At 36.2% G+C, this 66,861-nt stretch overlaps 14 protein-coding genes and 1 pseudogene across 18 annotated transcripts in view; 7 read left to right on the top strand and 8 right to left on the bottom strand.

The window, feature by feature from the left end:
- The first annotated feature begins 29 nt into the window (after positions 1-29).
- LOC9317279 (uncharacterized N-acetyltransferase p20) lies at positions 30-1,097 on the top strand. Its single transcript, XM_002881166.2, has one exon. It carries the CDS (start codon positions 346-348, stop codon positions 910-912), a length of 567 nt encoding a protein of 188 aa, XP_002881212.1. The 5' UTR covers positions 30-345; the 3' UTR covers positions 913-1,097.
- A 519-nt stretch (positions 1,098-1,616) lies between these two features.
- Positions 1,617-2,453, top strand: LOC9315429 (uncharacterized N-acetyltransferase p20). Its single transcript, XM_002881165.2, has one exon. The coding sequence runs from the start codon at positions 1,764-1,766 to the stop codon at positions 2,313-2,315; it is 552 nt and encodes a 183-aa protein (XP_002881211.1). The 5' UTR covers positions 1,617-1,763; the 3' UTR covers positions 2,316-2,453.
- A 475-nt stretch (positions 2,454-2,928) lies between these two features.
- Positions 2,929-4,523, bottom strand: LOC9315428 (F-box protein DOR). Its single transcript, XM_002879315.2, has one exon. It carries the CDS (start codon positions 4,444-4,446, stop codon positions 3,319-3,321), a length of 1,128 nt encoding a protein of 375 aa, XP_002879361.2. The 5' UTR covers positions 4,447-4,523; the 3' UTR covers positions 2,929-3,318.
- Positions 4,524-13,264: 8,741 nt separating this feature from the next.
- On the bottom strand, positions 13,265-17,703 carry LOC9317278 (type IV inositol polyphosphate 5-phosphatase 7). Of its 3 annotated transcripts, none has more exons than XM_021028738.1 (13): positions 17,088-17,703; positions 16,919-17,012; positions 16,625-16,693; positions 16,458-16,545; positions 16,254-16,358; positions 15,430-16,159; positions 15,138-15,331; positions 14,905-15,013; positions 14,645-14,793; positions 14,311-14,560; positions 13,735-13,834; positions 13,556-13,648; positions 13,265-13,458 (listed from the first exon to the last, which is right to left on the bottom strand). In XM_021028738.1, the coding sequence occupies exons 1-10, from the start codon at positions 17,115-17,117 to the stop codon at positions 14,338-14,340; spliced, it is 1,791 nt and encodes a 596-aa protein (XP_020884397.1). In that variant the 5' UTR covers positions 17,118-17,703; the 3' UTR covers positions 13,265-13,458; positions 13,556-13,648; positions 13,735-13,834; positions 14,311-14,337. The 3 variants fall into 3 exon arrangements, with proteins under 3 accessions (XP_020884397.1, XP_020884396.1, XP_020884398.1); XM_021028737.1 differs by having other exon boundaries at positions 13,556-13,612; XM_021028739.1 differs by having other exon boundaries at positions 13,556-13,612; positions 16,625-16,696; positions 16,928-17,012.
- A 4,309-nt stretch (positions 17,704-22,012) lies between these two features.
- LOC9317277 (DNA topoisomerase 3-beta) lies at positions 22,013-27,897 on the top strand. 2 transcript variants are annotated; one of them, XM_021028760.1, is made up of 15 exons: positions 22,013-22,239; positions 22,308-22,364; positions 22,475-22,578; positions 22,815-22,908; positions 23,195-23,294; positions 23,665-23,908; positions 24,484-24,646; positions 24,745-24,864; positions 25,231-25,310; positions 25,570-25,848; positions 25,943-26,111; positions 26,234-26,362; positions 26,487-26,699; positions 26,807-26,986; positions 27,075-27,897. In XM_021028760.1, the coding sequence occupies exons 1-15, from the start codon at positions 22,213-22,215 to the stop codon at positions 27,711-27,713; spliced, it is 2,598 nt and encodes an 865-aa protein (XP_020884419.1). In that variant the 5' UTR covers positions 22,013-22,212; the 3' UTR covers positions 27,714-27,897. The 2 variants fall into 2 exon arrangements, with proteins under 2 accessions (XP_020884419.1, XP_020884420.1); XM_021028761.1 differs by having other exon boundaries at positions 22,097-22,239; positions 22,820-22,908; positions 27,075-27,834.
- A 90-nt stretch (positions 27,898-27,987) lies between these two features.
- On the top strand, positions 27,988-30,423 carry LOC9317276 (oil body-associated protein 1B). Its single transcript, XM_002881163.2, has 3 exons — positions 27,988-28,248; positions 28,641-29,044; positions 30,115-30,423. The coding sequence occupies exons 1-3, from the start codon at positions 28,103-28,105 to the stop codon at positions 30,288-30,290; spliced, it is 726 nt and encodes a 241-aa protein (XP_002881209.1). The 5' UTR covers positions 27,988-28,102; the 3' UTR covers positions 30,291-30,423.
- Positions 30,424-30,871: 448 nt separating this feature from the next.
- Positions 30,872-33,962, top strand: LOC9317275 (probable xyloglucan galactosyltransferase GT15). The gene is given in 3 exon segments (XM_002881162.2): positions 30,872-30,940; positions 30,943-31,470; positions 32,997-33,962. Coding segments are annotated over 3 exon segments (1,428 nt in total). The 5' UTR covers positions 30,872-30,876; the 3' UTR covers positions 33,833-33,962.
- A 2,421-nt stretch (positions 33,963-36,383) lies between these two features.
- Positions 36,384-37,219, top strand: LOC9315425 (cysteine proteinase inhibitor 2). Its single transcript, XM_021028415.1, has 2 exons — positions 36,384-36,732; positions 36,801-37,219. The coding sequence occupies exons 1-2, from the start codon at positions 36,566-36,568 to the stop codon at positions 37,075-37,077; spliced, it is 444 nt and encodes a 147-aa protein (XP_020884074.1). The 5' UTR covers positions 36,384-36,565; the 3' UTR covers positions 37,078-37,219.
- A 4-nt stretch (positions 37,220-37,223) lies between these two features.
- Positions 37,224-45,825, bottom strand: LOC9315424 (DNA repair protein RAD50). Its single transcript, XM_021028414.1, has 27 exons — positions 45,448-45,825; positions 45,261-45,347; positions 44,912-45,079; positions 44,479-44,654; positions 44,251-44,365; positions 43,792-44,020; positions 43,395-43,573; positions 43,136-43,306; positions 42,940-43,044; positions 42,743-42,850; positions 42,432-42,643; positions 42,253-42,345; positions 41,962-42,089; positions 41,541-41,655; positions 41,311-41,440; positions 40,993-41,202; positions 40,614-40,822; positions 40,301-40,502; positions 39,644-39,813; positions 39,247-39,571; positions 38,743-38,868; positions 38,605-38,657; positions 38,342-38,492; positions 38,206-38,268; positions 37,965-38,098; positions 37,624-37,752; positions 37,224-37,520 (listed from the first exon to the last, which is right to left on the bottom strand). The coding sequence occupies exons 1-27, from the start codon at positions 45,568-45,570 to the stop codon at positions 37,481-37,483; spliced, it is 3,951 nt and encodes a 1,316-aa protein (XP_020884073.1). The 5' UTR covers positions 45,571-45,825; the 3' UTR covers positions 37,224-37,480.
- Positions 45,826-47,422: 1,597 nt separating this feature from the next.
- On the bottom strand, positions 47,423-59,222 carry LOC9315423 (callose synthase 2). Its single transcript, XM_021027297.1, is given in 44 exon segments — positions 47,423-47,752; positions 47,754-47,810; positions 47,878-48,084; positions 48,208-48,258; positions 48,340-49,140; positions 49,238-49,467; positions 49,561-49,673; positions 49,751-49,834; positions 49,927-50,045; positions 50,143-50,262; positions 50,471-50,630; positions 50,718-50,907; positions 50,990-51,058; positions 51,141-51,266; positions 51,364-51,473; positions 51,637-51,788; positions 51,912-52,041; positions 52,127-52,224; positions 52,313-52,436; positions 52,522-52,682; positions 52,767-52,851; positions 52,952-53,046; positions 53,181-53,318; positions 53,432-53,518; positions 53,595-53,644; positions 53,748-53,829; positions 53,994-54,054; positions 54,144-54,196; positions 54,286-54,623; positions 55,051-55,168; positions 55,257-55,376; positions 55,658-55,751; positions 55,841-55,917; positions 56,018-56,155; positions 56,443-56,569; positions 56,703-56,794; positions 56,889-56,981; positions 57,068-57,184; positions 57,272-57,382; positions 57,534-57,627; positions 57,712-57,833; positions 57,938-58,038; positions 58,131-58,344; positions 58,984-59,222. Coding segments are annotated over 43 exon segments (5,880 nt in total). The 5' UTR covers positions 58,318-58,344; positions 58,984-59,222; the 3' UTR covers positions 47,423-47,554.
- Positions 59,223-59,630: 408 nt separating this feature from the next.
- LOC9317274 (defensin-like protein 7) lies at positions 59,631-60,632 on the bottom strand. Its single transcript, XM_002879309.2, has 2 exons — positions 60,623-60,632; positions 59,631-59,812 (listed from the first exon to the last, which is right to left on the bottom strand). Exons 1-2 carry the CDS (start codon positions 60,630-60,632, stop codon positions 59,631-59,633), a joined length of 192 nt encoding a protein of 63 aa, XP_002879355.2.
- Positions 60,457-63,079, top strand: LOC9315422 (GTP 3',8-cyclase, mitochondrial). Of its 2 annotated transcripts, none has more exons than XM_021029612.1 (7): positions 60,457-60,776; positions 60,964-61,556; positions 61,657-61,824; positions 61,919-62,110; positions 62,290-62,358; positions 62,454-62,549; positions 62,833-63,079. In XM_021029612.1, exons 1-6 carry the CDS (start codon positions 60,707-60,709, stop codon positions 62,535-62,537), a joined length of 1,176 nt encoding a protein of 391 aa, XP_020885271.1. In that variant the 5' UTR covers positions 60,457-60,706; the 3' UTR covers positions 62,538-62,549; positions 62,833-63,079. The 2 variants fall into 2 exon arrangements, with proteins under 2 accessions (XP_020885271.1, XP_020885272.1); XM_021029613.1 differs by having other exon boundaries at positions 60,460-60,772; positions 60,966-61,556.
- Positions 63,080-63,165: 86 nt separating this feature from the next.
- Positions 63,166-63,915, bottom strand: LOC9315421 (putative defensin-like protein 9). Its single transcript, XM_002879308.2, has 2 exons — positions 63,652-63,915; positions 63,166-63,487 (listed from the first exon to the last, which is right to left on the bottom strand). Exons 1-2 carry the CDS (start codon positions 63,713-63,715, stop codon positions 63,300-63,302), a joined length of 252 nt encoding a protein of 83 aa, XP_002879354.1. The 5' UTR covers positions 63,716-63,915; the 3' UTR covers positions 63,166-63,299.
- Positions 63,916-64,316: 401 nt separating this feature from the next.
- LOC9315420 lies at positions 64,317-65,375 on the bottom strand (annotated as a pseudogene).
- Positions 65,376-66,488: 1,113 nt separating this feature from the next.
- Positions 66,489-66,861, bottom strand: part of LOC9315419 — a 643-nt gene continuing 270 nt past the window's right edge. Inside the window, exon 1 of the mRNA XM_002879306.2 lies at positions 66,489-66,861. This exon is cut by the window's right edge and continues 270 nt beyond it. Within this exon, the coding sequence (XP_002879352.1) occupies positions 66,682-66,861 (180 nt within the window). The 3' untranslated portion in view covers positions 66,489-66,681.

Below are 66,861 nucleotides of genomic sequence, written 5' to 3'. Positions count from 1 at the left end.
TTTTTTTTTTGGTATATATCAATCTTAAATCAAAAGTTATGAATGGGTGATAAAGTATACTATTACCATCATAAAACCATCATTTTCACACCTTCCATTCAATTCAACAAGACCTAATTGTTGCGTATTTGACCGGTCGAAGCAAGAAGGAAAGTTCTGTTTCTTGGTTTTGTTAAAAATTTCAGATTATTTAAATCGCCATTCGTGGTCTCGTAGAACAAGTATTATATCATATTGCCTCTAAACAAATCCGTGAGAATTGAGAGAGAGTAACTATTTTAAAGAATTCCCAAAGAAGCTTCAAACTTCAAAGACTCAAAAAGGAAAGTAACCAAGAACAAGTCAATGGAGATGGACTCATCTAGTATGATCAAACTGGAGACTCTATCCACCGTGAGTTCCTCACCATCGGAGAAAATCCATCTCCGTCCAATGACGCTTTCCGACGTTGACGATTTCATGGTCTGGGCCACTGACTCAGACGTCGCACGCTTTTGCACGTGGGAGCCTTACACTAGCCGAGAAGCCGCAATCGCGTTCTTAAACGACGTCGCTTTGCCACACCCTTGGCTCAGAGCTATATGCTTAGATAACGACCGTCCTATCGGCTCGATCTCCGTCACGCCAGTTGATAAGATCAGAGGAGAAATTGGTTATGTCCTCGGAAGCAAGTACTGGGGGAAAGGGATAGCGACGGAGGCGGTGAGGCTTGTGGCTGCGGAGATATTCAAGGAGAAACCGGAGATGGAGAGGCTTGAGGCACTTGTTGACGTTGACAACGTCGGATCTCAAAGGGTTCTTGAAAAAGTTGGGTTTGTGAGAGAAGGTGTTATGAGGAAATTTATGTATCTAAAAGGAAATGTTAGAGATATGGTCATGTTTAGTTTCTTGCCTTCTGATTCGTTGCACTGATCTGATTTGAATCAACAAATATCAACATAGATAAAGTAAAGTTTGTTTGATATCGAAATTTGTATTTTGCTTAGCTTGTAAAATCACATGTATAAAATGGAGTGATGCTCTATTTTTGTTCTTCTTCTTATATATGCTGTTGTAACCTTAATATTAAATACTTCATACCAAAGTGATTTTTATAATTTGAGAGTACGATGCCTTCGTATTTACCATGTTCACTTCGCCAAATATAACAAAGTTTGACTATCTCATTAAAATATATTGAAAATTAAAAAGTACAAAATGAAAAATGAAATTTTTTTACAATAAAAATATATATAGTGTAATAGCTTTTATGTTTTAACAGCGATTAGATGAATGGAAGTCTGATAACATTCGATTAAACTTTAACTAAAATTACTTAATCATACAACACGTTGGTTGAGTGACTTGATTCTTGCGTTGGTTTTGACAGTATAACAACGATCATCTGCACCATAACTTGAGAAAACTGTTAAATCCTTTTTTGGGAATGCGACCACACACGATTATGGGCATCCAGCTGGAAGCAACACGGTAAGTTCCGAAATCCAAACAATACATTGTTTGGCAACCAAGTAAGTGTTGGAAGTCAAAAGTCAAATATAGACAGCTATCCACTCACATGATGACACGTCAGCTTATGTCGTATATATATATTTAATCGAATAATAACATTAATAAATACACTAATCTATAGCAAATGGTACTACTTTAATGTTTTTTTAGTCAAAAGCAATCAATCTCAAAGTTTTTCAAGATCGCAATCTGTATATAAAAGACATCGTTTAAACGTAGTGATGTGATATCTCAAACAATCACTATACTAAATGGAGATGGACTCACAAGAAACTCAACCAATAATGAGCTCTTCGCCTCCGGGAAGAATATCACTCCGGCCGATGACTCTTTCCGACGTCGACGACTACATGGTTTGGGCCACAGACCCTAAAGTGGCACGCTTTTGCACTTGGGAGCCTTGCACGAGCCGGGACGAAGCAATCAAATACATAACCGATCGTGTCTTGACACACCCTTGGCTCCGAGCCATCTGCTTAGAAGACGACCGTCCGATCGGCTACATCTTGATCATGGCGGTTGATAACATCAGAAAAGAGATTGGTTATGTCCTAGCGAGAAAGTATTGGGGAAAAGGGTTTGCAACGGAAGCGGTGAGGCTGGTGACGGCGGAGATATTCAAGGAATTTCCGGAGATTGAGAGGCTTGAGGCACTTGTTGATGTGGACAATGTCGGATCTCAAAGGGTACTTGAAAAAGTTGGGTTTACTAGAGAAGGTGTGATGAGGAAGTTTCTATGTATCAAGGGAAGTGTAAGAGACACTGTTATGTTTAGTTTCTTGCCTACTGATACTTTGAAGTAAATTGATCAACAAAAAAGATTAATTCGCAATTCTATATACATATGTTGGATTTAGTTTCTGATTCATATGGAATATATGATGTAAACACTCTGTTTTTCATTTGCCAAAAAAATTCTATAAATTCTGCATAGTAAATTACGAAAACAATTAAAGTCAATGGCTACTATAGTCAGTAATCAGATTAGAGGGATCACCCAAATTATTCAATGATAGGTAGAGAAGAGTTTTATAAATCAAAATTTAGGGATCTCGATAATCTCTTTAAAAGTTCAACTCTTGATAAAGATTTTGAAAGAAGGCATTCAGGTTCTATTCGATACAACAGAAATAGAACAAAACTAGCTCCGGAACAAGGGCTTCACAACCTCCTTTTGGCTAGGTTAAGTGATCTTAACTTAAATAGCAACATTCTGACCATTTCTTGGATCTAAAACTCTTCTACCTTTATCTACCTTCAGAATATCAAATTTTAGAATTCTCTGTTTTGGATTAGTATCTAAAGAGTCTGCAATAACAAGACTATTTATCATCCCCTTGCTGAATCTACAACACTAGATGGCTTTTCTAAACACATATCAAGTAGATGAGATGCTAGAATAAGAAACACAGAAAATGAAAGTAACTACAATGATCTTACTCAAGTAGCAAAACATATATATTATTACATAAAAGAAAAAGGGACATGCGAGAGATGGAGAGGCCCTAAATGTGGTTCTAACAAATGGATGACTAACATAGAACTCATCAATACACAAGTCACAAAGTGGCTTACTACTGAAAAGATGAGTATAAACAGCTAAAACTTACTTTAGAACAACCATTCCTCAATGTATGAACCACTACAACAAAAGGAATAAATAGTGTCCAAGAAAGACGTACATTAGAAAGCCCATGATCTGTTTCAATCACAAGTTATAATGCAGAAGCTTCACGTCCTCCACATGGTCTAGAAAGGTGTGAACTCTACGACCCTTAAACTCATCCGTTCCTTGGATATCAACTCTTATGATTGTGTTCCTCTCGGGATTGTAGTAGAAAACATAGAAAGTACAGATGAATAATGCCGCGATAAGACAATTTCATTTGTACTAGTCCTTCCAACAATGTTTAACTCAGCCTCTGCAACAACATTCTTCCACATTGGAGGCAATGCATATACATGCCTTGACCATTCATGTTTCTCAGCGTCTACTAGAACCCACAACTCAAGACTTCTAGTTTGGCCAGTAATTATTCCATGAAGCTCATCTGACTGAATTGCACCTAACCTACCCTCATAGTTTACCAGAGCTGATTGACCATACAACACCATGCCCCTGGCTTTCTTAACAAAACTAAACTTCTCAGACCTAACATCAAAGCAAACTATAGTAGAAATCCCTGACAATGGACCGACCATAGCTTGATAATACAAACAACCATCAATGCATATCCCATCATGTGCAGGATGATGGGGTAAACAACAATCAATCATCCTCCATGAAAGAGTTTGAGTCCCTAATGTCAGAATCTGGTACTCCTCACAATTCTTCTCTCCGTTTCCATAACATGGCCAGGTCATGGACAATACCTTAAACTGCTTCTCAATCGGATCATAAACCAAAAAGCTTCTCACTTTAACCCTCCTAGTCTTCACTTTGGGTAAAGGTAAGGCTTGTCCAGTGCTGGGATTGCATATCATTGGTACTGTTTCCTTCCTTCCCTTTAGGACCCGTAGATGTGTAAGACAGAGCAATCCACGGATATGACCACAAATTTGAGAGGTACGATCAAAGGGGACCTTCATATGATAACTCGGGGATACAAGAGACGAGTTCTCATCTGGATTTTGGATTTGCGGTGCCGTGAAGAAGAACAACTCACCGGTTTTTTCGAAGGAGAACAAGAGTTGCGGGAGAGTTGAAGATCTGGTCAAGAATAGCTCTGTGAAATCGGGACGGAGAAGTATGGAAGACCAGAGCTTTGATACGCAGCGACATCTAGCTATAGATTTCGCCGGCAATTTCAAGAGTATTTCGAAAATGAGATCAGTTGGGATCGCCTCTGAGTTTTCTCTTCTATCAATTGAGGTTGATGACTGCCGTGAAATGGTTAGAGCATCCTCGGAGACGTCCTGCCGCCGTGTTTTCATGGCGGAGACACTGCCTTTAAACCCTAGTTTCTCTTGTAGACGAACCGCAGTTCTATTTCAACTCCTTTTTTTTTCTTTTCTTATAGTATAATTGAGGCAAAATTTAGGGTAAATAAAATAAAAATCAAGAACCGTACTCGTACTCGTACTCGTACCCGTACCCGTAACCGTGTCCGTAATCGTAACCGTAACCGTTCGTTTATATCTTCATCAGTAAGTCACACCATTGCATATTTCAAATATTTCAACACTTTTTCTCCGATGGTTACAAAGCCAAAATAAAGAATCAATTACGGATTTGCCATTTTTTGGGATGACATTTGTGGATTTTGCCCTTTTTTGAATAGTTTATGGATTTTATCCTTTTTCAGGCTACGGAAACATGCGTTTTATTCGTTATGTTTGGGTTTAGTCGGTTGTAGTTGTTCTTAGGGTTTAGTATTTTGTATAAACTACATATTTTTATCAAAAAAAATCCGAAATACGTACATTTTTAAGTGTTAGAAAATGGCAAATCCATAAGATTTTTGCAAAAATGGCATTTTTAAAAGATTTTGGTAAAAAATGGCAAAATCAACAATAATCCCCAAAATAAAAGATGGTGAGTGTTTTTTTTTTTTAAAGAGGAATCCTATATACCATTATAGTTTATCAAAGTTGTTGTATGAGTATTACTCTCTCTTCTCCTGGAAATTTCTTCCATGGATTTTACGAAGCTGAACTTTTCAGACCGAACATCAAAGCAAACTATCATAGAAATCTCGGAAGACATGTTGGCTGAAGCTCCATAATAAAGAACACCATTGATACATACCTCATTAATTATCGGTTCGTCCAGGAAAATGGGGTACGCAACATTCTACCATTCTCCATGACAGTTCCTAACGTCAGAACTTGATGCTCTTTAGAGGTCCCACCATGTCTTCCAGAAGATGGCAAGGTCATGCACAAAACCTTGTATTGTTTTTCAATCGGATCATACCCGAAAAAGCTCTTCTGGTCCTTTCTCCTCCTCATCGTATTCATTGTTGGTAAGCTTAAGGATTGTCCCGTTCTGGGGTTACATATCACAAACTCTTCGGGTTTTTTCCCCCGCTGAGTTATAAGATAGAGCAAGCGACCGATATGACTAATGCTATTATGGCTACCATTGCCACAATAAATTGGAAAATGGGAAAGACTGTTGGCTACAACAGACGAGTTCTCATTAAGATGATTTTGAGACTGAGGCTGAGGCGTCGAATAAAAGAACAACTCAAAGTGGTTGTGGAAGGCGAACAAGAGCTGAGGCCGAGATGAAGATTTGGTCAGAAACAATTCGGTGAAACTGTAAAGAACCCGACTCGATAGTGCTTAGCACTAGCCCAAGACCGTAATACCCGAGAAACTCGATATAATCAAGATAAGAAACCCTCTAAGTATGATAGAAAATTTGGAAGAACAATTAGAGACTACTTGAAAGACTTTTGGAGAGACTTAGAGAACTTTTAAAGAGTGTTCTTTTATTTGAACTTTCTTTTTATTCACTTGTTCAACTTCATTACAAATGAGGGGGGTGAGGAGGTATTTATAGCCTCCAAGGTTAGCTTACAAAGTCTCTAGATTATTCTACCATCATCTCTATAACTCTACTAAAATATCTAGATTTTATCTTACAAACTTCTAGATTATTCTACATAATTTTCTAAATATCTATCTAATAGAATTCTCTAGAACATTTAAGGAGGTGATGATTTTTCTATGATGCTCTAGAGAAATCTAGAACTTAGGCTTAACTTTGGGTTTTATCCAATATAGAATATTGAATTATAAACCCATAATTAAGCTTAAACCAAAATCAAGTTTAACTTCAATACTCCCCCTTAAACTTGATTTTGTCAACCATCCCGAGCTTCAAGCGAAGTAACTCGAATTGGCCTTTTGGTAATGACTTGGTGAAGATGTCTGCAACGTTGTCCTCACTTCGAACTTCCAAGGCTTCAATTGTTCCATCAAGAACCTTCTCCCTTATGAAGTGATGTTCTAACTCAATATGTTTTGTCCTTGCATGAAACACCGGATTGTTAGCTAACTTGATAGCACTTTGATTATCTCCGTAGATAGCCACCGGTTTATTTATGGGCTCGAACAAATCTTCAAACAGTCTTCGAAGCCATATACACTCTTGAGCAGCGAGTGTGGAAGCTTTATACTCCGCTTCAGTGGTAGATAGCGATACCGTTGGTTGTTTCTTGCTACACCACGAAATGCTTGTGTCTCCACATAAGAACACATAGCCCGAAGTTGATTTTCGGTCATCTAGATCTCCACCAAAGTCAGCATCTGTAAAACCATGAAGAGAAATCTTTGCATTGTACTTGTACACCAAGCCCATGTCAAGAGTTGTCTTGACATACTTCAAGATCTTCTTTGCCGCTTCTAAGTGTGGTTTCCTTGGTGCTTGCATAAACCGACTTATAAGACCTACTGCGAAGGCAATATCAGGTCTTGTAATGGTTAAGTATAGAAGACTTCCCACAAGAGCACGATAAGGTCGAGGATCAGGTAACAATGAACCTTCATCACGTTTGAGCTTGATGTTCACATCCATCGGAGTAGTGCGCGTCTTTCCTTCGTGCACCCCGAACTTCTCAACAATCCTTCTTGCATAACCTTGTTGACCAACGAATATTCCATCCTTTACTCTTTCAACCTCTAGGCCAAGAAAGTTATTCAGCTCACCCAACTTCTTCATCTCGAACCTTATCGACATATCTTCTTGTAAGCGAGCAATTTCTGCATCATCATTCCCAGTAATTATCATATCATCCACGTAAAGAAGAACTACTACGTGGACTCCTCCTTTCTTCTTGAAGAATAGACTCGGGTCAGAATTTGATGCCTCATAGCCGCAAAATTGAAGGAACTGAGCAACCTTTCCATACCAAGCTCGTGGAGCTTGTTTTAATCCGTACAAGGCCTTTTTCAGCTTGCACACATGATCAGGATGCTCTCGTGATTTGAAACCAGGTGGTTGCTCCATGAAGATACTTTTATCAAGCTCACCATATAGAAAGGCATTCTTCACATCAAGTTGCCATAACTTCCAACCAAAACATGCTGCTAAGGATAAAAGTGAGCGTACCGTAGTCATCTTCGCCACTGGACTGAATGTCTCATCATAATCTTCTCCATACTTTTGAGAGAATCCCCGAGCAACCAACCTTGCTTTAAATCTATCAATGCTCCCATCTGCTTTTCGCTTAATTCGATACACCCATTTGCAAGAAACGGGCTCAACATCCTTGGGTTTTGGAACCAGATCCCAAGTTTCATTTTTCTTGAGAGCACTCATCTCCTCCTTCATTGCAGCTTCCCATTCTTGGACTCCTTTAGCTTCATCATAAGAAGATGGCTCATCATCATCTAACGGAGCTGCGAAGAAGCATGAATAAGTAGTGATGAATTCTTCATCTCTATATCTTGCAGGCTTGACAATGTTTCTTTTCGGCCGTTGATTGACCATCGAACCATGATCTTGTTCCTCTTCTTCTTGGTTAGTGCTCCCCCTTTGACCTTGAATTTTATTTCCAGGACTTCCACTCTCACATGGTACTTGGAGAATTGATTCATCGATCTTGGAGGAACTCGCACCATCTTTTTCAACCAAGACTTGAGGTGGCCCGTAGTATGAAGAAACTTCATCAAAGACAACATCACGAGACACAACATACTTGTGTGTCTCAGGATCCATACACCTCCAACCCTTCCTTTGTTCATCATAGCCGACAAATATGCATTTCTTCGCCTTTGCCTCCAACTTAGTTCTTTGTGAATCAAACACATGGACGTAGCAGACTGATCCAAATATTCTGAGATGTTTCACCGTTGGCTTCTTCCCATGAACCATCTCATAAGGAGACTTCATATTGTTTGGACTAAGTGGCATCCGGTTGATGACATAGGTTGCACATCTCATTCCCTCCGCCCATAACTCCTTAGGCAAATCTTTGCCATGGAGCCAACTTCTACACGTCTCACTTAGATGTCTGATCTTCTTCTCTGCTACTCCATTTTGTTGAGGTGTATGCGGACATGTAAATTCTCTCTTGATACCATTATCTCTACAAAAAGAGAGAAACTCCTTAGACATGAACTCCCCTCCATTATCCGTCCTTAAGGTCTTGATCTTCTGACCTAACTCCCCTTCCACGGTAACCTTGAATTCTAGAAACTTGGAGAATACTTCAGATTTTTCCTTCACAAAGTATACCCAAGTGTACCGTGAGAAGTCATCAACGAACAACAACATGTAGCGATACCCGGAATATGAGGGTGTTCTTGTCGGACCCATCAAGTCACTATGGACCCTTTCCAACGGAACACTGCACCTTGAAGTGGAATAGTCAAATGGAAGTCTATGAGACTTTCCATATTGACATCCTTCACAAAGTGTGCCTTCATCTTGGATCTTCAACTTTGGGAGCCCGTTAACCAAGTCTTTATTTACCATAACCTTGAGCTTAGTCATATTTATATGACCATGCCTAGCATGCCATATAAAAGCATTATCGTTGGTACTCATCTTCTCCACATAAGAGTTTGATGCCGATAAAACGTACAGATCTTTAACTCGTGCTCCAGTGTGAACCACATCCGCCTTTAACTCTTGAATATTCTTTAAGAATTTAACATCTCTTGGGCCAAATAAGACATAGTTACCTGAGTCCACCGCATTTACCACGGAGAGAAGATTCTTTTTTACTCCAGGAACATGGTAAACGTTCTTAAGAGTGATTGGGCTTCCATCATCTCCTTTGATGACCACCGTTCCTTCCTTCTCAACGTGATGGATTGAATTATCCGCGGTAATGATTGCTTCTTTTCCTTCATGGCGTTGAAGACTAGAAAATAATTTCTCGTCTCCAGTGATATGATGGCTACAACCAGAATCTACGATCCAATTATTTTCCACTTTCTTAGGTGTAGATGTACTTGAAGATGCAGCCTCCACCGTAAAACATTTTCCCCATTCTTCGTCTTCATTATGACCTTTTGATTCCGCCATGTTTGTTTCCTTCAGCTTGACTCGGCAATCCTTTTTAAAATGCCCAAGTTTTCCACACCGATAGCACTTGAATTTTTTCTTATCTCCCTTAGAAGATCCTTCATGTCCATCATTATTTCTTGGACCACCGTCATTAGATTTGGCTTTGAAGTTGTGTTGCCTCCTAGCTACAAAGGCGCTCCCCGAGTCATCATGAATTTTGACTCCCGCCATTTGTACTGCTAGTGATTCTTGCGAAGCGAGCAAATTTTCAAACTCTTCCAAGGAAGGTTGTGTAGCCCATCCTTGAACCGAAGTCACAAACGGTGTATACTCGGGTCGTAGACCTCGAATAATAAACCGCTTCAACCGAGCATCCGAGATTGATTCCTCCGGATTAAGACTATTTATCTCAGAGCAAAGGTTCTTTACCTTGATGAAAAACTCCGAGATTGAAGACTCCCCCTGCTTCGTATTTGCCAACTCGTTTTCTAACAATTGTAGACGAGCTTCATTCTTCTTGTTGAACAGTCGATCTAACGCTTGCCAAATTGAACTAGCGGATGTGCACCTTGAGACATGCTCAAATACTCCTGAGGATATTGACCTCTTTAAAGCAAACTCCGCCTTGGCATTTTTACGTGTCCATTCCTTTGTCGCTTCCGCGGTTGCAGCATCTCCGGTAGGTGGTGAAGTATTACTTCCGCCGACGACATCCCATAAGTCCTCACTAACCAAGTATGACTCCATACATGACTTCCATAACCGGTAGTTAGATTGGTTTAAGATCTCCATTCCCAATCCAACAACACGACCCATAGATTCCATACTTAGAGTAGATCCGAGTTCTCCTATAATCCCGATCTTGAAGAGCACAAGATTAGAATGGCTCTGATACCATGTAAAGAACCCGACTCGATAGTGCTTAGCACTAGCCCAAGACCGTAATACCCGAGAAACTCGATATAATCAAGATAAGAAACCCTCTAAGTATGATAGAAAATTTGGAAGAACAATTAGAGACTACTTGAAAGACTTTTGGAGAGACTTAGAGAACTTTTAAAGAGTGTTCTTTTATTTGAACTTTCTTTTTATTCACTTGTTCAACTTCATTACAAATGAGGGGGGTGAGGAGGTATTTATAGCCTCCAAGGTTAGCTTACAAAGTCTCTAGATTATTCTACCATCATCTCTATAACTCTACTAAAATATCTAGATTTTATCTTACAAACTTCTAGATTATTCTACATAATTTTCTAAATATCTATCTAATAGAATTCTCTAGAACATTTAAGGAGGTGATGATTTTTCTATGATGCTCTAGAGAAATCTAGAACTTAGGCTTAACTTTGGGTTTTATCCAATATAGAATATTGAATTATAAACCCATAATTAAGCTTAAACCAAAATCAAGTTTAACTTCAATAGAAACATGGAAGTCTAATTATGGTAGACCAAAGCTTCGATACGCAACGATATCTCGCTATAGATTTCGCCGGCAGTCTCGAGAGTATCTCGATAATGTGATCAGCTGGGATCGTATGATCTGTGTTTTCTCCACCATTAACTGACGTTGAAGCTCGTGGTTCGAGTGAACGGATGGTTTGAAGATCCTTCGTGACGTTTTGCAGCTGTGATTCCATGGCGGAGAGGACTGCGTCAAACCCTGACCCTAACTTTCTGCTGCATTTGAATTGTTTTAAGAATAAGTAAAGGAGCAAACAATTTTCCTAAAGTTTATCTCCTCCACTCGAAATAAAATTAAAAATAGCAAAGGATATTAAAATTATTTCTAAAAAATGTATTATGATGTAATTCAACAATATTTTTATAAGTAGTAATTAATTTAGTATGATTTCTCCATGTATTTCTGAAATTAAGTAATTTTGTAATGGATTGATGTATAACATGCTTTCGTTATAACTAGAAAACGACAAGAAACATCTCTCAGTTGGATCAAGCTTCTTGTTAATTGAATCATCACAATAGCTCTTCGTTGTGTTCAACTACTTTTTCTTCATTCTCTATCGTTAATTTTCTCGAAAAGTTCAACAACTAAACCTTGATTGAACATCGGAATATCACATCTGTTTTGGACTAAGTTAAAAAAGTGACCCTCATGAGGGCCATGTAGCCCAAATTTAGGACCCATGTAGTGGAGGTTCGTTACCCAATTACAGATTGTGTTCTTTTAAGTCTTAGCTAATCAATTACACAATGTGTGAGGCTACTTTCGTTTCTCACTTACAAAAAAGTGTGAAGAAATAAATGTGTTTGTGTGAGGCTACTTTCGTTTCCCACTTACAAAAAAGTCTATAGAGATATTTTTACTTTGCAGCCTTGTCCTGACTTTACTTTTACAATTTATTTCTACTTCTGGTAAAAATAAAATATATCAAGCCTTATATATATACACATGTATATCAAAAAAATTGTTTTTAGGTTTCTTGAATAAAGACTCCACTCCATTCAATATATCTGACCAGGACCGGCCTAACACTATGTACTGCCTAAAGCAAAAAATAATTATTTTGCCTTTAAATATAAAAATAAGGGTTTAATGTAACTACTAAGATTTGGACCGGAGACGTTAAGAACTATACACGAGGGAGAAACCGCTGGACTAAGGATATTTATTGTTTTTGATGCCCTCAAATTCTTATATAATATTTGGCGCCTAAAGCCCTTGCTTGTTGGGCTTTAGGTCAGGGCCGGTCCTGTCTGACCAGTGAGTCCATATAGGTCATACAGGTGAGGTTACCTTGATTGATTAATCGTATGAAACAATTAATTGTTAAATTTACTAGTATGTGAAATCACTTTGTAAGTATGATATATTTTCTGTTGACCAACAATAAATTAGATTCATTTACTCACTAGCTCACTAAACATATGTTTTCAGGTTATGAGTCATTAAAAATAATCTCATCTCAAATATTCGATAAAACTATAGATATTTTACTTTTAAGTATGTGAAAATTCGGAATGAAATGAAACATTTGTCGGATTAGAGAAAATATCAGAATGTTCACTACTTTAAATCATATAGCTGATGAATTTTAATTTTAATAGGATAAGAGTAATAGTTAAAGGTATTCAAGTGAATCATTTTGATATACACTTCTTGTTCTGGACCACATTTTCCATTCCTTCTTTATTTATTTGTTGATGTTAAGTAAAAAGGATTTTTCATGAAAAAATAGAGCTGATCATTGTATGACTTCACATTCTACAATAATGTTTTTTTTTGGGGTTAAAATAAATAAAAAGGAATTTACTAGTGTTGTTGTAATCACGAAAGCTGAAACAAGAGAAAGCATGAGCAAATAGGAAAAAGAGAAAAGCATGAGATTACACAATACAGTCTCTGCACTTTCATACTCTTTTTCAATCATTTCATTCTACATTCACATCTTTACACTATTCCCTCTATTCCCTTTAATTTTTAATATTTCAAAATAAATTGTATAACATAAAACTTTCCTTTAATTATATTACAGTTAACAAACTGAAACTAATTATTGAACTTTTTGCAGGCAGTGCTACAAAAATAATGCAAAGGTTTTTGAATGTTGATGATATTTTGACTAATTGCTTACAATTATAACTCTTTATGAGATGTCAGATAAAAATAAAACTAATCATTGAATTTCTGTATTCCAATACAATATATAGAATCAAAGAATGAATGAGCTTCGAGGTTATCAAGAAGCCCTAACTTTTTCAGTACAACGATCATCACAAGACGTTATCTTTTTATTCTTTTCACTTTTTCTTTGTAAGAAAACAATCATAATGAATTAAATAATTGCTTTTGTTGTATAATCTTTTTGTTACACTTAAACGGCTAAATCTTACTTATACAACAAGCATTACACTATCATTGTCTCGGGAACACACTTCAATTTACAATAATGATATTATCAAAATCTATCCCTAAAAAGACTGATGAATTAAAAAACCTTCCATCTGTCAGTTTAATAATCCTGCACAAAAAAAAGTTTTATTAAACTGTAGTTACCTCCTTATTAATAGAAATCAAAACTAATTTTAAAAATATGAGATTCAAATTAGTTTATTTACCTACACGCTGTAAGTCCTCCCATGATAAATAAAAGAACCGGTTTGATATGCGAAATTCTGTTAACCAAGACAAAATTACAATCCTTTATACACCTATAAACCGGAAATTCACCCATTAAAATCAATTGAAACCGAACCGGAAACGGACATACGAATAGAGAAGTGGGGATTGGACAAACCTGTTTCTTGTTTCCTTTTGTGTTAAAAGGAGCAATGAAATGTCTCCATCATCATCACTCCTCAAGGCTTCAACACTCGTAAAAAAACACTTTAATTTACCTGACAAAAGCGAATTATATACCATAAGTGATACTATTAATATGATGAAGAATTATATCCAATAATAACTCTTTATGAGATTTCAGAAAAAAAGATCACACAACAAATCTTGGTTTCAAGAAAATTTTCCATCATTAATTATTGCTCTGATGATGCAGAGACAATATCTTATCACATTTTCGAATCGAAAACACGAAAACAGATCGCTTTACCGGGTCCATTTTTATCCAAATCAATGTGATGTGCCTTAAATGATATGAGAGGAACGTGTGGATTATACTTTTCTTGGCTGATACATAATAAATGCAGACCAGTCTTATTGGACTTAAGTCTCTATTTTGAGTTTCAGGACCACAACTATTACTACTAGTCTACTACTACTGATGGCTTTGATCAATGTCACTGACACTATATTCTATCTGTTATCTCCTAATCTTCCGGTTAGATTTATAAATCTTATGAAATAGAGATGTTACCGTAAAGAACTTCTTTTCGATTTTCTTTTAGAAAAATGTTAGCTCTGTGTATCCACGGGCGTAAGGTAAGAGTTCTTCAGCTTCGACCCGTGCAGTGGAATGACTCGTGGTTCGCTTTAATCTCTTGTGATTTGACTCAACCTCTGCGCTGAATATGCCATAAACCGGTCTATGATCTGAAAACCGCGACTCCCCTCTTACATAAGATAACTGATGTAGACCTTCTCCATGCCATAGTATCCGATCACACCTTTAGTAACATAACCAAAAAAACCATTGTTAGATCATTACATGGTTCTTGTTTACTTTTTTTTTCTGATAGCAAGAAACTTACCAAGCAGGAGTACGACGTTTCTCCTTTGGATGCAAATCACCTCCTGCATATCTATCCGAGTTATTTGAGTATTTGTAAGTTGGTGGGAAGTAAATCTTTCCTTCGTTCCATCCTTTAAACACATGCCCTCGTTTCTGCTCTATCCGTAACTGCAGTGAAAATGTTTTCAAATGTTTTGGATTAGAACATTCTATAAAGTAATGTGATGAAACTCTATAGTCTCTATTGCTTTATTTATGTATTATATCTACTACATGTACCTGATCGTTTTCTAGTAATGCCCTCCAGTTTTGCATCTCGACTAGTGCTTTTGCGGATCGGTAAGAGAGCGCTATCCGGTAGTTCAGATCCCCGAGCCATATTACCCGACTAAATTAAATGGAAACAAAGAAAAATGAGAACGGTAACAAGATTTGAGTGCAAGAGCCATGATGAATTGGATCATGAATCTTAAGCACATCATTCGATTCTTGATGTTCTGTTTCAGTCTTACTCATGCTGAAGGATATTCTCAGGGGACTTCTCGTCTGCAGAACTCTGGACTCGAGGAAACCTTGTTTTCTTGAGTATCTCCATGACATCGGAGTTTCTCCTTAGCTCATCACCTTCTTTTTGTCCCGAGGTCAAATGAGTGCAGACGAAGCAGAAACTTGTTTGATGAAGCAACATACTAATTGAGATTGATCCCTACAAGAACCACAAAAGCAGATTATAGCACTGCACTTACTAACCAACTCATATCTAACTAACTACCTCAAGCCGTAACAAACATAAGATTTTGTTACCTTATTTCCGAGATAACCCATTAATCCTCTACCAACACAAGATACTTTCATGTTCTTGACGTGTTCTCGTAACTCGCTTTTCACCCAGATTGTTAAAAAGATACCAACCATCTGTTTACTTGCGACCAAACAGTACTGCGATGAGTTCCACGGGATTCTGTAACCGTTTTCAGTCGATGCAGAACCAAGACATGACCCAGGTGAATTCAAGAGTGTGCTTGGAGAATCCCCTGGGCCGTTATCATCGTCCGAGGAGCCCCACCGGGAAACATCACTAGGCCGAGAATAATTGCTCGGCCTAGAGTAATAATCGCTTGGTCTAGAGTAATCACTAGGCCTTCTTGAGTAATCACTAGGCCTGTGACTACACCTGAAGCTCGGGTCAAAATCACTTGGTCTATGACTGAAGAATACGCGATCACACACGCTGAAACGACGGTCAAACCGTGGCTGTGAGATCGAAGGGTCATTCTCTTCCATACTCCATACGCTCGGGGTCTGGAAAGACCTTCTGTTGAAGAAAGTCTCGTTCTTTTGCCTCGAAGATCCAGAGAAATCAGCATCAATCTCTGCAATGGGGACAGGAATAGGCGACGGAGTATGACAGACACTGCTTGTCCCGGGGAGGTTATTGAGCGTTTTCCTGATGAGGGAATGCCATTTCTTAGCAGGACCATTGTCTTCAGCTCCAAGAACATTACCAGCATTAAGAGGAACAATCTCTTGGAACCTAAAAGAACACACAAAATAAAAACAGAGATTAGTAAGAACGTTTCTTGAACAAAAACAGACATTCTTGAAAAGAAAATGTAATGGAAACACACCCGAGAACGTATATATCTGCAGGAGCAGAGGAATGAAGCCATTCGTCGAGGTTTAGATCTTCCGGAGGAGAGCGTCCAGCAACGTTCCATGTAGCTACAAAGATGCTGTTCTCAAGTATCATCAACATGAGATTCAACTTCAATGGATCATAAAATAAGTCACATATGTGTGCGTGTGACTGTGTTCATATATATTATATATACCTGTGGTTTTGGACATCAATGATTCTGGGATTTTCATAGTTCATTTTCCTTTGTCTAGCTTGCTGCTCCCAGTTCTTATTGAGTTTTTCTGTGAAACTCAGAAATCATGAGACTAAAGAAGAAAACTTTATCATAGAGGATTGATCATATTGATAAAATGATTATACCAGTTTTGCTCTTCTTGATTGTGCAGGGCTCTCTCTCTGAGAAGCTGTTTCTGTGCTCAACTTCAACTCCTTAATTAATTTGGCCCCAAAAAGATTATCAGAATTTGAAATCATATATAACAATCCAATTGATAATTTACAGAGAATAGAATGGTGGTTAAAGCAAAAATAAAGGTGAAATTGAGATGTTTTGTTTTCTCAGAAAAGACAAAATATTACAAATTAAAGCTCTCCAGAACAGAACAAAGAACAAGTTTTGACAAGAAGAAGACTTTTTTTTTTTTTTTGGTGTACCTTGAGGTTGAGGAACAGAAACATCTGCTTGAAACTTTTCAGTTTTGCTTTTGATGTTGAACCATTTCCTCACCATCTTCTTGGACCATGACAACTTCATTGAAGCAAAAAAGAAAATAAATGAAATTGTTCATGAAAAATGGAATTTTGAAGAAACATAAAAATAAACCTTGTTTTTCTTGGATTTATCGTCTCTCATTGCTGTTCTTGAGCTGTCCTTGGAATAAAGACTCAATCCATCCAGAAAAAAAAAAGACAACAGAGATCAAATCGAACAAATTTGGGGTATTTAGTTGAATCACTGTTTAAAAATATGTTTTTTTTTTTCCCGAAATTGACAAGAATTGACTTGTTTCTTCTCCTTTGAATCAGACAGAAGCTAAAAGCAAAGACAAGTTGGTCTCGGATTAAAAGGGTTTTTGTCACTCCTTGGCTTACCGAGACAGGAATAGAGAAATGGGTTTTAGTTTTTCCCAAACAGAGACGAATGAGAGAAGAAGTGAAGATTGGTTTTTAGAATAAGAAGAGAAAAAGTGTTGAAGAGACAAGGATTCTTGAAGCAGGACAATGAGGAAGATTTTGGAGAGAGAAACCAAAAAAGTGTGATTTGATCTTTGAAGAGAGAGTGCTTGGTTTAAGCTTTTCTACTTGGTCCTGATTCTTCTTCTTCTTCTTCTATGAGAGAGAGAAATAGAGAAAGAGAGTGAGCCTCGTTCTCAGTGAAACGGCAAAGTAAAAGCAGTGGATTTGAACAGAATAAAGCGCAGAGAGAGAACGAGAGTGCTTATTATAAGGTCTTGCACTAATCACTTCCTCCTATGGGCTTTCACTTTTTTTTTTTTTGGCTGAGTCTAATAATAATTAGTCAAAAAAATTTTAATCAAGTTTTACTATATATAAGAAAATTAAGGGCGGTTTATTCAATTTTTTTAGTTGTCTTTTTTTTCTTGGTAATGGTTTAATTTTTTTTTTAGAATATTTCATAAGAAAGTTTAAATAATTAAATACTTTCCTTATGATTTTATGCTCTTGGTCATAAGATATCCATATTTAAATTATATGTTGATTAATAATATTTCAATTCATATAACATACAAGTAAAATACTGCCAACTTGTTCATGTTTAATTTTTTTTAGAGATTTCTTTATTTCCATCATTCACAACATTGATCAAATTTTTACGTTTTTGACAAAATATTCTACTGAAAATATAATATGCATATTTCGTATTTGTCTATTTTATATATCATTTTTTTGACAAAAGTCTATTTTATATATCCTTGTATTTTTTATTTTTTTGGTAAGTTTAGCAACTTTTTAGGGCAATGTTTTAGGTCTACATCTCTTGTATAGATGTTTTTTTTGGACAAACACTCTTGTCTAGATGTAAACTTTGGAATTTCCATATACTTCTATATAAGAAAAAATATTTTTTTATAAAACATGTTATCTATAATATACATTATTAAAAATATAACAAAAATGAGAAACATAATCAACATAATTGACTTGATGTATTATTTTTTTTCCGTGAATACTATTCAAAATTTTTTATCCAGTTCAAGCCTGTCCGCTATTTTATTATTCTATTATTTCACTATTTTACCATACATCTAAATACCATTTTTTATCTTTATAAATTATAAAAAATTATTGGATGCTACATTTTAATAGTTGTGGAAAAATGTAGGTTAATAATAATACACTATTATATTTTAAACGATTCTCAAAAATATACAAAAGAAATAGTAATATTGATGTGATTGTAAAACTAATACTAAATACTACCTAATAAATTTATTTTGAATTAATTCATTGATAATCAACTTAATAAAATGAGTGATGCTAGGGGATCGAGAGGTCTGTGTCTGTGTCTTTGTATCATTAATAGGTCGAAGAAAACCTAGAAGGTAACAAGATCAGGACGGATATTAAATCTATTAGTACTACCAAAACTAAAATATTAGTACTATTTTTTCCTCTCTACATGTCATCAATATTTTTTAACAATAACACTTCAATTCGCATGCTAATTCTCATATTCAATGTTTTATTTTTTATTTTTTATGAAAGGTATTCTAAGCTATATATATATATTCAGTGTTACAAGTTAAACGATTATGTAGGTTCAAGTTATAATCAATTAACAATATCACTTTTGAATGACTACAATTGGTCTTCTACAACGTTCTCGCTAAATAAGAATACAAACAACATATATACGACTTATTGTTTACCAAAAAGCAGTACATGACCACAACGATATTCAAAATGTTTGAATTATTTTATCAACTGCATCAATGTTTTTTGTTTGTGTGTCTACCTTAAGCTTGAAGCCTCGAACTATAGACCAAAATCTAATGTAAACTTTAGAAAGTTTCTTAGTTAACCATTAAACCAAATACACACTCAAATTAACAATCATTTTGAAAGTTCTCAGTTTCTAAAATGCTAACCAAATGAGCATTACATAGCCTTCGGCAACAACAACATAAAAAAGAGGATTCCACACAAGAATAAAGCAAATAATTAGTTGTATAATATTATATGCATGTGTATGTGAACTGTGATTTGTGAAGGATGTGTAAAACAAGATGAATCTTTGATGCTTTTGACCGCCTCGAAAATGCTGAATTTTAAGGATGTTAAAGGGAGCCTCCCAAATCATTTTGGATTAAGGAAGTAGCAAAAAGTTAATCATTATATATTAGTATAAACTAAACTAATGATGCATAACACACTATTTATAATATAGCAAAGTTCTTCTATTAGTCATGCTTTTACCCTTTTTGCCACTTAAAATTGCTCGTAAATTACATATATAGGCCATGTTCTAAAAATCGGCCGCCTACCCGCCTAGGCGCTGATCGGATGGATACCGCGACGATTTTGTCCAAATCGGTAAAAAAAATTGGTGATCCAATTTTTTTCCACCTAGACGTCCGCCTAGACCGCCTAGACCGCGCCTAGCCCAATTTTTTTTTTCATTTTTTTTTAATCTAAAATTCAAAACGTCACACTTATGTTCATAATTTGTATAAAAATCATAAGTTTGACCTTAAATTCTTGTTTTCATGTGTTTAATACAATTTTAAAAATAATATTATATAAATTTCTTATTTATAATAGATTAATATATTTTTAAAATATTAAATAGTATTTAAACTAGTCCCCGATTAATCTTTGTTTAATTTCTGATTTTTTTGTTAGACGATAGGTCCACTCTCACCGTCCCACTAGCGTGTAACAATTTTTTGAACATGGTATATAGGTAACAGGTGTCATTCAACAGCTTGACAAACGTGTAATTTTATCTGAAAAAGACGCTCACGTTTAATTTCGTTGGATGACAATGACTATATACATGTATACATAATTATAATGTTAATCTATGATTGGTTTATATACGTATACATAATGTATAATATATGCATGGATAGTCATTGTAGTTATAATATCGAAACGGATTCTTTTGCTTTAAAAAAGACAAAAATAATTAAATATTTGGATAGGATGGTTTTGGCTTTTAGATGGCCAGATGCCAAACATGCCTTCATCATTTCGTCTTTCCCATTCCAAGCCTCTGCCTCACAATGTTGGTCTTTACTGCTTTGAAATTTCTTCCACTTTAAATTATATTCTTGGTAAACCATATTATTTATATCATAGTATAAACTGTTTATATATGGTCTATGCCCTAGGGTTCAATTTGATGCGAATCTATGTAAATATGTATAAGGATCACCAAATAGTTCTTGATAGAGAAATTATGTTTTTTGCCAATCAGATACCAAAAAACAGAATTTCGCTATTGTAATATATGTTGAATTAAGAAATATAATAGGGTATCATTAATCTGGGTGATCATAAGATAAACAAAACAAAACAAAAACTATAGTGGTTGGTTTTCTATATGATATATAAATAATTTGCCGCCACAATAAATAAACGATCTTCCCACGAGTCGTTTCTTCGTCAGTCCACTATCACACACACGTTGTCATTTATTCTGAGTTGTATTTAACACACTTTGAGTTGTTGACCTGACGACTTTTCGAATTTCTTATGTATTCAAAACGAAAATTATACTACAAAAGTAGAAAACTCTATATTCATAACATTGTCAACACAGTTTCTCAAAATAAACTGTTGTATTCGTAATAATTAATGCATATATGATATATATATCCAACGTTTCAAGTAGAAACATATCATCAAAAAGATTAGGGTTTGTTTCAAAGGACACTTTTTGTCAACAAAGTCTTCGAAGCTCGCTCACATGTACATCTGAGCACATATGATGATATATATGATCTACTATTTGTATCATATATATGAACATGCATGTGTTATGTGTATGCACATAACATAGACTTTAGTAGTGTATATCTTATGCTCAAACAATTGTGCTACAAGAAAAGAATAATGATATAGTTTAAAATTTTGGATATTTCACTTAATAATTATAGCAAAATATAAAAAGAAACAAAAAAAGCCGAAAAAGAAAACATATTGAAAGGGAAAGATGATATGTCACTAGAACAAGACACATTACCCTTTATTGTTTGCTTTTTACTTTGTCTGGTAGACCAAAATCTAGGAGGGATGGGAAATGTAAATTTTAGTCAGTATTAAATGTTTGGATTGTGATATCGTCTTAATTTACTTATCGAGCATGATTTTGCCAAATGTATCTCCTATACATGATGGACAAGTGCTGCAAAAAAAAAAAAAAAAAAGAGAACGGACAAGATTAAATTCAAACAAACCTTTTGATTACATCGTATGTTATTCAAAAAGCTTAGCATTCCTATTTTTATAAAAAGAAAATAATAATCTACTCCACAGTTCAAGGAATACTTCAAAGTAAATAACACAAACACAACTTACTCTATATTTTAAGGAAGTTTTTATTCTTCTTGAATCCTATTATAAATATCTTTATTAAGATTAAATTTTCTTAAAACTAAAAATTGATGGAGTATGAAAAAGAAGAAATGTAAACTGGATAGGATATAATAAATGTTACATGAGACAATACAAACACTATCTCCTCATAAATGTGATAGATAGGTAAACAGGTTCCCTATTTACGGTATGCAAACGAACCAAACCGAAACCAAAATCTGAACCGAATTTTAAGATGTGAGTTAAAACGATGCCGTTTAATATATTGGGGAAAAAGCGGTGTGTAGTCGGTTTCTCGTTTAAGCTGATTTTTGCGTCTCCTCCGGCTAAAAGCTCGTTCGACGCCGCCTGAGCTTGACCCGATTCTGACGTCGTCGTCGTCTTCAATGGCTAATCTCCCCAGAGTTCTCATGGTGAGTGAACTATCAATTTTGAATTCTACTTCTCCCATCTTCATCTCTTACAAATCTTCTTTCATCAGGTGGCGGAGAAGCCCAGCATTGCTCTCTCCATAGCTTCAGTTCTCTCACATGGCCAGGTTTCTCTCTCTCTCTCTTTCGATTCTCTAATTTCTAAAACCCTAGCTCGAATCGAAGGAGTAACGGAACTCTTCTGCGTTAATTCGATTCTCCTCTCCTTTTGCTTCAGATGTCTACAAGGAGAGGCAGTACAGAGGTGCATGAATTTGATGGGATGTTTCGAGGTTTCAAAGCACATTATAGAGTTACATCTGTTATCGGACATGTTTTCAGGTGCTCTCTCTTGCATATCAATCATACTCGAATCAAAGAGAAATAGGAGTCATTGCTTGCTGCTCCGTAGATTACTATACAACAATGACTTGACACACGTTTCCTCACAGCTTTGAAATCGCTGTTTGCATCGTGCTACTCAAGTTTCTAGTTTTTAAAGCTGTTGTGCTTGCAGACATTCTTAATATTTCAAAGCAAATTTCTCAATCTTTCTAAATGCCACTCTCATATTCTAGTGTAGATTTCCCAGAAAAATATCAAAATTGGGCAACAATTGACCCTCAAGATCTTTTCGACGCTCCAATTCTTAAAAAAGAGTCAAACCCAAAGGTAATCTTTTCTCTTTTCTTTGTGCATGGGGGACGGCTTGAGTTGTTTTTTTGGCGTTTACCCATGGGCATTGGCTGCTGTAGTTTACATTTTTTAGCAACATTGGTTTACTTTAAGAGGATGAGCTTTATTGCTTCATGAATAAACGACATGCCTGACTTTTGGAACAAGAGTTATGCGTATGGTTAGTAGTAGAGATGCATCTTTCTAGTGGTCTTATGCTTCTTCTATTCTTTTATTTCTTTCTACGGTAGTACACTTTTCTCTAACAGTCTTCAAATCTCAGGCTCATATTTGTAGGCATTTAAGTAATGAAGCTCGTGGTTGCAGTTATATGGTGTTGTGGTTGGATTGCGATCGTGAAGGGGAAAATATATGTTTTGAAGGCAAGTCTTTAGTTACCGGTTTTCATTTTTGTTCTCACCAGATCTTGCTTGAAACATACAGAATTTATTTTGTCTAACCATTGCATTCACTCTATTGGTGAATGTTGACTCAATGACTATACTGTCTTCTCTATTTTTACTATATGTAACATATCATACTGCTGAACCTGTATATTATGTCAGTATCCAATGGTAAACCCTTTAAGTTGTAGTAGTAGATTGCGGGTTAGCTCTTGCATTTGTGGTGCAACCACCAATATTTGAATCATTTTTCTCCTACATAAGTATCTTTTCTATGCCAATCATATTTGGGAATGCACATGGTTTTGATGGCCGCTGCTATAATTTGTTGACCATTATATTCTTGTAGTTATTGAGTCTACTGGCTTTGACATGAAAGATAGTAAGAGAAAGGTTTATCGGGCGCGGTTTTCTTCTGTGACTGAGAAAGATATATCAAAGGCCATGGACAACCTTGTTGAACCAAACAGAGATGAGGCACTGGCAGTAGATGCTCGTCAAGAGATCGATCTAAAAGTTGGTGTAGCATTCTCGCGATTTCAAACAAGTTATTTCCAAGGCAAATATCAGAATCTAGACTGCAGAGTTATCTCGTCAGTTTCCTCTCGTCTCCTTCCTTTCCTCTCTTTTTGTTCCGTGTGTAAAGAGTCTCTATGGTCGATTTCTTTCTTTAGTCCAGATGCATTTTTTTTTCTTTTTCCTTGGGGGTATTTGGTACGGTTGATCATATAAGATGCGGCTGTGGAATTCTATTGTGGTTATCTCCTGTCATTTAGAGTGTCCGAGTAAAGCAACTCATGTAAATGCTAAAAATGAGTATAGACATAGCTTTGTAAGACTTAGGCTTTTATGTTGTCATCTTTCTCAAAGCACCTCTTCATTACTCATAATAGGACTAAAAATGAGCTGTCATGATTCAACGATGGTTCTGGTTCTCTTGGGGGTTTAGATTCGATCATATGTGTTCTCCTTTCAAGTATTCCTCAAAATGCTGGAAAGAGTGTGCGTGATATTCTGTCCGTTTTGTTACTCTTCAAATTCAATAGTAGTTTTTCTGTAAACTATATTGCCAACTAGATTTTTCCATCTTCTTTATAATGCAAGTCACTGTATCCATTTGGTTTAAATCTTTTAACCACTGAAAGATCCCTTTTAATGTTTATTTCAGATATGGGCCATGCCAGACACCTACTCTTGGGTTTTGTGTGCAACGGTACATGCATATTAATACTTTCAAGCCAGAAAAGTTTTGGGCTCTGCGACCTTATATTATAAAGGATGGTTATGAGCTCCAATTAGAGTGGGAGAGACGTAGATTGTTTGACCTGGAAGTTAGTGTCTCGTTCTTGTTTTAGAATTTCTTTCACATTCTTGACTATTGCTTTCTAATCTTACGTTGCTGATATATTCATGCTTTCACAAATTGTAGGCTGCTACTGTGTTCCAAAAGTTGGTCGTGGAAGGTAGAACTGCAAAAGTAATGGACGTATCAGAAAAGCAGGAAGTCAAAGGTCGTCCAGCCGGTCTTAACACCGTGAGTTTGCTAAAGGTCAGAGAAGTAACGAATCATGATTACCATTCCTTTGAACTGAACTTGCCTGGTTTTACATTAACACCATATCCTGTACTAATGATCGCATAACACGACTGAAAAATTGAAATATTCGGCATTCATCCAAAGCAATTTTGTTTTTATCAGCTATGGTTGTTTTTGGGGATGAGTTGGCAACACCATTGGGATCTTCGTTCTCTTCTTGTTTTGTTTATTGTGTTTCGTTCTCTTCTTGTTTTTTCTTTTCATGTTGCGATTAGAGCTTTTGCCATTTCTTAGTCTTGTTCCGAGTTCAAAGTTCAATAAAGTTAGTATTATGCAAATTACTCTCCCTGATCTAGCATAACATTAGCGGTTACACAGGTTGCTTCAAGTGCTCTTGGGTTTGGGCCTCAGACGGCTATGCATCTTGCCGAGCGATTGTATACCCAAGGCTTCATAAGGTTCGATGCTCTAGTCTCCAGATTATTTTTTAACTCCTCTTTACCAGCATATAATTGGCTAATTTTGGTAAATCCCAAATCGTTATTGAATGGCATTTTTGTTTGTGTAATTAAGAACTGGTAGATATTGTATGGAAAAAACATTTGCTGACGAGGATATACATACATCACATTTTTCCCTGTATCTTTTATTTAAACATTTAAACGACACCATGGTGGTGGAACATCTTTTGACTCAAACTCTAATGTTTTATGCCAGCTATCCCCGCACAGAAAGCACGGCCTATCCCTCTTCATTTGACTTCACAGACACACTCAGAGCACAAGTTAGTAATCCAGTATGGGGTGGTTACGTACAGAGACTGCTCTCAGACGGCTTTCATAAGCCCAAGTCAGGAACTGATGCAGGAGACCATCCTCCTATCACTCCAATGCGAGCAGCAACCGAGGTCATGGTTGGAGGAGATGCTTGGCGACTCTATCAGTATGTCTGTCAACATTTTATTGGCACTGTTTCACCTAACTGCAAATACATAAGGTAAATAAAGCCTTGTTTGTAGCTTAATCCATGCTAGTTACAGCTAATTCTTTGCACATCTTATATGTGGTATTCTCTTGGATGGATATCTCAGGACTAAAGTGGAACTGTCAATTGGTGGGGAAACTTTCCATTGTACGGGGCAGCGTGTGACAGAGAAGGGATTTACAGCTATAATGCCATGGTCTGCAGTAGATGAGAAAAAACTCCCTTCTTTTCTCAAAGGAGAGAGGATTGAAGTTATAAGAGTGGAGCTTTACGAGGTTACATTCTTCTCCAGTTTTTGTTGCTGCTCTTTCCTTTGTACCAGGACACAAATTACTTTAAATGTTCCAGTTTTTAGTTTATCCTTTCTATTTGTATCTGAATGTTGTAAAATCTACAGGGGAACACTGCGCCTCCGGACTACCTTACTGAGAGTGAGCTGATATCTCTAATGGAGAAGCATGGCATAGGCACAGATGCATCAATACCTGTGCATATAAACAACATTGGTGAACGTAATTATGTCCAGGTGGGTTAAGTTACCCAAATGCGATGTGCTTTTCTTCATTGGTACAATGTTACTCTTTCAGGAAGATCCATATTTCTTTTCTGAAAAATCTCATTACTCTTGTTTGCTGTTTACACTCTTGCAGGTACAAGCTGGGAGGAAATTGGTTCCAACGGCATTGGGAATCACGCTAATAAGAGGCTATCAGTGTATTGATCCGGACCTTTGCTTACCAGACATCCGGAGTTTTATCGAGCAACAAATCACTCTTGTTGCCAAGGGCCAAGCTGATCATTCACATGTTGTGCAACATGTGATCCAGCAGTTTCGTCGTAAATTCAGTTATTTTGTTCAACAGGTTTGGAAAACATGGCTTATGTTATGTTGTCTTTGAAGGCATTACTTTGATAATGTCTTCGATTTAACTTGGTCCTACTTAACATATTTCTTATATTGTCCTTTCAGATCGAACACATGGATGCCCTCTTTGAAGCACAGTTCTCTCCTCTGGCTGATTCTGGTCGTGCTTTAAGCAAATGTGGAAAATGCTTGCGTTACATGAAACACATCACAGCAGTCCCACCACGTCTTTTCTGCGGCACATGCGAAGAAGTTTATTATCTTCCTCAAAAGGGCACAATCAAGGTAAAATCCTTTCATCACTGAAACTCTTAAGCTGAAACCTTAGTGAATTTCTAGCTGTCTGATCCTTTGATAACGGATTTTCTTACAGCTATACAAGGAACTCACATGTCCTTTAGACAACTTTGAGCTCGTGATCTATTCAGTTCCAGGACCTGAGGGGAAGTCATTTCCACTTTGCCCATACTGCTACAACTCTCCTCCATTTGAAGGCATAGATACACTCTTTGGAGCCTCTAAGACGCCCAATGCTCCTGCCAAAACCAAAACCGGTTCAGGCATGCCATGTTCTCTCTGTCCTCATCCCACATGCCAACACTCTGTCAGAAACCAAGGAGTCTGCGCTTGTCCAGAGTGTGAAGGCACGCTCGTCTTGGACCCTGTTAGCTTCCCCAAGTGGAAACTCAACTGCAACTTGTGTAGTTGCATCGTTTTGCTTCCGGAAGGTGCTCATCGCATCGCCACCACAAGTAACCGCTGTCCCGAGTGCGATTCAGCCATCATAGAGATCGATTTCAACAAGAAAACTACTCCTCTGGAGAACGGAGCCACTCTGCATCAAGGATGTGTTCTATGTGATGAGTTGCTTCTCTCACTTGTAGAAGTGAAACATGGGAGGTCCTTTGTGAGGCGTGGAGGAAGGGGAAGGGGACGAGGAAGAGGCCGAGGCAGAGGAGGGAGAAGAGGTTCAAAAGCTGTCGACCCTAAAATGAGTTTCAGAGACTTCTGAAACCCTAAACTCTCTGTGTTTATGTCTTTGCGTTACTTGCATCATAGGTAAACAGATGGGAATTCAAAAATCTTACATATTGCCTGCGTTACGAGGAACATTTAATAACTTTTTAGCTTTACTACGAGCTTTTCCACAAACACTCATCTAAAACAGCTTCCCTAAATTTAAAACATTTGACTAATTCTTATTTACGCCCTAAAGAAAAGCTAAAAAACCCAAGTGTAATATTTTGGGCTTGTCACGTGTCACACTTCATGCATACAATCCCTCCTTTTTTAGATCATACCAAGAAGTTGAATGCATGATCTTATTCTCTTTGCAGTTACTCTGTTTGTTTGGTTGTTTAAAAGTTTTTGAAGAGAAAGAGCAAATAATTGATTGAGAAAATGGAGAAGGCAGTTCACTCTTCCACAACGTCTGGACCGGCGGTTCCAGGGGAGGCAACAAAGACCGGAACCTCCATAATTGACGCTGCGGCCTCCGCCGTTCAAAGTTTTGCACCTGTTAACCAAATCCACCAACACCTCTGCGCGTACGTTACCCATCTTTATCAATTCCACCTCTTTTTGTCCCTCTTGGATTTGTGATTCTCACTATGAAAGTAAAAAAACATATAGCTACTTGTTTTGAGTATATATTTAGACTTTCTTTTATCTCAACAACAAAACATGTTTCGAATGTAGGGGTAAGTATTCGTTTGTTTGATTTGGCTTTCTCGGTTTTGACTTTTGAGAATGGCTTAAGGGATTTAAAATCAATCTTCTGGTTTATTTTTTGGGAAAACAAAAAATTATATCTAATCTCGTTTAATTTTTGTTTTATTCGATTTCCTTTTATAAATTCCATTTCGATTTGGTTTAACCGTCCAACCCTACTTAAAATGTTATAGAGAACGCATGTTATTTATTTTCTTGTGCTGGGCAGGTTCCATTTCTATGCTGACGACATGGCACGACAAGTAGAGGCTCACCATTTCTGCAGTCACGTGAATGAAGAGATGCGTCAGTGTTTGATATACGACGGTCCAGATGCAAACGCTCGTCTGATCGGATTGGAGTACATAGTGTCAGAGAAGCTGTTCATGACTTTGCCTGACGAAGAGAAGAAGCTTTGGCACTCGCACGAGTGGGAAGTGAAAGGAGGTTTCTTGTTCATGCCTGGTGTTCCAGGTGCCATTCAGCGTCAAGATCTTGATAAAGTCGCTAAGACTTATGGCAAAGTTTTCCATTTTTGGCAAGTTGATTTGGGCCATGAGCTTCCCATTGGTTTACCTAATGTCATGATGGCTGTTACCCGCGATGGCCAGCTTTTCCATGAGATGATTCAGGGTAAGTAAGAAAGTTCGTATATTAGTTATTTCATGTCTTAGTTTAATGTTGAAAAAACGGTCTAGGTAGTTTTGTACATAGGCCGTAACCATGACTATTATTTTTCAGGCGTTGAAATTATGCGTTTTTGTCATTAAACGATTATAGGCTGTCTATATTTAGCTCTTAACCAATTATCATTTAATTGTCAATTATTTGTTCGTCTGGACATTCGGGTACCCGTACCCGATCGGTTCTTTTTTTTTTTTTGGGTTTTGGGTTTATTCGGGTAGGAGGGTTGAGACCCATTAGAGTATTCTAAAAATTCAATTCGGTTCGGGTATTTTAGTAAGAAAACAAAATACCCGAAAATAACCAAAAATACCGGAAATATTTTTAGGTTCGGGTTTTTTACTCATATATACCCAAATCTAACTGAAATACCCGATTACTCAAAATTACATTGGTTACTATTTACCCAAATATAACAAAATATATCTAAAAAAGTCAAAATACTAAAATTACCCAAAAGAAAACTACAACATTGGTTATCCAAATATATTCGAATTACTCAAAAAAATCTAATATTTTCAGATTTATTATTGTAATTTTAGGTATTCAGGGTATTATAAATATAAATTAACTAATATTTTTAGGTGTATATTTGTATTCGGGTACCCACGGATATTGAATTCGGTTCGGGTTCGGTTCGGTTAGGAAGGTCTAGACCCATTCAGGTATTTTTAAAAATCGGTTTCGGTTCGGTTCTTATATTTTTTTGTGTTTTTTGGTTCGGGTATTCGGTTCCGGGTATTTTGCCCAGACTTAGTTTACATCTAGAAACTTTCAATTTATATTATGTAGAACGGCTTCTAGACCCGTTTAGTCTCCTATTATTTATGGTAAAATGTAGTAAAGAGCATTGGTAGGTTATGCTTGAATTTGAGTATGGATTCAGAGACAGGGAAGCGGTTTAGAGTATCGATAGAGAAACAGCTTAGACGGTTTAGCTAGAAATGGTATTTTGATATGGCAAAATGTAGTTAGTATCATTTGTAATTGATCAGATTTGGATTTAATTATGGATGCAGAGGCAGAGAAGCGGTTTGGGGTATCGGTTGAGGGGGAGAGGGACTCAAGGGCGTATATGACAGGGCCCGAGCTGGGGATCCATCCATTGGCGAATGGAGGAGGCAAAGGGATGAAACTAGAGCTGCGAGAGGTCGATATCAAACCGGCTGAGTCTGTCGGCAGCGTCTTTGTCTGAGTTTATTACCTAAGACCTTATTAAGTATAATAATGGCCACAAAGCAAGCAATGTGTGTTTTGGTAAACACAAAGCGTACAGTACTAGACAACAAGACACTTAAAATAGTTTGGTTTTATTTCTTTGGATTTTATTTATTAGTAATAAAATAAGAAATAACATCTTATTAGTAAAGGCTAACTAATTCCAATAAAACCAAAAAAAAAAAAAAAAAGTAGGCATGAAAAGAACTATAGTAAACAATTCAGTAAAAAGGTTTACTATTATATATTTCAACTCCGATCAATAGGAATCAGCCTCGAGAGCCATACTACTTTGACAGTTTGACCAAATATGGATTTTTGGAAAAGAAAAAAAAAATCACAAGAAGAAGTTTCTAACCACCTACGTATGTAGACGATTAAAAAATTTTAAGAGATATGAAACTAATTGAATATGAGATATCTGACTTTTATTCCCCAATCAAAAATTCCTTTGTAAGACACCAAATTTTTATTTATTTATTAATAATCTATCATTTGCGTGTGCGTTGCGACATTTCTCTCTCTTAATTTGACATGGATCCTCAAATCAAGAACACTACACGATGAAGAACAAGAACAACAATTCATCAGTTTCTTCAATCGAGAATCATCATCCATGGAGGAAAAAACAACCACTCTTTTACTTTTCCTCTCTCTCCTCACCATCTCTCTGCTTCTCCTTCGTCTCTCCCAAGACAAAATCATACTCATCACCACCACCACAACCACCTCCGACTCCGATCATCAACGCCGTCACGACCCGTGTCTCGGTCGCTACATATATATCCATAATCTACCTTCTCGATTCAATCTTGAAATCATTAAAGACTGCAAGTCTATTACAAGACCAAAAGACAAGATCAGTATGTGTAAGTATCTCGAAAACTCCGGAATCGGACCTTTGATCGGCGGTGACGGTTTTGACTACTCTCCGAGCTGGTACGCCACTAACCAGTTCATGCTCGAAGTGATTTTTCACGAGAAAATGAAGAGATATGAGTGCTTGACGAGAAACTCGTCGTTGGCTTCAGCTATTTACGTACCTTATTATGCTGGTCTCGATTTCCGGCGACATTTACGGCGGCGTAACGTTGCTGCGAGAGACGCCGCCGGGAAGGAACTTGTTAAATGGCTTAAAAAGCAACCTCAATGGAAAGGTACGCGTGTTTTTTCTTTTTAATATAATTTATTTGTATTTCGTTTTGGCCCCTAATGTTTTCGATTATTTGCAATTACTTCTTGTTGTTTCGATTTAATCCATAATTAAATCGAATTATTCAAGCTAGCGAGTACCGACGACTTTTCTTAACTCCTTTTCCACCGACGACTTTTAAATAAAAAACCTTTTTTTTGTTCGAATAATTGTAAACCTTTTTAAGTACACTCTTTAGCTTTCAAAAATAAAATAAAATTATATATGATACAACACAAAAATTTCTATAAACGTAGCTATTAGGCCTGGGCAAAATACCCGGAACCGAATACCCGAACCGAAAAACCCGAACAATACCCGAACCGAACCCGAACCCGATTTTTAAAAATACCCGAATGGGTCCTAACCTCCTACCCGAAAAAAACCCGAACCGAACCCGAACCGAATCCAATACCCGAATGTACCCGAATGTATCCAAATATAAATATACACCTATAAATATTAGTTATATTTATATTTATAATACCCGAAATACCTAAAATTACAATCATAAATCCGAATATATTAGGTATTTTAGATATTTTTGGTTATATTTGGGTAAAGAGTAACCATTGTATTTTCGATAAATCGAGTATTTCGGTTAGATTTGGGTATATATGAGTTAAAAACCCGAACCCGACCCGAACCCGAAAATATTTCGGGTATTTTTGGTTATTTTCGGGTATTTTGCTTTTTTATTAAAATACCCGAACCGACCCGAACCCGAACCGGACCCGAACCAAATTTTTAGAATACCCGAATGGGTCTTGACCCCCTACCCGAATAGACCCGATACCCGAAAAAAAAGAACCGAACCCGAACGGGTACCCGAATGCCCAGGCCTAGTAGCTATCTTAATTATTGACATCCTCTAATATATTTGAAGTGAAATTTTAATATATTATTAAATCCTAATTTTAAAGTATCTCGGTCAAATAACTTTTTCTGACATAATTAACTACAGAAATAATTTTCGGTTATTACTAATTGAAATATAGGTATATTAGGTGAAGACCATTTCCTCGTAACTAAAACCATCTCCAATGTAAAGCTCTATATTTTTGCTCTAAAATAGAATAACTTTATAATAGAGTGAAATTCTCTCCAATGTATTACTCTATTCCTTACTATAAAATAGAAGTAGTGTAAAAGATAGAGGAAAATTATAGAGTTGCTATAGAGAAATCTTCACTTTTGCTCTATTTTAGAGTAGAATATAGAGTAGGATTGGAGAGAATTTTGCTCTATATTAGAATTTAGAGGAAAAAATAGAGTGGAGTTGGAGATGCTCTAAGAGATCGGATTTCAACTACTAATAACTGAGAAAATTATTTGTGTAGTTATGTCAAAAAAAATAATTTGCAAATCACCCAAATTTAAATATGATCATTCAATTTTAATGTGTTTTTTTTTGGTCCACCCGCCAATTTTTATTTATTTTTGACAAAATTACAAAATCATTTTTTTCTTTTATCTATAATTGAAATGCAGATATGTCAGGTAGAGACCATTTCCTCGTAACCGGTCGGATTTCACGAGATTTCCGGCGAAACTCCGACAATAAGTCCGCATGGGGAACCAACTTCATGCTCTTACCGGAGTCTCTAAACCTCACTTTCCTCACCATTGAACGTAGTCTAACGAGCCACAACGAGTTTGCAATTCCTTATCCCACTTACTTTCACCCTACGTCAACCTCCGAGATCCTCCGCTGGCAAGACAAGATCAGGCTCACTAACCGGACGATCCTCTTCTCATTCGCCGGAGCTCAAAGACCAATTAGAAACCAGAACGGTTTGGTTCGCACTCAAGTTATAAAACAATGCAAGAGCTCATCTAATACGTGTAGGTTTCTTGACTGTGACGTCAAAGCCAATATTAGCTGCGATGATCCGATCAGTCTGATGAAACTTTTCGAGAGTTCAGTTTTCTGCTTACAACCACCGGGTGATTCGTTAACCAGAAGATCGGTATTTGATTCAATCTTGGCTGGTTGTATTCCGGTTTTCTTTAACCAAGGTAGCGCATACAAGCAATATAGATGGCACATACCTAAGAACAATAGCGAATATTCGGTTTATATACCGGTTAAGGAGCTGAGAACCGGGGGAAAGAACAAAATCGAAGAGATTTTGCGTGGAATACCAAATGAGAGAGTGGTTGGTATGAGAGAAAACGTAATAAGATTGATTCCGAAGATTGTGTATAGTAAACCAAACCGGAACAAACCAGATGGAGAGATTCTTGAAGATGCTTTTGATGTTGCTGTGAAGGGAGTGGTTAAGGGAATAGAAGGGATAAGGAGAAAAGAATTCAAGACTGAGTAACTAAGTTTATAACTAATTAGACAACAAAAAAGAATATGTCCTACATTTGTTATTGTATTTAATTGTTCGTAGGTCTTGTAGTATGTTGTTCTTATTCTTTTACTTCAAATTAGATTAGTTTAAAGTTTTACTAATATACATACATAAAATACCATGTGAAAAAACGAGATTTCACTAAGAAATGATAATTCTAAAATAAAATCCATTTTCTGGTTAAATTTTGCATTTTTCTTTCTATATTATAATTAAGGTCATTATTTATTTCTCACTCAGTATAAGTTTTGTAATTTGACAAAAAAAAAATTAACAACAAAAAAAAATTGTAAAGATGATGGAAAGAACTCGATGACAAAATGATAAGGATTCAGCTTCGCTTAAAAAAACTTGTATGTCCATGTCATTTGTCAATAGCAAAATGATCAAACTTCACACACTTAAGAAAAAACACGTTTTCTAGTGGTTCACAATCATATAACCACTTTGGATGAATAATAAATGAAATGTAATTAGAAAGATGACTTGGGTATTACTAACCTGAGATCCATGTTAACCACATACATCTAATCTCAGCATGAGGAGACGTCCACGAATGACCTCTTTGAGACAGATGAAGAGAGAAGGCAGAGAACGTCACAGAATCTCGATACGGAAAATCTCTATAGCTTTATAATGGTTGTCAAGGATTAGTCAAAGCAGTAGAATATGTTTTTATTGGGTCAATGAAACTAAAATAGCCCATAATTTTCGGCCCAAACTATGTTAGAATTCGAACCCCGGTAGTCAATACTATTCAAACCCAAGTGGCGGAGACTTTTTTCTCCTTTATTACTGGACCAAGGCGACTTGGTTTCAATGGGTTTGTTTTTCTTGAAGACGAAAAGCAGTAGTACGTATATTAGCTTGAAGTTGAACAAAAGGTACTTTTGATGTCAATGTTAAGGGTTTTAGTCTATGGGGTTCTTAACGGTTCTTTCTAAAGGTGATTACCAAGTTTTGGTTAACATCAAATTTCATTAAAATAAAGAAAGAAACAGTTTTGGTTAACATATTACAAAGCATAACGACGGATAATATATATTGGTGTAGTGAATCTCTCTGCAAAGACATTCTTTGGGCTTCGAATTTTAAAAACTCTCAATTCTTAAATACCGCTCCTTCTTCTAATGAATATATCATAATTTGGAGAACATGGTCCAAATAATTATGTTTTATTTTAAAGTTGTGTATACCTACCAATCTAGTATCTACTATCATGGTTAACCCAAAATACAACCTTTTTTTTCCTGTTGACTAGGAGGGTTCGTGCCAAGGTCCTTTACTAACTACTCTGTACTTGACCAGTCGTAAGTTAAAATGAGAATGAATTGCTGTGTCGAAAAGATAAGTTTATTTCTAATATTTTCATGGTGACGTTAAATTTTTGCAGCTTGAATGTATTTTATAGTTAAAATAGCTTGATTGTACGAATACATGAAAATATTATACAGTACCTCAGCGGACTGAGTATTTTAATTATGTATGAATAGTTTGGCATACGTAAGATCGAATGTGCTACGTGAGCAGCATGCGAAGAGAAGAGAGGGCAGATGTCAAATTCAGTTGATACGTGTCGCCCGCCCTCCTAACAATAAGTCTCTCCTGCATTATAACAAAACCAACAAAACGACAACAATATTTCAACACCATATCGAGGCGATAAGGAAAAGGTTAGAGCGACCCATGATCCCTCGTTCCTTGGTCAAATTAGAAAATTAGAAAATTAAAAATTGTTTCATTGGTGAAGATATAACATAGAAAAGACCATATAAAAAGAGTTTGATTGAACTTTTTACTAAGACATCCATATTTTCTTAAATTTTTGTGAGAAACCTACAAAATTTCTGTCTTTTTAACATATTAATATCAACCAATATACGGTGATCTAAAGTTTAAACTATTCATATTTAAGTTTAAAATCGGGAAAATTCTTGAAAAAAATTCCAACTATTTAATATTTGTTAGAAAAAAACCTAAATTTTTTCTGTTGCCGAAAAAAACCCAAACTAATTTACTGTTGACAAAACAAACACGAACTATTTTTTTTTCCAATTTTCTATCGTCTCCGTTACTGACGTTAACGCCGTTACTATTTTTAGAATAATTCCTTAAAAAACATAAGTTATTTAATTTTACCAAAAGAATATCAAAATTAAAATCATTTTAGGGTTTTTTTTTGGAAATTTTCCCGTTTAAAATCAGGTATCAAATCATTGCATTTCGATTTTATTTATGGACTAGTTGACCATCATAAATAAACAACACCTTAAATTACAAAATAATAATCCATTTCTTTCATAGATTAGGAATTTAGGATGTATTAGTGTTTTCGAATCCGATTTATAATAAAAACAAAATTACCGATCGGAACAATTCACATATATATACGTTAAAAAGGTGGGGGCTCACTTCACGTGGAGACTTAATTGGATCAGAAAGTAACTTAAAAGATGCGGAACCCCGAAGGTGCCGATGGCATGGGGACCCCATTCACGTACACCCTAACACCAAACATTGCCTAAACTCTTTCTCTATATAAACACTTCTCTCTCTCTCTTTCTTTCTCACACAAAAATACAGCACAGATCAGTCCTCAAAGGGGAAAAAAGAAAGCTTTAAAGAGACATTAAGAGGCTACATAAATCACACAAAATATCAAATTGTGAAACCTAAGAAGAAAACAAAAAGTGAGAAGCAATGGCTGCAATGTTGAAGGTCTCTCTTATATTGTCATTGTTAGGGTTTCTGGTGATCGCTGTCGTGACTCCATCGGCGGCGAACCCATTCAGGAAGAGCGTAGTTCTCGGAGGGAAGTCAGGTGTTCCAAACATTCGGACCAACAGGGAGATTCAAGAACTTGGAAGGTATACATCTCCTATATATACATGTATGATATGAATTAGAAATGTGATGTGATTGTGTTTGATCACAGGTACTGCGTGGAGCAATTCAATCAACAAGAACAGACCGAGCAAGGAAACATAGGATCCATTGCGAAAACGGACACAGCCATGTCGAATCCATTGGTGTTTAGCCGAGTTGTATCGGCTCAAAAACAGGTCGTCGCTGGGACCAAATACTATCTAAGGATTGAAGTGACTCAACCCAATGGCTCGACCAGGATGTTTGACTCTGTTGTGGTTATTCAACCATGGCTCCATTCTAAGCAGTTGCTAGGTTTCACTCCTGTTGTCAGTCCTATCTACTAACTTCATTTCTTATTCAGCCTTAAATTTCCATAATATGATCATGAAAAGACTAAAAGGTGTATGATACGAAGCTATTAAGAATGGGTCGATGGTTTTAATGATGTTATGTTGTTCATAAATAAAGACAAGATGTTATTAAGAAGATGAGACGAGACTTGTTGAAATATCATAACCATCAACAAACTTTGGAATGTCGTTGCATTCTCTTTACATACACTTTAAGGGTTGAAAGAGTTACCTCTACATACCGATTTTTCAATTCAACTGAAAATTTTGCACACATCTAATCAAACAATATGTAGAGTTGTAAACAACAGACCCAAGAAAGCTACAAAAAGATGAGCTTACCGTTAAACATTAGCTAAAGCTGTTATGTTGGTTTATAGAACAAGCAACCAGTTTATCAATCAAAGATCTCTTGGGCCTCGATTATGCTGTGTTGCCTGAGAAGATCAGGAGTTGTGAAGTTTCAGATCTTGGATGCAGAGAAAATGGAAAAGCAAGAATAGAAAGAAGAAGAGACGAGAGCGATAATGTTTTGCTTACATATCATCTTTTGCGACCCGGTAATATTTTTCAGCATGTTGCCGTTGGCCAATCATTTGAGCAAAGCGTTCATCGTGGGTAATGACTATGAGTTGGAAATTCTCTTGGCCCTTTCTGTCTTCCATGATCCTGGAGAATGCAAATATACATATATATAATCCAATATTGAGAGCCATGGTCTTAGGATGTGTCACAACATTATAGGGAAAAGACAGGTAAAATCACAATAATGACGATTTCAGTCTTTAGATAGTTTAATTTCTATGTAAGAGGAATTATATGTACACATGTATCATCATCATAATTCATAAATCATTAGGGGTATAGGTCTGAGTTCTTACCTAAGAAGAGCTCCTGCAAGAGATTCTGAATTGGGCCCATCCAGGTTTGTAGTTGGCTCATCGAGGGCTAATATTCCACAGTTTAAGCAAAATGTCTCAGCTAAAGCCAGCCTAATTATCAATGAAGCAAGAACCTGCAGGAGATGATGAAGAAGAAAATGAACCTGAGTTCAACAACGAAGCTTAAAATAATATTGAACAGATAACAATGCTTCTACACGGCGATTTTAGAACAACTCGCCTTTTGACCTGCGCTGCATCTTCCTCTCATTTCAAGTTCTGTATCACCAGTCTGCATAAGAACCTAAGAAATAACAGGGTTTACCACAATGTTAATGATGATCACATAAAAGCATGTTGTCAATTCCTTAGCATACCTTGTAGCTGTAAGAGCGGGTGCCTGCACCTTCGGAATCTGAGTGTATTCGTATGTAATCCATATCTTGACCTCTGTATGTCTGCTGCCACAGTTCCCTTATAATCTTATTTATTTCCTCCATTTTCATTGTGTGGAAGCGCATTAGTGCTCTGTATGTATTCAATAAGATGGAAATGCAGATTAAATGATTTTGTGAATTAGATAGTGTAAAATGAAAAACAACTAGCCAGAAGCTTATATTAGGACTCGAGAAAGGCTTACTTGTCAAGGGCATTGTAGTATCTATCCAAGTCTTTATTTGCCATTTCAGTTGTCTGGCCAAAATGAAATGTTCAATTTAACATAGAGTGGAATTTAATGATCATTCAGGCACTGTCACAAGGCAATACTACGTCTTACCTTTAGCTGGATCAGTTGATCAAAGTGCCGCTTATCTATGTCCTTGTATTGTGCCGCTTTTAGCTCCACTCTGTTCTTTGAAATACTGCTCTCGTAAACAGACACTGTTCCACGACACCGGTTCAGCTACAAGAAAAAATATAATTATTCTTCAAGCACAATAAAATAGGCTCTGAAACCTTTAAATAGATAAACTATCTTTACATAATCCAGGAAAACACAGGTACCTCGACTTTCACACATATCAGTTGCTAACAGCCACGAGTAATGGTAGTCAGTGAAGAAAATCTGTTATCTATACATGATAATTTCTAAATTTTATATATTTAGGCTACCTTGAAACAAGGATAAAATTTAAAAAAGCCAACCACCTCGGATATTAAATGCTTAAATCAGAGAAATGCAAGATCTTACCCTTAGCATCATGGAGAACAAATGAATAGCTAACCATAGACAACAAATCATATCAGAGTGACTGCTATAATTATATAAGAATCTGCTAACCTCTGAAAGAAGTCTTTCCCTTTCCCGCAATATCTTTACAATTTCAGCTTCAACTGCGGGAATCCCACCAATATTCAATATTTGCTCTTCCAATGATTCAATCTCACGTGTAAGCTCCTCAACTTTTGCTTTTGTTGTCCTGTAGTTCAAGTTATCCTCTATATTTCTTCTCAGTTGATCTTGATTCCGCATCAAGTCTTTATTTCTGTTCAGTTCACCTGCAAGTTCATTCTTTCTAGCTTCACAGCTCTGAAGCTGAGATTCAGATAACCGCTGCTTTTCTTGAATATCATTTAAGCGCTCCCCTTTCTTCAGATCATGATACCTGGTGAAGCAGCTGTAAGCATATCTGGTGCACAGGATAGTAATGAATTAACCTTTGGCTAGCAGAACATACTCATTTATCTTAGAACTGGCCTTGAGTAATGCCTCAACTTCCTGTTGGTAGTTTCTCTTTTTCTCAGCCAGTTCTTCATACTCTTGATTACGTCTAATCTTCATATCATTGTAGTCACTCAGTAACTGCTCTTTTTCCTTGGATAACGGGCCCAGTGCCTCGGCCAAATACTGAAAAATAGTGGAATGAATAATTAAATTTAAGGATTCTACATTTATTGGAACAGAGAAAATTTGAAATAAATATAGGAACAGAAGACAGAATTTACTTTTTGTATGTTTCGAAGAACTACTTACTTGATCACATTTCAACGAATGCACAGAAAAATTATACTTGAAGCTTTTCAAATACAAAAACTTAAACAGTTACAAGCAATATACCATCTAACTCGAGAGGATGTTATTGTTACCCATTTTATTATGTATTCTCTACATATATGTGTTGCATTGCATTGCATTACTAGTAAGCAAATTTAATCAAAAAGACAATGATTCACTAATCTGTTTTACCACATTCCTCACATAGTATTACTCTTATTCATGATTATGGACCTAATAAATTAGGACCTTTATAGTCACCAATGAACAATGGATTTTGATATAGTGACACACAGAAAGACATGTGGCAAAGAATCTAAAAAGATCTCATAAAACGCACCTTCACGTCGAGGTCAAGTTGACTTTTCTCCTCGGCTAAACGCTCCAGGTCTTCTTCTGCCTTTGTAACGTCGCGTAACAAATTGGCTGCCTTAGCCTTCTCCTCCCTTACTGCATGCCATCTGGCCTGGAGGCATGAAATATCACGTTCCATGTAAATCTGGTCATCTCTAAGTTTCTCCAGCTCACCGTGCAATTTATCCCTGTTCAAGGGTACACAAGGAAGAAATTATTGGAAAAAATGTGTCTGCTAGACTAAGAAACGTCCAAGGAAGAGAAATATGTTTTACCCTGCATAAATTCAGAGTACTTACTTGCTGCTTTGGAGGCTACTTAATTCTGATTGGATTTCTTCCATAGTTTTAACCCCAAGACCCCTGAAATCAAGCTTATATTCAAGATCTTCAATTTGCTTTTGGTAGGATACGATTTCCTGAAAGGTCCTGTCAGCATTTTCCAGGGGATGCACCAGTGCTTCAATTGAGTCTTTGTCAGCTTTTATCTGGGCAGAGATTCCTAATACCTGAAGACATACACATATATGATTTGAGATGCTATGAACTGCAATTATGATTTTCCAGCTTGTGTACATGACAACATGATTAAGGGGGAAAAGAGCAAGACTTCTAAAGAAACTGATAGAAACTGCGGCTGCAAATCAGTTCTAAGGAAATTACTAGTGATCCAACTCACATCATCAAGAGCTTGAGACTTCTGACCCAGCTCTTCTGTATGCTCTTGCAAACTTTTCTCAGCGAGAGGAATAATTTCACTAGTTAGTTTCGAGTATTCTTCAAAAACTGCCCGTAGTTTGTCTAGCTGCTGAAATACAGAGTCAGCATTGGAAGACTCCACTGCTAATTTTTTAAGCTGCTCCCCCGTGGTTGAAGCCTTTACCCTTTGCTGTATTTGAAAAGAAATTTACATACTCAAATAAAGAGACATTCCATTATTTCAGAAGCATAAAAATAATTTGAATCGTAAGGCAAAAACAGGAGAAGATTGTGTAACCTTCTTAACAAAGCTATTCTCTTCATCAGTTGTAAAAGAGCGCTCACAGCAAGGACAATAATGATGTTGACGTGCTAAATCCTCAAAAGGTTCAAACATCTTGCGCATACCATTTGCCATGTTATACTTGCTGCAAACACAGACCAGAAACAGAACTACGCTTTTCAATGCAAGACAAGAACACGCAAACATAGGGGGTATGGAAACAGTCACCAGTTTTAACCACAAACCTTTTACGGTCATCTCTTTCGTCCTTAGCCGACTCCAACAATTTGGGATAAGCATCAATGGTAACTGATTCCTGTTTTAAGGCCTGAAGCTTGGACTCAATGTATTTCTTTCTTGCTGCATAAAAGTACTCAAGTCAGATTGAGTGAATAGATATTTTCTAATCATCCATTGTGCACCGAAAAATGGATTCCTTATCTGTGTTTAAATGTCAACCCAGGTACATTGTAGAAACGAAAATCAAATAATAACGGGTAATAATTCTTTATATTAATGTGGTATCCGTGATAGATGACACTTTATATCAACATGGTCGAATAATTGGTACCACTGAAAGGATTGTCAAGAGCAGTTTATTCACAACTTAAGGCGCTAGTCAGAAAACTGACCAATAGATAACTTTAAATTATACCCAGTGCTTACATTCAGTATCCTTGTTGTGCTTGAATAGGCTATTGTTTACTTCTTGTATCTTCATCTGCAACATGTTGACCTCCTTTTCTGCTTCTCGGGATTTCAAACTCAGGTCATCATATTCCCTTTCAATTGACCTAAACCAAAGAGAACAAGTAGAAAGAAATTTTTGAGATGTGATAACTTCGAACACCTGAAGTAGCAAGCTATTCTCTTTTTCTGAGATCCTGATCAAGAGATCTTATATATTAACTAAGCTATTCCAAATCACCATATATATTAACTAAGTGAAAACACGACCTCAGAGCTTGAACTATTTCCTTCTTCATATCCTTCTCGGGTGGCAATCTCCCCTTCAGCACTCCTCTAATTCGATCCTTGCACTCATCTATTCTGGTAAATAGCTTTAGAGAGTGAAAACAAAGGATTGGTAGAAAAAAAGAAAGAAAGCTGAGAAAAGCATTGGTGCGTGAGATCACATCTTTTTGTGTTTCTTCCTAAGATTCTCCTGTTCCGTCTTCTTTAAAGACAATTTCACTCTATCCTCAGCATCACCAGCCATAACATCTCTTTCTCGATTCAGTGTCTTAATTTTATGCTCCATGCTGTATATTTCATGCTGTTTCTGTTCTATTTTGGATTCAAATCCCAATTCAGAATTCTGTTTTGTCTTTCTCTCAAGCTCAATTTGCTGTGCAAATGCAGATGATGGCAAAATAAGGCACATATAGCAAGGGAAAATTCATCAAGACCAAAATCATGTAAGTATATCAAGGGAAGAAAGCAATACCACTTGTTTCTCTCTTTCATCAGTTTGTTTAACATCCACAGTGGAAATTTCGAATTCAAATGAATCACGCTCAATTTCTTTCTCTTCTATGCGTTTTGATATGCCCATCTGCATAGGTCACCATCAAAAGTAAAAATAGTTTAAACTCAGGCTCGTTAGTGGAGGATTTAGGTAGAGTTCCAAATAGTGAACCACACCTTGATTTCGTCTTTAGCTCGTTTCTGGGCTTCAATGCTTTTCCAACGATCATTAGCATCCATATAGCAATCCCAAGCTGTACTTAGAGCAGTTTCATTTGATTTCTGAGATGACAATCAAAATCTCTAACGATGTCAACATATGCAAATAATGCAATATACAATTAAATTTCTGGAGAAGATAACGAATGTGTACCTTCTTATCGAGCAAGTCCATCTCAAGTTCACCCAGTCTTGATTTTATTCGATTTGTGAGATTCAAAACTACCTCAGTACCGAAGGGAGTACTAGGAACATTTCCTAAATTGTGATGGGAAAAAATTTTCTGAATGGTAGAATCTCTTTCATTCTTCAGCAGCATATGAGCCTATGAAAATATAAAGGAAAAATGTTAAACCAAATGGAGCAGAGAACACTCATAATATTTTATTATGTGGTAGCTTTTTTAGATTTACTTCAGCTTCTGTTTGTAGCTTGCTGATCTCCAGCATATAGTTAGTTTTTGCATTGTGAAGCGAATAAATTGTAGTTGCTGTGTCATCCATCTCTCTCTCCATTTTTCGAATTTTGGTCTCCAAAAGAGCAATTCTTTCTTCAAACTTGCTTTTCCATTCTTTCAGTTCTTCAATAGTATCTGAACAAAACATATGACAAGCATCAACAAATTTAATAAACGTGAAGAAATAACAAAATGTGAGATACCTCTACAGAAAGGCAAAAGTAAATTCATACAAATGCAGGGACTCAATCTGTAAAATGGACAGACCACTGTAACCATGAGCACCCAAAAGAAGATCCCCACCATCTAAAAGGAAGAAATGGCCTTAACATTGTGATAGTAAAAGAGAAAACCTTCATTCTCCTCAGGTAATTCTGCATACTGTCTCTGCTGCTCCTTAAACAAGGTGCTCCTTTCCGCAGTTTTTCTTGATACTTGGTCTTGTAGCTTTCTCAGATCTTTTAACATCATTTCCTTATTATGAACTTCAGCATCAACTTTCTGAATGCTGGTTTCCAGTTCCAACATCTGCACTTTTGAAGATTCTGTCCTTTCTTGATCTTGCGCAATGCTCTCACGAAGCTGTATAGGAAGTAGCATGGCATAAGAATAGCCCACACAACCTAAGAACATGCATACCATATGTATACAATACTAGTCTATAATTACTTTCAGAATTAAAATAATCTGCGTTAGTGTTAATTTGTTCCTTTGACTTAACAAAAAAAAAAAACATTCTGCATAAGTGACCAGGGTCGGATACTGAAAATGAAAAGAAAAATCAATGTCAAACAAGTTAATGTCTAGCATACCTTATAAGCTGCGTCTTTCAAGGTCTGCAGGTTTTCCAACTTTAACTTAAAAGTTTTTATTTCCTGAGCTTGATCCTTGTGAAGTTTCTTAATAACTTCCAGAGCCTTTGTATATCTGTTTCATGTTAAACACACACGTTACAGTTTCTGGGAATCCGTTTCTTCTACAACAAATACAGCAAGGAAGTGATAAATCAACAGAAATGTTGGTGGTGAGCCAGAAAGTACCTGGTGGCTGAAAAAATATCATCAAACTTCTTTTTCAAAGTAGAAGGATCTTGCAGTGGCCAGTTAGACTCATCCTGATGCACAAATATGACGTTTTCTAAAATAGCTTTTGACACACCCATCAAAGCTGGTATCTCCCTATCCATGTCAGCGCATCTGTAGCTGAGACATACTTTCTGCAATTTGACAATGTATGTGGACAAAATAAGAAAGAGAAATGATCTAGATAAAACTCATGCAAAAAAAGGAGGAATAAAAAACAAAGCAGTAGTAGAAAGTCCAATTAGGCAGTGCGTTAGACTGTCTTCACAAAAACAGGTATCAAATCATTCTATATGCAGACAAAACAAACGTTGTAGGGAATATAGATAGTCTAACACTTAGCTCGGAACCTTCAAACCAAATGAAAGATTAATATGAGGAAATAAGCAACCTCTCCAGTGTGAGGATTAATGGTTTGAAGCACACTCTCAATAGCCTTGTACTCCATCTTTGAAGCCTTTTGCGTCAACTGAAATGACCTTATGCATACCACATCCTTCCCTGCAGCTGTCTTGAATCTCAGCTTAATTTGTGCTTTTGTCTCCGTTTCCCCGGCAACCTATAACAATGGTCCAACATCTCATTTCATAAAAAAATTCAATCTGAATAGAACTTTTAGGCAAAACCAAAATCCTGAATTCCACATTTATCAACAATAAAACAAAGATAGAATTGCAAAAGCTTGCATGAATCAACAAAAGAAACATGAAATTAGGTATGAGAATCTAAAATAGAAATACCTTGGGGTCATGAATGAAGCTATGACCAGACCTCGCGTTCGGTGGCAACTCTCCAGTGCAAGATACCTTTAAACACTCTATAATCGTCTGCAAAAATCACGAAATACCCACAGATTTTTCAATTACGGAGGCGAAGAAATGGGAGTGAAGTGAAGAGAAGAGAAGAGAAGGGTTGAAGGAATATTACAGTTTTTCCGGCTCCGTTGGCACCGACGATTAGGGTTAAAGGTCTGAAGAAAGTAACAACGTTCTTATTTTCTGGGTCGAAGCTTCTGATGCCCTTGATCAGCATTTTATCGACCGTACTCATCGTTAACCTTCAGCGATTACAGATACGAAGAAGGTGGAGAAGAAAATTTGGGTGACTCTCACAGGTTAAACCCAGAGACACGACAAGGGTTTTGCGGGAAAATCATGAAAATTCGACAATGGCGGAAGAAAATTGGAAATTGGAAATTGGAGCAGAAGACGACGAGTTGAATCGCGAGAGACCAGTTTAGTAACCGAATTGAATCGCAAGATACCGATTTAGTAACCTAACCGAACCAAACCGGTTTGGTATTCGATTGAGAACTCACACTCGTGGACGGATGAAATCCTTCTGGGGGTTCGAACCGGAGTGAACCGAATTTTATTTAGAACAAATAGAACCGATCTAGAATATAGGGGTTTATTGGATCATTGATTTGAATGGAATTGGAAATCCAAGTAAAATCATGTGTTATTCAATCATTGATTTTAAATTTTTTATAAAAATCATGTGTTATTGGTTCTATGATTTACAAATACTAGTTAAAATCACCCCTTATTCAATATTGAAGATTTGAGTATGGATTTGATTTCATATTGGATTTGAATGGATTTGAAAATCAGTTTTAGTTATAAACATAGAGATTGAAATCCTTGGGTTCACCTAGTTATTTGGGTGGATTTGAAAGAAAAAAAATATTAGGGGGTGTTATTAGTTTGTTAATTTGTAAATCCATATAGAATTTGAAAATTTCTATTAATTATGAAATCAAGATATATGGATTTTGAAATAACATGTGTTTACCCATGGATTTGAATCCTTTTATTTTTCTCTTTCAATTCCATTCAATTCCATTTAAAACATAATTTGGATTCTCAAATCCAAAAACAAATGACTAAACGAATAACATAAGATTTTAACTAGTATTTATAAATCATAGAACTAATAACACATGAATTTAATTAGGATTTTAAAATCAATGATTGAATAACAAATGATTTTTGTTTGAATTTCTAATTCCATGGGTGGATTTGAAAGAAAAAAAATATTAGTAGTTTTTATTTTCCATAATGCAAGTATGACGTAGCACAATGTTTTGAATATCAAAAAAAAAAAAAATTGCTAATACAAAAATCACGAAACATCTTCGTATAATACTTTCAAGCATATCGATCACAAAAAAAAACTGATAATACCAAAGATCATGAAACACCTTCATATAAAAGTATATTTTATCATATAATAAAAATAAAAAATACTAGAAAACAAAGGGAGGTTTTTTTTATTGACAAAAAAAAAAGGGAGGTTTTCGAAACCAAACAAGACTAGAGGAAAAATTCTAAAAATACCAACAATACTAGAAAACAAAAAAAATAATTAATCTAGCATTCTATAATGTTACGCTTAATCCAACCATGACGTTCATTAGTGGACATACTAACAAAGACTTCTTCTATTCCTAATTGGTAAATCACTTTAACCGCATCGTAACGAACGGTTTTTTTCCAAATTATGGACTTCTTTGATGTCTTCCCATATGTGTGGAGAGAACAATCAGTTGAGAGAAACAATAGCATCAAACATGTGGAGTGATTCAATTCAGAGTTCATAGATGAGAACATGATAAGTTATTTTGTTTATCATAAAAAATTTCATGTTTTAATTTTATAATCTCTTTTCTATGATTTTTAAATCTATTTATTTGACTCTAAAATCAACTTTATTTGATTTTCAAATCCACATTGTTTGATTTTAAAATCAGTGGATTATGTGTGAATTTCCAAATGTTATAAGGATTTCTAATTCTATTCAAATCAATGATCCAATAACCCCTCCTAAGTTTGATAGCTGTTTTCTTAAACCAATTTCAAGAAATCAAGTGAGCGGAACCGAAACAAAATCAAAATCCGGATTAGACCAACCCTAATGGAAGAACCATAGATTACTTGGTAAGAGCGTAGTAACAGAGGCAATTTAATTGTATTAATCACTATATACATGTGTTTATCACTCAAGCTGTTTCTCTGCTTATATGATTTTTGATTCACTCCTTGTTCTTGGAAGATCGGTCTTTTCTCTGGCCACCAAGAATACGTGAAATCTGCAATCCTCTGCTAAATGCTTGGTTAAAGAGCATTCTTGTCTGAAACTCAGACACAAATGGGAACCAAGCCAAGAACGCTACCGGAGTGAACAAAAGCAAACCCATGAGAATCTCACAAAAGCAAACCCATGAGAATCTCATAGCCTCGAGCCAGCGTCCTAACCGATGACCAGAATCCTAGCCGTTGAATCAGAGGCTAAATTTGCGATGAGAACACAAAAGACATCTTCAAAACAATTTGGAGTTTATGGAGCAATGAGAACTTACGAGCAATGAGAACTTACGAGTAACATTCCCCAACCGGTTGGCATGAAAGCGAGCATACAAAGGAAGATGTCCTTGGGTGTTAAAAGACGAAGAGCTATGAAAGTAATGAGAATTCCAAGAAATGTGAGGAACACAAAACCCTTGATGATCCTGAAGAGAAGCTGGAAGTTTGTGCTGAACCGTTGCCTTCCCATACCCAGACCCTGTGATTAGTTACATTCAGTTTAGTAACCGCTGGATCCAGCATTAAACAATCTTGATCGAGCATAAGATTGTTGGTATCATATACCTAAAAAACTCAAAATGTAAATGAATGTTTATGGTACCTTCACAATGAGTAAAATGAATAAGATCACGAACCATGAAGCTCCGTAAATCTGTGAAACATCGAGAATCAATTTATCAAAAAACCAAGAGATTTCGTAAATGAGTAACATGAGATGGGTAAGATCTCTCACCCACAAACTTTGATTTTCCTGTTTAAAGGTGCTCAGTTGATACACCAGTCCGTACTGAAAGATGAAGAAGCGTAAAGCCAAAACAATCTCGAGGATGATACCACGTTTTCCCGAATGTCGAAGATGTCCTATTTCCTTCTCCCACCAAGACTCCCAACTCTTCTCCGGAGGAACACCAATTCCCCCTCGGTTATATATCCATTTATTCCAATCTGTCCAATCATCTACAATCTTTTGCCACTCAAAACCAGAGGGATTGAATAAGAAAGGAGCAAACAGCCAAGTCACCACCATGAACCATATCGAAACAGTAATCAGAATATATGTAACAACGCCTCTATAGGCGTGGCCAAATATCTGATACACTAGCAGGAGAATCATCAGCTCAATACCCTTCACGAAATGACTGCGCGAGTAGAACCTGTAATTTTCAGCAAATTTGGCGTGGAACACCACAAAGCCACGCCCTGTGCCTCTGTATTCCGCGCCTCCATGAAACAATGTTCGACCGTAGTAATGTGTTTTTGTCCCCAGTTGGAACGTGAAAAACACGGAAGCCAGTTGTAACTGCATCAGTACAAAATCAATTAGGGCGTTATGGAATCCCCTCTCAAGGCCTATCTCCATCATCATAGGTAAGGCCATCAAGAAACCAATCTGCACAAATGATTGAGAAGCAAGTGCAGCTTGAAGAGGCATGTTGGATCGAAAAGCTTTCTGGTTGCTCAATCCTTCTTCAAGACCACTAAGAACGAGATACAGCCGGCCATATAGAAATACATAGACCGTAAGCACGGTTAACTGTAAGAAAGACACAGAAAATGTTTCAGACTGAGATAAACTTCCCATGTATCATACTGATTGTGAGATGAGATAAAGAAAAAGGAATATGATCTACCATGGTACTGAAGTAGAACCCAATTGTAGTGAAATAACAAGAAAGCATACGGAAGAAATCAAATCGGTGCCCCAGCCTATATAGGTCACGGCTTAGAGTTTGCTCCCCATTTCCGTTAGCGATCTTTGCCTCAAACATTGAAATCTGGTTGAGTCCTACATCTCTACCTTTACCAACTTGTATGTATTCATGATGAGTCACATTGCCTTCACGAAGAGTAGAGTTGAAACCTGAAAATAGCGAAGGTATGAGAAAACAAAATAAAAACGTATGGAAACAGATCATAATATGTGTCATCGGAGAAAAGGCATTGAAGCAAGTACCTGCAAATATGTCTTCACTTAGATTGATAACTTTAGAAGCTTTGCAGACACCACCTCTGGTAAGGTGAAACAGTCGATCAAAAACATCTGGATGACCGTAATGGAATCGTACCCTGGAGGAGTCGAAATGAAAGTTACAAATCCAGGTCTCCCTTCATAGGATTCCTAAACGAGATGTAGAAAAACTTACTTCAAGGGGCTAGCTAGCACCCTCTGCCCAATAGTAACAAAGCTGTTTTCCTGATTCGACATAAACCATGCAAGAGAAGAAACACTGCCACAAGAAACGAGACAAGTAGGATATCATTTTGTGCACCAAAAACAAATGGACTGTCTAAATGGCAGTACAAGATCGCACTGTTTTACCTTCCCGTGAAAATATGCTCTCTAAGTCCAAGTATTGTAGGGGTTCTTACACCTCCATGCTTAACAAGAAATTCTTGAAGCAAGTTCCTCATTTTGAAAGCTTCCTCCATGTAATTGTCCTGTTTATCGGATGTTTGAATCAACATTTTAACTACAAGCATAATGAGATTAACCCGGATATTCAGCCCAGACAAAATGAAAAATTGGTAGGCGCACCTGGTTCATGTCTATTGTCTGTAACCCTTCTCCACGAGTAAAAATGATAGAATGGTTTTGATTCTCCGGCTTTCCCTCTCCTAGTATTGCAGGTCCTGGTAGCTTAATCCGGTATATGACCTGCAGGAAGAAATATAAACTTAAATCTCCAAAACTAGGACAACGATATGGCCACAAATGAAAAAAGAGAAGACACACACACAAAAAAAACAGCCACAAGAAAATAGATTGAAAACTCCTTATATGCTTATACTCTAGAGCCTCACTTACAGAAAAAATTGAACACCAAAGTTAAAAGTGTTCTAGAGCATTATTTTAAATTTTGTACCTGGTCTAGTGTTTGCACAGATTCAGAAGAATCCATAGATTTGGTCTGCGGAGCAGCTTTGACAAGGGCTGAGTAATAAATTTTTTCGTCTGCCCCTTTATAGCTTTCTTTCTGTGTTTGCTCAACCTCATCAATATAAGCAACACGTAGAGATGGGTACCTGTCACAGAGAAATAGTACGGTTAACTAATGCATATAAGAAAGACATAACAGATCTGTTGAAGAATTATGATGAGAGAAGACATACGTAGTCATAAGCCTCAATATGTCTTTAGCACGTTGGTCACCAGATCTCTTCTGAATACTGTATTGTTGGCATGAAACCACAAAGGTGAATTTCATGTCAGCAAGTGCTTGACACTGAGCCCAGAGTGACGTTCCGCTCTTTGATGCGTCTTCACTAGTTAACTCGAGAGCCTTGTACCCTTTCATTAATTCTTAAAACAAAACAAAAGCAGTTTTAGGTGTTTTCACATTTTCTATAAATAAAAGATAATCATAACAATGCTTGGTAAGCACCTTCATCCTTTGCCATATCAAGGAAGGCCTGGAGCTCCAAAGCCTTTCGGTAATACATCATGCCTCGCACTGGTTGATCAAAATCAGAAAAATCCTACAGCTAAAACGTGAAGCAGAGTTTCTTTGAGAAAGGAAGTGAAAAGCTACATACCAGTTTTGGTCAGTGTTTGGCCTCTGTAAGATGCCCACAGACGAAGTTCCTCTTCCAACTCTTCTCTTGCTCTGAGTTCTTCTTCGCTGCCACATTTAACGCGTTCCAAAAAGTTTGTCCACTCATCTGAGGTAAACCACCGACTCAGTTTATGGAATAGAAATCCAGAGGACAATAATAGTAGTGGCACAAGACTATTTGGAAACAGAAGAAAAAGTGAAACCTGGAAAGATCTTCTGCAAGTAAAAGAGTATAGAGACTCCATCTTCATTTTGCTGCTCCAAACCAAAAATGGAGAAAAGAACATCCTCTGAATAGTATGGTGTTAGGACCCTATGGAAAAGCAAAAAAAGCAAAGATAATAAGATGTTGTATGGCTATTAGAATTTGTACTCCCTCACTGCTCGTAGGAAAGATGGAATTAAGAGGCAAATAAAAAGATTTATCATATAACTGCAATGGAGTTTCTTGCAAATTGAAAAGGAATGGAACTTACGAAAAGGAAAGCATGTTGCGGATTTTGGGGGCATCAGGCATTTCCATGAATAATGAATTTGAAAAGAAAGTAAGACGCCTTCGAGCTTCCAAGTTGGATGGCACATCCATAGCCGACTCTTTGACAGTTAGTAAAAGATGAAGCCTTTTGATCTGCACAATGAAAACGTAAGGAGATAGATAACTTAGAAGGTCCTCAGGCAAAAGAGATCGAATGCACCAGTATTGCAGAAACATGAATGAAGCAAATAGATGAATTTTAAAGAGGAGACTTGCTTTTTCTTTCCAGGCTTCTGTTTGAGAGTACACTGGGAATCGAAGTTGGCTGAAATATTTGCGCTGCTGATGAAGAGGAGTCATTACGTCGTACTTGACATAAGTTCCATTGTGAGTTGACTCCAGCATGCTATGGAACGAAAACTCTAAATGAGTATGCTTCAAACAATATTGATCGAACCATTCAGCAGAAAGCATATCTCAGGTGATCTTACCTTGGGACCTCTTCCTCCATTATGTCTCTTGTCACCACTTCTAACATGTTCAGCAAGACGATAACAATTTGGTCCTTGTCCTCCTCTCTGTTTTGCATCTGTGGCAAGTAGACTCAGCTCAGTTATTTTCTTGAATTCATGCTACAGTTGCAGAGGTGTTCAACATGGTAAGGCTACAAGACTTACCAGATATTCGATTAGTCGAACAAACTGACCATACAGATCGGGAAGAGCACTCAAGTTCAAGTCCTTTATTAGTGTTTCTTTCTCTATATGTTCATCAATCCTGGAGAATATTTCGTTTATGACCCTGCACAAGAAAAACAAATTAGTAAATTGAAATGTATTTTCTGAGTTAAAACACAAGTAAAATTTGTGAAGAATTCCAAACTTACTGTCCTTCTCGTTCTCCAACAACCAAAAAGTTTATGAGATTTTTAAAAGAGGCGTAGCACTCTCTAACTGCACAAGTCATGTAACTGTCGACACTCAGTCTCTTGGTCAATTCACGGTCTTTTCCATTGCTATCTTTTGCCATATCCAAAGCTATTGGGATCTACCACATTTAGCAATACATAATTAAAATAACACCAAAAAGCCAACCTAAGATCATAGTAAAGACAAAGATAAAAATACTCACCTTACTAGCCAGCAGAAAAGGTGGCCAGCGGATAATATCCAGATCACGGTCAGCCCAATATGGCACAAGCAGGAGTTCCATTTCCCTGCATACAAATGACTGTTATAACTGAACTCTTCTCCGATTAAAAGGATTTAAAATCATCTAGATTAAAATAAAGATGAATATTCAAAGGCACACTCAACCTATTGCTAATCAAATCCTCCTCTCGGAAACTACTGATTATTTTGTTCCACATCTGAGCAAATCGTGCGGCCTCCTTGTCTTTACTAGATGGAACCTGCAATTACCAAAATATGACACAACTTTAAATGGAGCTCTATCCAAAAAAATAATTGAGAGAACAAACATTTGTTTACTAAATATTGTTCTGTGTCATATGTTTTATTACTGGTATAAGAGAAGTATCCGGACCTGATCGAACTTGCGAGAGAAGGTCGCCATAATCCCCTTTTTCTTTGGAGGTTCGGTCTTCTCACTCGGAATCAAGCAAGCATTAAAGGCCTCTGGTAAGGACTGAAATCTAGACCTCAACATTCCTAGTGTTCGGATCTGCAAATGAAATAAGCTTCTTTTCAGACATTATCTTGCCGGGAAAGTGAAGAAGTGAGGGTATGCCTCTTGATCATGAACAAACTAAGTTTGTAAGGAAAGCAAGTATGAACCTCTCCAAGACGTCGAAAAGCTCCATTTAAACCTCCCACCAGAGTTGAAACTATAGCATACCATATTTGAGTGTCCATGAAATAAACCTGCATATGTAAGTTAGCATAGATAGGGGAGAGCAAAAAAAGGAAGCATACGGCAACGAAAGATGTGCCGACTCACAAGAATAACAGGTGACCAGAGAGCGATCACCACACCCATATTACTCTTGGCTGAAAACAAGAAACAAAAAAAACAAAAAAGCAAAACCATCTAGATTATTCAGTAAAAACTCATTATACAATGAGATAATACCTACATGCTATTAAGCATTACCGTGAGGGAAAAACTCGTGCCAGCGGTAGACTGATATATGAACTCGCATAATGTCTTTGGTTGGTTTAACAAGAGGCTTAATCTGCTTTGAAGATGGAAAGTATGAGAAACAAGTATATTTAACAATGTCACTAGAATTTCTCAGTGGTTGTTAGTGAAGAATGCCTTTAGCTTTTAAATTGTCCTTACATATTTCTCTAATTATACTACAAAACGACACATTGAATATATGTGAAATTGCGGTACCTCTGCATAAAAACTGAATGCAAGCTTTGATATTAGAAGTACAACCCAGAACATCGTGTACCTAGATATCATCCACAAAACCTTGTTAAGCAGTGTGGTAAGAACAATCAAAATTTCAACAGCCATAGCATGCAAGTTTTACACTCTTACTTGAAAAGTGACAATGCACTCTCATGCATACCCCTCCCTATATAGAGTCTCGGCTGTAACACCAAAAATAAAGATTAGTCACCTTCATAATTAGCATTCATGGACTGGCGATTTATCAAGATAGGATATATGTATAAAATACCTGAGACCACCACATCATCAGCATCACTATTTTAAAGTCAGACCTTTCAAGATAACGTCGGATGAATGGGAATGCAAAGAGCAGCGTAGAGAGCATATTTGGGGACAAGTAGATAAGAATGACCATAATGAAAAAGGAAGGTGAGGAATTTTGGTGTCCCCCAAACCAGTTCTTTATGGTCTGCGCAAAACCAGAAGGGGTCCTCCAGCTGTATGCGTAAGTTAGTGGCATGAGAATCACCCATATTGCAGCTGCAACTGCCTTGAAGATAAATCTGAGTTTCACATGGAATGACATACTATGTCTTGATTTCCAGCTTAGAGCTATATCAAGGACAGCTGAAAGTTGCAAACATTCAGAGAACGGTAAGAAATGATTTCCCATCACTTACAACATGAAGACATAATTGGAAGAAACCACACAACAAATAATTCTTCGTGACAAATAAGACTGCAGGCAAACATCATAAATTGTGAAATTATAGAGAAGTGTACAACAGTTATTCCTACTCATTTCACATCAACTCTTCATAAAAATTCAACATGTTATGGAGAGAAGACAACATGTGGAAAATGTGTTCCATCTCTGCATAGGCCGAAGGTATTAGGACTTTTATGATAGGGACACAATATTTTCTTACATAAATATTAAAGTGGTTTAAAAATAATCAATGCAAAGAGCAAAGCAAGAAATAGATGTATAAGGTACATAGCTATGAATGAGATGAAAAAATAAATAACTGCATGTAAGTTGACGAATCATCACCTTGTGCAAGCTTTAATATAGCTGCCGTAATGAAGATGCTCAAAACCTTTAGGAAGACATCACCTTGAAAGATGCCGCTCAAATCCCCAGATCCATTCCAAGCAATTATAATCATTGCCTTAAAAAGATATAATAAATACATCAAATTACATGACAGGTCAAGAAAATACAAGTTTGGAAATGACTTTAAAAAAAACTAGCCATACCTGCAAACATAGGATATAGAAACTCCACATTCTATCGAAACTTCTAAATATATGCCAGAAGGAACGTATCTCAACAAAATTGACTTTGCCCATCCATCGATCTCCAGTTTTTGGTTTATTCTGCAGCATTGTGAACATCAACCATGAAATTCTAGATACACAAAACTTTAGGAAAGTAAATGGAACACTTCTGTCTAACGTTTATCATGACTTGTTAAATTACAATTTGAAGTTCAAAAAGTTGTATGTTCCTTTAACAGACATTATGAACAGTTTAAGCTAGTTGATCGAACTTTAGTTTGATATTAAACACTTACTTAACAAATTTATGTTCCATAAGACATGAAGTGGCAAACAGTTTTGTAAAAAAACGACCATCAATTAGTTTCTTCTACACATACCTCACTTCTGTCAAGTCGAAGTTCTTCGGCTGTCTGACAAAAGAAATCAGCATCAGCTCGCATAGGCCACCCTAACCGAAAGCACCGAACAGACCTACAAGTTAATGACATGGAGATCCATCATGAAGAAATGTAAAAGACGGGTATTTCCAGTATGTTACAAGATGATCAACTACATTGTACCAAAAGTATTCATTCAAGTCGTCATAGTTTCTCCACTCAGAATGCTTCGATTTTCCTCCTCTACTTCTCTTTGCTTCCTATTGTACACCAATACGAAGATAAAAAAATTGAGGAATTGGATCGGAGGAAAGCTAAAGAAGACAAAATTATCAAGACTGAAAAACTGAAGCAACCAACCTTTGCTATTGTCTTGTATATAGGAGTTACTACTTTTTGCAGGAAAGCTTCTTCTTCACCACCATATGCCGGTTTAATATGCTCCCCTGTCATTGGACTAACACTCCCAGCCAACATCCCATATAACTCAAAAGCCATCTGAACAAATTCGGAAAATCAAATTAAACTCGGAGTTAGACACAAGTAGCAAAATACTCCTACTCTAAATAGAAATAAGCATTACTAAGTCCTTGCACTGGTTTATTGCCTCATCACTGTATAAAATGTTTGGAGTTCTTCAAATTTTACTAGTCGATTAGTAGGTATTAGCCAAGATCACTATTTGATCACACAGTGCCCTTCTCTAAATTGAACTGATATTTATAGAGAAGGATACACCATATAGTTACATAAGATAGATAGGGAAGACTGATTTTTTCACATACATGGTGATATATATAGCAAAGGCATTCTGGCAAAAATCTCAGGTTTGCAGCTTCTCCCCATATTAAAAGATAAAGTCCCATATAGAGAAGTTTCCGCTGCTGAACCTCTTGTTGAATCGTCGGCAACCTAAAAGCGGGAAAACGAGAGATAACTAAGCACGAGGGGTATAATATCCAACGTATGTACTACATCTGTTTCTATATTCCTAAAAAAGAACAAATAAAGTCTCAAAATGAGGTGTTACAAGGAGGTGCCTCACCAAAGGCTGCTCTTCCGACCCAAATACATGCACCACTTTTTGTAGTTTTTAAAAAGTTTCTTCATCACTATAGTCAATGCGCGATCATCCAGCTAAAGGAAGAAATTGTAATTTAGGCCGTTAGTGCAGATACAGAGGACTAGACGAGCAAGAAAACATCATATCCAAGTTAAAAATAATACATACCCTTGGTTGTTGTTCAGGTCTCGGAAACTGTCGAATGTGGACATTAGCAAGTAACAAAATCAAGTGCTCTCTCTGATTTGAAACATTATCTTTCTGCCATTTTAAAGGATTGGGTTACAATCAGCACATGGAGAATATCTCAATCAAGTAAATCAAAACAGGATATTTGCTAGCATCACCTGGAAACCAAACATAGTTTGAAGCCAGTCTAGCATGTCTTCATCGAGTTTCTTCTTGTGACCAGCTGGCCATGGTAAACCCCTAGTGTTACGAAGGGCGATTACTGTAGCTTGTATCTGCAGAACAGTATGCAGATATTTATTTCCTGTCTCAAAAGACAAGTAAACATAAAATTGAAACAGTAAATGGAATGTTTGGTTAACCTCAGGAAATCTCATTATAGCCTGATTTTGACTATCAGGATCAAGGGGAAGAATGTTGTAAGGAACATAGATTTGGCTTTTTTCTTCCACCTTTGTGTGCGCCTCCAGAATCTACCAGCAAGAAAAAGGATGAACAGAACCTAGTGAGCCAATAATTCAGTAACCCGGTTCATGAGTATATCAAAAGTTTCACGAAACCATGGGATGAGATCAGAAGTAAGAGACTTAAATACTACAAGATATAATCTACAATCAGCTTCACCTCATCAGCGACTTCCACATCTTCTGTCTGATTAACAGCTTTTAAGACTTCAAAGAGAACAGCAGCAGTTTGATATGCCTTTGTAAGTTGAGCACTACAAGTAAAATAACTTTGTATTATAAAGGAGAAACACCGAAAGACAGATTGCTATAGAGATAAGACAGGGATCTCAACAAACCGGTCAGCTTTGTCAGCGGCGTTTAGCAGAGCTTGGATGTATTTCTTGTAGTAGTGTTGATAGAAACTTTGCATTTCGCGTGCATCACTCTTCTGCCTTCCTGCAAGAGTTGTTTCATTCTCCTGCAAGAGTTTAAGACATAAAGCAAAATGATACATAATCCCCCAGCAAGACAACGGCGTGAAGATGAAAACTCAAGCAGAGTAAATGAAGTAATGATATTCACCCGTTCTAACCGTTGAAGAAGCGCGGTCTTAAACTGGCGAACACCTCGTCCACTTGATGTGGGATCAAGCCTGTGTGCCTTCTCAAACGCATAAAACCGACCTGATAGAAGCATCCATGACGATTTTTTTTCAAGATCATTTAAGATGACCAAATCACATCATGAGGCAATTTTTTTCATTATTTGAACTCACATAAGTAAGCAACACGCGGGTTACTAGCTTCTACTTCATTAGCTACACGAAGGATAGGAGCAATCTCCACAAGAGACGATGGCACCACTTCACTGTCTAACATAGCCTCTCCGAGATTACCAGCAGTTTGAGTCCGCAGAATCCGCCTCTGGGGCGGAGGCGGATCAGGTCCTCTCCTTTGAGCCATGATATTCTAAATCCTACTAAAAATAAACTAAACAAAGAAGCAAATAAAAGAGCTTTTACACCACCATTAACAACAATCTTTGAGAACTAAATATGAACTGAAAAAGAGCAAATCATAAGCTCTTGAAAGAGATTGCAATCAAATAGCAATCCGACAAAAAAGGAAGATGATTTGTTTCACTCCGAAGCAAGATGAGATTCACTCCTATAAAATCGATATCATCAAAAAGAAATGCTAAAAGTTACTTTTTTAGTTAGGCCATACTCAAAAAGTAGCAGAAGATGTGTAAAGCACAAAACTTTATCACGAAACCTAATTACCCAGAATCTTCATTCACAACTATCTTCGATAATCTATAGCGAGACACAAGACAATCCTTATTCTATAAGTAACAAAGGCTTCAGCTTTGGAAGTATCGACTACGATGGAAAATCAACTAGATTATAAGAAGAAAAATCGAAAAATGATACTAATTTTTTAAGTAACTCACTCCGAAACAGACCTAGAAGACGAATCTATGTCTCACTCATAAGAGTTCAGTGAGAAAAACCCAAGTTAAAGTTGTAAACTTTGAATCAGATTCGGATTAGTAAGGCAGATAAAAAAAGGAAAAGCAAAACCCAAAAGCTTGCGAAATCAAAAACCCAGAGATCAATGACCAATCACCTGAAAAGAGAAGCGGAGGACCAAAAGCTACGACGGCTTCAAGTAGAATCAAGAACAAGCGATGGAGGAAGAAGAAGAAGAAGCTATCATCTTCCCCAAAGTAGTAGAACAAGAGAGAGAGAGAGAGAGATTTGGAGATAAAGATGGGGAAAAGCAACGGGAACAAGACAGGCGCCAATGTCTTTGTTACTAAATAATTATGTGTTGGTGAGTCTTCTCAATCAGGAATGTCCACCACATTACCACAACCTCCCTTATTCCAATGTTCTTATGCTTTAATCTTCTTTATAAGATGCGAGGTCCTTCTCCTAATGTCTATTTCTGATTTAACGATCAAATGTTTTTTCACCAACATATATAATTTAGTTTAATACTAATATAAAATCGAAAAATGATAAATATATATATATATATATATACGGTTCCTTTTATCCTCATCGATTAAAAATGGGAACTATATATAATCGGAAGACATGTAAGGTGTTCCATATATTGAAAAATAATACATTGTAGTACATGGAAGACAAACTTAGAAAACCATTGCTTAAAATTGAGGTTTTTTTCTTATCAACTTACATAATCAGAAAACCATAATCTTTTTAATGAATTGTGTTATTATTTTAAAATTTAATATCAAAATAAAAACTTTAATTAGAAGGGACAAAACAAAGTTTGATACAAATGCAGTTGCGGGTGAATCCTTTGCAACGACCGTCAGTGAAACCTTGGCTAATGCATACTTGGCGACATTTCCTCCACTTCATACACATACCCTTCCAGTTCATGCTCTTTGCTTCACACATTTGTTGTCCTTCAACCATCTCTACATCTGTAATTTAATATATTATCATTATTTAATAATAAAAAATTATTATAACCACAAATATAATCAATAATGATGAAATTATTTTGTCGTTACAGCCAATTTTATTTATGGCATCTATTATCCAATGCCTAATATTTCATATATATATTTAATAAAGAGATTGTTTTTTTATTGGTTGATTAGATAATAAATAAATGATATTTTAGTTTAGAAATAAACATCACTTAATCTATGTGCATTCTTCTAAAACATCATTTATAAAAGAACGGAGGGAGTATCATGATATCAATATACAACAGAGAAGAAATAAAAAATTTAGTTTTTATCAAAAAAAAAAAAATTAGAACAAATGTGAGAATAAATCAACTTAGTGTGACATTTGTTACTTGTCAGTCGAGAAAACCAAAAATCAAATTATTTATTATGTTGGATTCACATGTGTGTTTGTTACATGATTAGCAGATTTTAAATTTTAAATATTTATTTTATTTTAATAATGTAGTAGTAACGCTACGTAGTAGTAGTATATGTGAATTATGTAATCACAGTTACTAAATAATTTAAAAATCCACTATAATAACATATCCGATCCAGATGCAATCTGAATTTCACATCTATGACTCGGACCAGTAAAATTATCCAATTAAAGTCGGTTTGATTGCCGGTAACGGGTCACCGGCGAGACCGACAGATATGTTGAGAAAAGACGAAAGAGTTTCATGTTATTTGCTTAGGCTTTTAGCCAAACTAATAAGAGCCGTCTTCACTTTGTCTTTAGTTGTTTTATTTTGAACAAATACTCTCTCCGTTTACCAAAGGTCATTTCTTTCTCTCACTTTGATTAGATTTCTATCTTCCTCCTTTCTCAGAAATTCTCATTCGATCTTGTTGTTAACGATGAGGAGGTGCTTCTCCAAAATTACTGATTGCTACTTGGGTTTCAAGAATTCCAACTTCTTCTTGGTAAATTTCCCAACTTTTCCCTATTTCACTCTGCTACAATGGGTTTCGATTTCTCCACTCAAGTTTGTTGCTTTTTCGAATTGATTTAAGGATTTAAGAGCTGATAAATGTTGATACGAGTTTTACTAGTGAATAATTATATATGTGTGCTGATGTGATTCTCAATGCTTACCATTTTGGGACTGTTTAACAGGTTGGTTCTGAAGTTGGGTCAGGTTCAGTTACAAGAACCATTACTACTACTAGTGAGCGTTCATTTAGCACTAGTTATGCAGCTCATCAAGTTGATCAGACCAAAGACAGTCCTGTCTCTGACATGTTGATTGATTCTTTTGGTCGGTTACATACCTACTTGAGAATATCTTTGACAGAGCGGTGTAACCTCCGGTGTCAGTATTGTATGCCTTCTGAAGGTGTGGAGCTTACTCCTAAGCCCCAGTTGTTGTCACAGTCTGAGATTGTTAGGTTGGCTGGTCTTTTTGTTTCTGCTGGGGTTAACAAGATTCGGTTGACCGGTGGTGAGCCTACCATTAGGAATGATATCGAAGAGATTTGTCTCCAGTTGTCTAGTTTAAAAGGGTTGAAGAATCTGGCTATTACTACCAACGGTATCACTCTTGCGAAAAAGCTACCTAAGCTTCAAGAATGCGGGCTTGATTCGCTAAATATTAGCTTGGATACTTTGGTCCCAGCAAAGTTTGAGTTTCTGACTAGGCGTAAAGGGCACGATAGGGTTATGAAATCGATTGATACTGCTATTGAGCTTGGATACAATCCTGTGAAAGTATGTTTATAATTAATCCCTCCTCATGTTTTCTGTTTGATTGCAGCAGAATGATATTTGATGCTCGATAGTTTTTGCATATTGTCTGTGGTCTTGACAGGTCAATTGTGTTGTCATGAGGGGATTGAATGATGATGAGATTTGTGATTTTGTGGAGTTGACACGCGAGAAGCCAATCAATGTTCGGTTCATCGAGTTTATGCCATTTGATGGAAATGTTTGGAACGTGAAGAAACTTGTGCCTTATGCAGAAGTGATGGATAAAGTGGTAAGGTAGAATTCTCTCAGTGTTTGGCCCTTTTGAGATTAGTCAACCTTTCCTTGAGCATTTTCATGATTGGTTACAGTTGTTATGGTAACAGGTCAAGCGCTTTCCGAGTATAAAACGTATGCAAGATCACCCGACTGAAACAGCTAAGAACTTTACGATCGATGGGCATTGCGGTTCTGTTTCTTTCATCACATCCATGACAGAACACTTCTGTTCTGGCTGCAATAGATTAAGACTTCTTGCAGATGGGAACTTCAAAGTTTGCTTGTTTGGTCCTTCAGAGGTAACTTAAATTTCCAAACTTTTTCGTGGCTGAAAGTCAGTGTTTGATTCAAGTGACCGAAAACATCTACAAGTGTGCAATAACTTTATTACCGGTGAACTTGAGGATTCATGGTTGCTTCTCAATAATTTTTAAAGTGACGTTCATTTTGTTTCGTGCGATGATTTTCTTGTAAACAGGTTAGTTTGAGAGATCCTCTCCGGTCTGGTGCTGATGACGAGGCACTCAGGGAAATTATAGGCGCTGCTGTACGTATTTAGTTGCTTCATCTGATTTTACCAACCGTCACGAAATATTTCCTCCTTTGTGTTTGAGACTTAATAAAATTCACAATGGGTTTCAGGTGAAGAGGAAGAAAGCCGCACACGCTGGAATGCTTGACATTGCCAAAACAGCTAATAGACCAATGATACACATTGGTGGCTAAGCTCCACTGAACGTAAGTTCTTAAAGCCATTGTTTATGATTAACGAGAACCTGCAATCAGTTAATGTTTAAACATAACTAGCAATTAGATAAGCATTAAACCAACAAAATATCTGATTTGTTATGTAACTCATAAAAATTAGAATACTTCGCTTTCTCGAACAAATTGTATAGTCTTTTAATCTTTGTTTCGATTCAAAGGGTTTTGACACTTGATATCGGCGGTAGCAGAGTCTTTGATGCATTGGTCCGTTTAGTGTTTTACGTGACCCATCGCGTTATATTTCTCTTTACAGGTTGGTGAAGTTCCTGAAAATTCACTACAAGGAACGTTTGAGTTTTATAGATAGTAAGAATCTATCCGCTGGTCCCAACTCTGTGACAAACTTTTTTGCAAACAAGAAGACTGAAGTGTGTCTCAAAATGTTTCTTCTCTGTATACGTAACAGACACTAGTACACCACTGTACAGGAACTCAGAACCTTTTCAGTCCAATTACTTTTCTTATTTATGGCACAAAAAAAATCAAATATAAGCTAAAAACACTTATCTATATATTCAGAATTTTTATATCTGAAATTTGATAACAACAACAAATTCACTTGCCATATTAAACAAAGCTAAGTATAAATGTATAATCCTTATATTATTGTATATTAAGAGTTTTGAGATACATGACTTTGTACTCTGCTCTTTTATTAACTCACATAAAAGTAGATATCTTATTAATGCCTTATTCATAATAATATTATTGTATATAGTTTTAGGTAGAAAGAGCACAAGGCTTCCTGCAAACACATTTGTTGTTGAAGAATCCCTTGCATCGACCATCAGGGAAACCTTCGCTAATACATACTCGCTTGCAATTCCTCCATTTCATGCACAACCCCCTATAGTTTAAGCTTTTCGTTTCGCACAGTTGTGGTTGTCCTTCAACAACCATCTTCATACCTATAAGATCATAGATTTTTTATCCAATAAGAATTCAAGTTTATACCCATAAAGTTAATGAATAAGTTTGTCATAAATAATGACTTATGATTAAAAAAAAATAACTAGGAAGAAGTATAAGTATATAACGTATATTTTGGTAGATTTGTTTAGGATTTGTATACCTGGTGCGACAACAAGTATGACTAGGAAGAAGAGAGTAGAGATTAACTGCATAGAGCTCTTCATTTTTTTTTTTCTGATGACTAATTAAGCGAAAGAACTAAGAGAGAACAAATAGAGCTCTTGGTATTGGAATTAACTTGTAAGAAATAATGTGAAGAGGTTTGCATTTTATAGTAAACAGAAGTATGAAGCTTTGGTAAAATATCAACATACATTATTTATGAATGTGAGGATGAGAACAACAAAAACATGTGGAATCAAATCTGAATTTTTTTTACACCAAAAAAACTGATATTATATATATATATATATATATATATATATATATGAGATTATGTTCTTTATATATATCTTGATCTAGTAAAAGGGATAGATACCATTTAATAATTTTCTTACAGAAAAATTATTCCACATCACATTTCTATTTTTTACTTACAAATTACATTTAATAAATTTACTATTATTCTTTATTTTATTTTATTTTATTTTTTTGTCAACATTCTTTATTTCTTCTGAAATAGAAATTTCAATTTTTTTTTAATATATTGAAAATTTTATAACATAAATAAATTATGTTTCAATATTAATCATATTTACAAGTAACATGTTATATTTAAAAATTCTCAAATCCAATGTATTTTTTTTTTCCTTCTAAAAACTTTCATTAGGCAATTGGTATTACAAGAAGTACAAGACCATTACAAAACTTCATAAAACAATTTATTACATAAGCAAAATTATGTGCCATATATTGAAGATGACGAAAGTGAAAAAGTGAATTTGACGATGCTTCCTTTCGATAAGCCTTACTCGCTAACATGATAAACACGTTATGTTCCTTCTTCATAAGCCATCCTACTCGAATGTGATATGTATGCCGTATTGGCATTCTTTGTTTGAAACTCCACATCACATGTAAAAAGCCCGTTGTTCCTAGAATAAGTTTTGAAATCCCGACAATCCGATACCAATTAGTCCGTATCGGTGTCATAGTGCACATTAGAAAGTTTGGCTTGGTACTAGTGTAATCCCATCTTATTATACATCTCAAACCAAAGACGTCGTTGAAGAGCTTCACGACAAATGTCTCCGATGTGATTCCGGGATTCCATATGCGTCGAGGGCCGCAAATTTGCATTAAGAAGCCGTCGGCAACTATTGTCACCAAACCGAGAAGGTCGGGCATACCCAAAAAAAACACCGTGAATGAACCATATCATCATCGCACGGACAATTACGCCTCTGTGAAGAGGAAAGAAAACCCTGAGAGCGAGAATCGAAGTGGCATCGGCTATCAATGTGGAGACCCAAAATTGAGACAAACCCAACCATGGATTTGTTAACAAAGGCATCATCATATCCGGATCGCCATGTCCTACGCTACCAGACAACCCCATCACCGAAAAACCATCTCTTACTTTGCCACATGAAGCCATTTCGTCTGCGAGAAGAAGCCAAGCAATAGTAATTGGTGATTTGGTGATAATCACACAAGTAAACACGTCTCTGATTGAGATTTTATTTAGAAACTTAAAACTACAAACGAAACAAAAATAGAAAAGAAAGTACGGCCGACGCTGGACTCAACGCCGGCCGGAGAAGATAATGAAAAGTTGTTTTTGTAAAAAGTCGCCTTCTTGATCGCTTTGGGAGAGAAACGGTTGATCAGATTTTGTTTTTATTTTCTCAAATCCAATGTATAACGAGATTATTTTCCATGTAAAACTTATATATATAGAACATCAAATAAAACATCAATCGATAATTATTTTAGAGAAATTGGAGTGTATAACCAACAAAAATTTATAAATTCACTAACTAACCTAAAACAAAAATGAGGGTGTATTATCTATAATAATACCATTTTACCCTTCCACATATATCACACATACATTTTTTTTTCTACTTAATTTTTAATTATTTGTTTTCCATTCTTTTTCTTCATCTCTATATTATTCTGAACTCACCACCTCACTTCTCCACCATAAATTCACTAACCACGACTACCACCACCGCTACTACAACTATCACTAACGATGATCACCACCACCACAACTACTAGCTTCACGACAACCACCATCGCCACCATTATTAGCACCGCCACTGCCATCACCACCATCATTATCACCGCCGCTACCATTGCCATCACCATCGCCAACAGCGTCAACTCCGTCGTCACCAGTATCACCACTACCATTACCTCCACCCTATTAAATCTTATTCCATACTACTTTATTTGGTTTTATACTATTTTATTTATGTGTCATATATATATACCAAACAAAATTTCTTATAATTTGTTTATTAGGAATTCACATATTTTATTAGTATTTGAAGGTTGAATATTTGATTTAAGGTTTACTACTTTTTATTTAGAGCTGAACTATTTAAGGTTTGAGTAAATAGTATATAGTATACTATTTTATACTATGTGTGTTATATAGATCGTTATGTATCCATTGATAACACTATTCACATCTGAATTTTTTTGTCTGTTTTTAAAAATTCAAGTTATGATATATCAAGAAAATTATACAGATTTTTAATAGAAATATCATGAACTTGAAATCAATTTTTTAGATAAGAAAATATGATTTACAATTACAATGTGGTAAAGAAATTTATTTTTAAAGAGAAATTCTCTCTCCTACCATCTCATCATTCTCCTCTCTGGCTAAAGCAGCTTAACACCAGGATAATATTGTCTTTTTACTCTCCCGGAAAGTTACTTACTACCTTTACATATTTATGGTGTTAGTTAGTTAATTATTTAGTGAAAAAGTGCTATATTTGCAAATCACCCATTATTTTAGTTTAATAAAAAAAATGATTACTCAAAGATTATAATAAACCTTTTTGAACTGTACATACGATACTACTATTCAACATCTAAACCAAATATACATATATATATATATATATATATCTACGACTACATATAGATAATCAATCTTACATCAATTTAACGAAACAATCTAAAATAAAATAAAATAAATAATCAATAATGCCGTTTGTGTATATATCTATCCCTAAGATGGTGATGTAGTTGTTGTTGCCGCCTCATCTTGCGAAGAAGGAGAAGTAAGAGAAGAAGAAGAGCCGTTAGATGAAGGAGACATATCGTCGCCAGCAGGAATATCCTGAAGTGACGCCAGAATCCGGCGGATGCTGACGGACCTCATCGGCCGGAAACTGTAAGCCTTTCTCAA

This window comes from Arabidopsis lyrata, assembly GCF_000004255.2.
Source record: "Arabidopsis lyrata subsp. lyrata unplaced genomic scaffold ARALYscaffold_4, whole genome shotgun sequence".
Classification (NCBI taxonomy): Eukaryota; Viridiplantae; Streptophyta; class Magnoliopsida; order Brassicales; family Brassicaceae; genus Arabidopsis; species Arabidopsis lyrata.
This window is presented reverse-complemented; position numbering and strand designations above follow the sequence as displayed.

Coding starts and splice junctions, on each gene's coding strand:
- LOC9317279 (XM_002881166.2), top strand. CDS start 346: ATGGAGATGGACTCATCTAGTATGATCAAACTGGAGACTCTATCCACC.
- LOC9315429 (XM_002881165.2), top strand. CDS start 1,764: ATGGAGATGGACTCACAAGAAACTCAACCAATAATGAGCTCTTCGCCT.
- LOC9315428 (XM_002879315.2), bottom strand. CDS start 4,446: ATGAAAACACGGCGGCAGGACGTCTCCGAGGATGCTCTAACCATTTCA.
- LOC9317278 (XM_021028738.1), bottom strand. CDS start 17,117: ATGAGAGACGATAAATCCAAGAAAAACAAG. Junction 16,694..16,918: donor TTCTGTTCCTCAACCTCAAG/GTACACCAAAAA, acceptor AAATTAATTAAG/GAGTTGAAGTTGAGCACAGA. Junction 16,546..16,624: donor AATCAAGAAGAGCAAAACTG/GTATAATCATTT, acceptor TGAGTTTCACAG/AAAAACTCAATAAGAACTGG.
- LOC9317277 (XM_021028760.1), top strand. CDS start 22,213: ATGGCTAATCTCCCCAGAGTTCTCATG. Junction 23,295..23,664: donor GGAAAATATATGTTTTGAAG/GCAAGTCTTTAG, acceptor ATATTCTTGTAG/TTATTGAGTCTACTGGCTTT. Junction 26,987..27,074: donor CTCAAAAGGGCACAATCAAG/GTAAAATCCTTT, acceptor ATTTTCTTACAG/CTATACAAGGAACTCACATG.
- LOC9317276 (XM_002881163.2), top strand. CDS start 28,103: ATGGAGAAGGCAGTTCACTCTTCCACAACGTCTGGACCGGCGGTTCCA. Junction 28,249..28,640: donor ATCCACCAACACCTCTGCGC/GTACGTTACCCA, acceptor TGTGCTGGGCAG/GTTCCATTTCTATGCTGACG. Junction 29,045..30,114: donor TTTCCATGAGATGATTCAGG/GTAAGTAAGAAA, acceptor TTATGGATGCAG/AGGCAGAGAAGCGGTTTGGG.
- LOC9315425 (XM_021028415.1), top strand. CDS start 36,566: ATGGCTGCAATGTTGAAGGTCTCTCTTATATTGTCATTGTTAGGGTTT. Junction 36,733..36,800: donor GAGATTCAAGAACTTGGAAG/GTATACATCTCC, acceptor GTTTGATCACAG/GTACTGCGTGGAGCAATTCA.
- LOC9315424 (XM_021028414.1), bottom strand. CDS start 45,570: ATGAGTACGGTCGATAAAATGCTGATCAAGGGCATCAGAAGCTTCGAC. Junction 44,655..44,911: donor TTAATCCTCACACTGGAGAG/GTTGCTTATTTC, acceptor GTCAAATTGCAG/AAAGTATGTCTCAGCTACAG. Junction 44,021..44,250: donor TGAAAGACGCAGCTTATAAG/GTATGCTAGACA, acceptor CTTCCTATACAG/CTTCGTGAGAGCATTGCGCA.
- LOC9315422 (XM_021029612.1), top strand. CDS start 60,707: ATGAGGAGGTGCTTCTCCAAAATTACTGATTGCTACTTGGGTTTCAAG. Junction 61,557..61,656: donor TTGGATACAATCCTGTGAAA/GTATGTTTATAA, acceptor TGGTCTTGACAG/GTCAATTGTGTTGTCATGAG. Junction 61,825..61,918: donor CAGAAGTGATGGATAAAGTG/GTAAGGTAGAAT, acceptor TTATGGTAACAG/GTCAAGCGCTTTCCGAGTAT.
- LOC9315421 (XM_002879308.2), bottom strand. CDS start 63,715: ATGAAGAGCTCTATGCAGTTAATCTCTACTCTCTTCTTCCTAGTCATA. Junction 63,488..63,651: donor CATACTTGTTGTCGCACCAG/GTATACAAATCC, acceptor ATGATCTTATAG/GTATGAAGATGGTTGTTGAA.